Source organism: Rhinolophus sinicus, chromosome 2 (assembly GCF_057876585.1).
Source record: "Rhinolophus sinicus isolate RSI-liver-muscle chromosome 2, RSI-T2T, whole genome shotgun sequence".
In the NCBI taxonomy this organism is placed as follows: Eukaryota; Metazoa; Chordata; class Mammalia; order Chiroptera; family Rhinolophidae; genus Rhinolophus; species Rhinolophus sinicus.
The window spans coordinates 169,769,618-169,834,465 of record NC_142502.1 but is presented as its reverse complement, the minus strand read 5'-3'; the positions used below and the strand labels follow the sequence as shown (position 1 = coordinate 169,834,465).

General features: G+C 45.8%; 1 protein-coding gene across 1 annotated transcript; it reads left to right on the top strand.

Moving 5' to 3' along the window:
* Positions 1-20,431: 20,431 nt before the first annotated feature.
* Positions 20,432-51,431, top strand: EHD3 (EH domain containing 3). The gene is made up of 6 exons (XM_019735384.3): positions 20,432-21,345; positions 33,818-33,994; positions 37,954-38,051; positions 45,348-45,760; positions 46,427-46,591; positions 49,292-51,431. The coding sequence occupies exons 1-6, from the start codon at positions 21,122-21,124 to the stop codon at positions 49,817-49,819; spliced, it is 1,605 nt and encodes a 534-aa protein (XP_019590943.2). The 5' UTR covers positions 20,432-21,121; the 3' UTR covers positions 49,820-51,431.
* Positions 51,432-64,848: the final 13,417 nt, after the last annotated feature.

Here is a 64,848-nt window from a genome sequence, read left to right as displayed (position 1 = left end):
TCTACAAGCCCCAGGTAAGTGGTAACTGGCCTTAGTGTGCTCTGAAACCTTTGCTGAGGTGATCCAGGCTCAGCACTGGTACCAAGCCAGAGTCTATGTTAACCTGGTGACCACAACTCTTCCCACTCATGACTCCATGAGACCCTGCTTCACCCAACGAACATACCACATGAGGCTTTATCAGTGGCTGAACCTTAAGGGAGCCAGCAGGTGGTAGCAGGTTTTAGGGTGTCCTGGCATTTTGCTGATCTACCCCAGGCCCAGTACTGGTGCTCCCACATGCCTCCAACTTTAGCACAGGCAGCAAACAACAATGGATTGCTTTGTAGCTTCTATCAGGTAGTCCCTGGTCAGTCACAGGCAGTGCATGACCTGGGCCTGCACCAGACCACTCCCACTGCCCATGAGCCCCACAAGTGGCACACACTCAACAGGCACACGAGACTGCTGGGGCAAATCCCACTCAGTGGGGTAAGCCCCCCACATAGCAGCCCATAAGCTGTGGACATGACCAGACCTCACAGCCTATTAGCATGTTTGCCAATGCCACCCACTGATATGCCAATAGCAATCAGGGCTCAACTATAACAGGATGGCACATATAACCCACACAAGGGACACTTCTGAAGCACTCAGAGCAGGTAACCAGGGAGACAGTGCCAGGGCCCCATATGGCACCTACTATTAATACATAAGGCCACCCAGCCAAGATTGGGTGACAAAGCAGATCTACCTAATACATAGAAACAAGTACAGAGAGGCAGACAAAATGAAGAAACACGTTCCAATGAAAGAATAGAAGAAAACTGCAGAAAATAACTAAATGAAATGGAGGCAAGAAATCTACCAGACACAGAGTTCAAAACATTGGCTATAAGGATGCTCAGCGAACTTCATGAAAACTTCAACAGAGAGATAGTAAGCATCGAAAAGGACATAGAAACCATAAAAAGTGAACCAGTCAGGAGTGAAGAATACAATAACTGAAATAAAGAATGCACTAGAAGGAATCACCAGCAGGCTAGAAGAAGCAGAGGCTCAAATCAGCGATCTGGAAGACAAGGTAGCAGAAAATACCCCCCCCCCAAAAAAAAAAAAAAATGAGAATAGTTTAAGAGACCTCTGGGACAACATCAAGCGTAACAACATTCACATCATAGGGGTACCGGAAGAGAGAAAGCAAGGGATTGCGAACCTATTTGAAGAAATGACTGAAAACTTTCCTAATGTAGCAAAGGAACTAAACATACAAGTCCAGGAAGTACAGAGAGTCCCAAACAAGATGAACTCAAACATGCCCACACCAAGATACATTATAATTAGAATGACAAAGGTTAAAGACAAACAGAATTCTAAAAGCAGCAAGAAAAAGGCAATTGGTAACTTATAAATGAGGCCCTATGAGATTGTCAGCTGATTTCTCAACAGAAGTGTTACAGGCCAGAAGGGATTGATACAAAATATTTTGCGTGATAAAAAGCAAGGACCTACAACCAAGGGTACTCTACCCAGCAAGGCTATCATTTAAAATCAAAGGACAGATAAAGAGCTTCCCAGACAAAAAAAAAAAAAAAAGCTAAAGGAATTTATCACCACCAAACTAGTATTACAAGGAATGCTAGAGGGACTTCCTTAAGATAGGAGAAAATAAAAAGTCAAAATTATGAAAAATAAAGTGGCAATAGTTACATACTTATCAACAATTACTTTAAATGTAAATGGATTAAATGCTCCAATCAAAGGATAGGAGGACTGAATGGATAAGAAAATAAAACCCTTACACCATGTTTCTCCGAAAATAAGACCTAGCCGGCCCATCAGCTCTAATGTGTCTTTTGGAGCAAAAATTAATATAAGACCGGGTATTATATTATATTATATTATATTATATTATATGACCTGGTCTTACAGTAAAATAAGACCAGGTCTTACATTAATTTTTGCTCCAAAAGACGCATTAGAGCTGATGGTCTGGGTAGGTCTTTTTTTCGGGGAAACACAGCATATGCTGCCTACAAGATACTCACTTCAGATTGAAAGACAGACACACAGAGAAAGAGAGGGACAGAAAAGTTATTTCATGAAAATGGAAACAAACAAAAAAGCTGGGATAGCAATACTTATACCAGACAAAACAGACTTGAAAACAAAGGCTATAACAAGAGGCAAAGAAGGACTCAGTAACCCCACTTCTAGGTATTTATCCAAAGAAACCCAAAACGCTACTTTGAGGGTACCTGTTCATCCATATATTCATTGCAGCATTGTTTACAGTGGCTAAGATGTGGAGGAAGCCTGACATTGATGGACGAATGGATAAAGAGGAGTTAGTACATATATACAATGGACTATTACTCAGCTATTACCATGGAAGGGAATGGGTTCTCGCCATCTGTGGCCGCATGGATGGACCTGGATGGTACTGTGCCGAGTGAAGTGTCAGACAGAAAAAGACAGATGCAATGTCATTTCACTTATATATGGAATCTAAATAACAAAATCAACAACAACAACAAAAAACAGAAACAAACTCATAGATACAGAAAACATTTTGATGGTTGCCAGATGGGAGGTGGTTTGGGGTGTGGGTGAGAAAAGGGGACGGGATTAAGAAGTACAAATTGATTGTTAAAAAGTAGTTATGGGGATGCAGGGTATAGCATAAGAAATATAGTCAATAATATTGTAATAAGTATGTATGGCATCAGATGGATGCAGTAGATTTGTAGGGGTGATAGATGGGAAGAAGTTGTGGGACAGGGCGAAAAAGGCAAAGGGATTAAGAAGTACAAATTGGTAGTTACAAAATGGTCATCGGGATGTGAAAAGTAAAGCATAGGGAATATAGTCAATAATATGGTAATAACTATGCATAGTGCCAGGTGGGTACTAGACTAGCCAGGGGATCACTTCTTAAGTTATATAAATGTCTAACCACTATGCTGTGCACCTGAAATTAATATAAAAGAATATTGAATGTTGACCATAATTGAAAAATTAAAAAGGGAGGAAAAGGTGAAGGGGAATAAGAGGTCCAATTTCAAGGTATGAAGCAAATAATTCATGGGGATATAATATACAGCATGGGGAATATAGTCAATAATATTGTGATAGCGAGGTACAGAGTCAGATGGTTGCTGGATCACCATGGTGATCACTTCTTTAGGTATATAAATGTTGAATAATTATGGTGTATCCCTGAAATTAATATAATATTGTATGTTAGCTATATTTTTAATAAAAATCTTGAAAAAAATAAAATAGAAAACTCCTTACCCAAATGAATCCCCCATTATTGGAATTTCAGGCAGTGATACAATAAATGAAGAAATCTGGTTGAGGAATAAGTTAAGGTGTCATGTATAGTACATAATAATTTCTCACAGTGTTAATTTATGCTCACACAGGTCCTTTAAGTTATTTAATTTGATACATTAAAAAACAAGTCAAACTGTTTTGTGCCAACACATCTAGGAAAGGGAAAAACTACTGAAATACTTGTGGGTAAGTTCTAAGCACTCCATGCATTGATTCCATTTTTTGCAGATATAAGAATAAAACAAGAAAACCATCAGATATTATAGCTCTGGCAAGGGTTATGTCTAGCAACTCTATACAGAGGGATTTGAGGTCCTGGTGGCTATGGCAGCACTGAAACTTTGTAAAATCAGTTGACTGGTTCTACTATTCTCTGAGGTTTTTCCCACTTGATTTCTTTCAGTTGGCTATGTTTCCAAAACTAGGCTCCACCAATGTTAAGAGAAGGGATTTGATTCGTGACTGGGGAAAAGAACAATACCAAGTTCAGAAGAACGAAAGAAAAAAAATTGGTTGTTCCATATGTAATTTTCAAGTGTTAGAAATTTATCCCCAAACAAAGATAATAAAAAGAAGCTTTGTGGGCTATCTCATAATAAAAATCATCTCCAAGTTTCCAAAGTAAATTCTAAGACCTAAGTTAATTCCTTCACATTCAAAATATTTTAGAGTGTCATAGGAAAATATTCTTAAAGAGATTCACTATGAAGTTTGGAAATAAAAACAGACAAGCTACTTTTTCCACAGGAAGGCATTTTCCTAAGTTATCAGAGAGCTAATTAGAATTTCAAGGACATTTATTTCTAACCCATAACCCAAGTGAACTTGACCTGGCGAAGTATGTTATATATGGGAAGGGCTTGGGAGGCCCTGGAAGATCATGGACGTCAGGCATGAGGGCATGATGGTCTGGTGTTGGTGAAGGTGAAAAGATTCAGAACTACATCAAGGTCAAGCTCCAGGTGGACAGGCAACATCAGAGAGGGTTCAAAACAGCAGTGGTGATCTGGCCACAGAGCACATCTGGATTCCCGGAAAGGTGGTAGACGTAAGGCTGACATCAGTCTCTTAGGAAAAGAGGTCTCAGACAGAGAGCCAGTCCTTAGTGGTATTAGGATGTAAGGCAATTGCTTAATCATAGAAAACCAAACAAGGAAGGAGCAAAGTTATTGCAACAAACTCCAAGGGCTCACAAAATACCTAAAGTGGGTCCAAGATATTGCCCCAGTTTTGGGGCAGAATTGGTCACTGAATCTTGGTTGGACAGAAGTTAAATGGAAGCAGAAGCAGGAGCCTCCCTCCATCAGCCTTCCTTCTGATGATTGTCTTCTCTACCCCACCTTCTCTGATCTAATATTGGTCCAGGGGAATAGATCCTACGGCACTTGGACTCATGCTAGGGCAATACTTGGGACACACTTATACATGACAGGCACATAATGTTTCAGTTAGGCAAGTAGTACATTTTGGCATTTCTCTAGCAAGTTTATGAAACGCCCATTAACCCAGCACTGTCACTTCTTTTTTCGTAACATGTTTTCACTCAGGACCGTTGGAAAAAATCTGATAACCTAATATACTCATATGAAAAGATTGATAACGGTTTAATTGTCAAGTGCCATTGATTCAATTACAAAACATAGACCTTGAAGCATAGAATTTCATCTATTAATAATAAGGCATGGGCTGGGGGAGAAGATTGTTTTGGCATGATTGGCTTTCCTGGTATGCTCAGAAATCACACAATTATGAAGTTATGAACTATTCCCTCAAAGACTGTCCAAAGAGAGAAAATAAACAAACAAAAAAAGAAGTCTAGAGTATCATTTGTTTCTTCATTTCTCTTTTAGCTGCTAATCTGGTTCCCTGACAGATAAAAATGTTGCCTAGACTTTTTTGTTTCCAAGTCTCCTAGTGTACATGTCTTGTTTTTGGCCTCTGTTCTTAATTGTGTCCCTGGCATTATTAAACTTGTCCAAATCGATATGTGACTATGGAATGTATTTTCTAACCATTCCTCTTCCTCACCCTTACTTCATTCCTGACATTTTCTCCCAAGCGTCTTACAGTTTTACCTCTACTTGTCTCTTTTGGCTTGTTAACCTGTTTTTTTTATTTGTATGTTTGTTTGCTTTGCTTTTCTCCTTTTGACTTGTGACATGGCCTATCTTTTTTTGGCAGAAAGTTTGCCATTATGTTGCTCATGACAGAGAAAAATGACTGCTGGGGAGATAGCATATTTCCTTCCAAGAGGTGGAAGCAAGATTTCTGTTAGGAAAGAAGGAAGTGCTGATGATAAATAAACCATGACTAATCCCACGAGCACAAAAATGAGTAAGACATGGTGCTTACTGTCCAAAGATCCAAGGAAGAACCTGAAAAGCATCATAAGCCAGCAGCATCTCAGCTCGAGTGGTGACTCCAATAGAATTGGAGAGATAGGAGCATGAATTCCTGAGAGTTGTGTCATGCAAAATCATCTAAAATGCTGTCTTTGTCTGATTGCTTCAGGGTCTGCAATCAAAGGAATTCCTGTCATTAACAATTACATCTATTCGTCATTCTCACCTTGCATTCTTCTAAAATAAGGGTTTCTCTATATCCAGGAAACAACATGCTTTCATGGAGGAGTTGTGTGGGCTAAAGTTTTCAACAGGAACATAACAGAGATTTATGTTGAAATGTGTTTTACAGTTCCATGGAAGGGCTTGTGTGGGCCTTTCAAAACATGAAAGACTAAACATTGCTTCAATTGAAAAGCATAATCTCTGATAAGCTTTTGAGTTTAGGCTTTCGGGAATGAGACAGCAGCACCTAAAACATTAGTCACCTAGAGAGCACCCTGTATCTGGGCCTCCCCAATGCATGGTAGGTTTTACCTTGATCTGCTCTCTCTGAATTTGTGTGAGTTTGTCTCCTAGAAAGAGCTTTCCTTTGGAACCAGATAAACCTGGGGTTTGAAACTGACTCCATCACTTACTAGTTGGGTAGCCCTGTGGCACCAACTTACTTCTGAGGGACTCATTTTTATCATCTACAAAATAGGAATCATAGCTACCTTGTAAAATTGGTGGAAGAATTCAACTATTCATTTTGTAATGAATACAAAACATTTAGTGCAGTGGCTGGTACATAATAAGGCACTCAATAAATTCTGATAAAAAATAATTATGATTATTCTATAATGATTGAATTTAGTGCTTACTGGGAGGTCTTTGGGAGCCTTTTAACCCCTGGGACTGAATGTGAGTTGCCTGCAGGATATCCAGGGGATGCTTAGGCTGAAGATATGAATGTTTAAGATTATAGGAATGAAAATGGTCATTGAAACCTTGCATATGGGTAATATCAGAGTAGTAGATTGATTGTTTTTGTCTCATTCTATAACCATAGTGCTTACCTTCTCATGTGGCAGCCTTTCAAATATAACTTTTAAGGTTTTAGTTCCTTAAATTATTCACAACACAATATAGTGACTGTTGTCCTATCCCACACCAGGCCACATCTGGGGTATACCAATCAGTTCAAGATCCTACACTTCAGAAAAATTCTGGCACATCCCCTGCTCTGCCTCATTTTAGCTACTAAGCTTCAATTTCTCTTCTGGGAGCGTAATGACACTTTGCACTGTCATTGTGAAAATGAAATGAGTAATCTAAGTGAGAACACCTAGTAGAATGCCTGCCATATGACAGGCTCTCGATCAGCACGGATAGTTTTCACTTCTTATGCTGTCCTCATGCAGCTAATACCTTGGAATTATGTTTTGCAACTACATCTCAGTGTTGACTCATATTGAGTTTGCTATATATTAAATCTTGTGTCTCTTTAACATGTGAATTCTGTCCCATCCTGTCCCGGCCTTTGAGAAGATACTAGAACAGTGCTTCACTATTCTTGGGGCTATCAGTACATAACTCCTCAAACCTACTGCTCCTCCTGTGGTCTCAGTTTCTATTAATGTCATTACCGTCTACCCCAAGTTCTAAGAAAGAACACTCAGAGTACATGACATATATAAATAAATAAACACACACACACTCACACACACTCACACACACAAGGTTGGACGGTTAAGTTCACGAACTCATCCTAGAAAATGTGCTACATACCTCATTGCTGAATATCACTATGGTCACCTTCAAAGTCCTTCCCTTGGGAAGCTATGCATCGATGTCAGTGCCTATTCCACCCATCAAAGCAATTTTGGAACTCTTTTTCTGGGATGGCCATCAGAGCTGTCGTCGTATTGCCCTTGATGTCCTGAATGTCATCAAAATGTCTTCCTTTCAATATTTCCTTTGTCTTCGGGTAAAGAAAGATGTCATTGGGGGTCAGATCAGGTGAGTAGGGAGGGTGTTCCAATACAGTTATTTATTTACTGGCTAAAAATTCCCTCACAGACAGTGCCGTGTGAGCTGGTGCCTTGTTGTGATGCAAGAACCACAAATTGTTGGCGAAAAGTTCAGGTTGCCTAACTTTTTCACACACCTTTTCAACACTTCCAAATAGTAAACTTGGTTAACTGTCCAGTTGGTACAAATTCATAATGAAAATCCCTCTGATATCAAAAAAGGTTAGCAACATCGTTGCAACAAGTTCGCAAACTTAATTATCAGACATATGTAACTATGTGTAAAAGATTCTACATACACAAAAATATACGTCTTTTAAATTGCAGAGGATGCTACATCCCAGATGCTTTGTTTTGGTAGAATATATTTTATATGACCGAAAGGAAAAAATAAGTGTTAAAAGAGATCACAGCTTCCAAGCCAAAGGGGTGAAAGAAAGAAGAATTCAGACAGGTATCAGAATAGCACTGAAATAAAAAACAAAACAAGACTGCTCCTTTTTGATTTTCAACACTGTTCTCAAAATTCTAATCAAAATATGAAATATAATTATAAACAAAAATAGTATTAACAAAGAGGAAAAACACTAGTTAATGATCTTCATATCACTAGAAAACCTAAGAATGAACTAAAATTTATTATATTGATGAGTATTAAGTAAAATAACTATACATAAGATAAATATTATTTAAAGTAATGGCATTCCTACATATAACAATAAGCAATTAGAAATAATCATAATAGAAATATATTATACGTAGTAATAATAAAAACATAAAATAACTGAGGATAATCTTAAAGGAAGTGTTTTGGACTATTTTAGGGGGAACTACAAAAAGTTTCTAGAGATGTAAGATTTGAAAATGGGAAGTCATACCATCTTCGATGGAAAGATTAATTATTAAGATGCTAATTCTTCTAAAATTAATTTATAGTTTTAGTGAGATTCTGCTAAAAAAAATCCAAATGATCCTGTTTTAGGGAAGAGGGAAGAGACAAGGAGAAAGTAATTGACAAAAGTTTTTTAAAATTAAGCTGGATGAATAAACACACAAACGATTAATGGCATTATTGTAAAAATAAGAAAGAAGCTCTTTTCAAAACAATGAGAAAAACATTAATGTTTTCAAAAATAAAGGATAAATAAAAACAGACAATGATAGAAAAAATATAAATGGTTAACAAACAAATAAAAAATTTCAAACTTTTTTCAATGATATATATATTCTAATTTTTAAAAATGAGATCACTTCCCAAATTAGTGAATAGTTTTAAACAATAACATGCAGTGCTACAGGGGGAAAAAATACCTAGGAACTCTGATATCACTGTGATAGGGATATAAGTTGATGTACCTCTTTTGGAAAGCAATTAGGTGACAAGTATCGAAAACATTAATAATGTTCCCAATAATTCCATTTATAAAATATATATTAAGTAGCTAAAACCATGGATGAAGACTTATGTACAAAATTGTTCACCTTTTGCTGATGACCACTGAAACAGAATAGATAACTCTGAAATAGAGCTTTTATTATTGTTGACAATAATTCTGCAAATAACTTATATTTATATGTCCATCATTGAGTATGGTTAATTAAACTAATGAAATTTTCCCATAGTTGAATATTAGCATTCATTCCAATTTAATTATTTGAATAGTTTTCCAGGATATGTGAAATACTCATGGTATGATGTTGACAGTAGAAAAACAGCCTATGGTAAGTATACATATGTACAAAAACAAGACTGAAGCAAAATTACCACCAAATTTTCATAATTACTTTCAATTAGAAGACACAAAAGATTGAGAAAGAGATAGGAGGAGGCGGGAGACATGAGGACAAGAAGAAAATGAGACTATCTAAGAAATTTAAAAACCATGTTAGTAAGGAAGGGTGAATATTCATACCAGATATTACAACATATCGTAAGGTTACAGTAATTTAAATGGCATGTTACTAAAAAGAAACAAATAGTTCACTGAAACAGAATATATAATTCTGAAATAAAGCTTATATTATTCAATAATTTATAATAATTTATCTTTTAGAAGACTTAAATCGAAAGAGAATGGAAGATCGATCGTAGGAGATCCAAGATGGCGGAGTAGATAAATACTGTTCCTGCTTCCTTCCATGAACACATTAAAATTACAACTAAATTATAAAATAACCTGGAAAACCATCTGAAGTCTAGCTGAACAGAAGTTTTATAACTAAGGTATAAACAAGTCATGTCGAGACTGGTAGGAAGAGCTGAGATGCTAAACAGAGCCCAACCTCCGTGTGGCAATCGAGAATCAGGAGGGATATCTCAGCCTCAGAGGTGCCCTGGAGGAGTTAGGGACCCCAGCTGCATAACAGTCTCCCCAGCCTGAAGGAAAGAGGACCCTCCCCACATGTGGCTTTAAAAACGGTGGGGATTCCGACCATCTGGGTGGAACAGAAGACTGTGGGAAACACAGATGTCTTCATAAACAGCCCACACACAGACTCAGTCATTTGCAAGCACTCACCTTGGGCTCTGGCAGAAGGACAGTAACTCGGGGAATGTCTCAGACATATGGGGCCGGGGCTGGAGGGGGGAGAGACTGAGGTGTGTGACTTTGTAGTGAGGGCTGGAGAACAGTTGCCATTTTTCCTGTGTGGGGTCCTTTTCCTATGCAGCCAACAGGCAGGCGCCATCTTTACTGAGTTGAGCCCTCCCCCACAGGCCAAATCTGAATCTGATTGGTGAGCTCCTGGTGAGTTCTGCTTGCTTCACCTTGCTGACTCACTGGGACCTGGCCCCATCCAACACATTAAACAATAGAGGCACTTTCTCCTTTAGCAGCTAGCTCTGCCAAAATTGCACTCTTTTTTGGAAACTATCAAACGGAGTCCATGGGCCCCAGGTGGGCAGCAACTGGCCTCTTTGTGCTCTGAGACTTTTGCTGAGGTGCTTCAGGCTCAGCACTGGCACCAAACCAGAGTCTACATTAACCGGGTGACCACAACTCTTCCCACTCTAGTGACTCCCTGAAACCCTAACTTACTGAACTTGTGTATGGCACAAGGCCTTATCAGTAGCTGAACCTTAAGGTAGCCAGCAAGTGGAAGCAGGCCTCGGGGTGTGCTGGCTTTTTGCGGAGCTACCTCAGGCCTGTTCCTGAAGGCAGCCATCCTTGGTTCTCAGTGTGGCCTTTCCCATGTGCCTCCAACTTTAGTACAGGCAGCGATCAACAATGGATCACTTTGTAGCTCCTATCAGGTAGTCTCTGGCCATCACAGGCAGTGAGTGATCTGGGCCTGCACTGGAGACCCTTGCAAGAGGTCCCAGAACCAACATATTGGAGGTTGGCTTCAGTCCACTGTAGAGCATCGCCCATTAGCCCCACAAGCGGCACACACAAAGGGTGGCCTCAACAGGCATCAGAGCCTGCTAGGGTAAACCCCACTCAGTGGAGTAAGCCCCCCACATAGCAGTCTGTAAGCTGTGGATATGGCCAAACCCCACAGCCTATCAGCATGTGGGCCAATGACACCCACTGATATGCCAATAACAATCAAGGCTCATCTATAACAGGACGGCACATACAACTCACACAAGGGACACTTCTGAAGCACTCAGAGCAAGTGATCAGGGAGAGAGTACCAGGGCTCCACAAAGTACCTACTACATAAGGCCACCCAGCCAAGATTGGGAGACATAGCAGTTCTACCTAATACATAGAAACAAACACAGGGAGGCAGCCAAAATGAAGAAATAAAGAAGTATGTCCCAAATGAAAGAATAGGAGAAAACTGCAGAAAAAGAACTAAATGAAATGGAGACAAGCAATCTACCAGACAAGGAGTTCAAAACAATGGTTATGAGGATGCTCAAGGAACTTAGTGAGAAGTTCAAAAGAGAAACAGCAAGCATTGAAAATGACATAGAAACCATAAAAACAGAACCAGTCAGAAGTGAGGACTACAATGACTGAAATAAAGAATTTACTGGAAGGAATCACCAACAGGCTAAATGAAACAGAGGATCAAATCAGCGATTTGGAAGACAAGGCAGCAGAAAAAACTCAATCAGAGAAGAAAAAAGGGGCAAAAAAGTTTTTAAAAAATGAGGATAGTTTAAGAGACCTCTGGGACAACATCAAGCGTAACAACATTCACATCATAGGGGTACCGGAAGAGAGAAAGCAAGGGATTGCGAACCTATTTGAAGAAATGACTGAAAACTTTCCTAATGTGGCAAAGGAACTAGACATACAAGGCCAGGAAGTGCAGAGAGTCCCAACCAAGATGAACTCATACATGCCCACACCAAGATACATTATAATTAGAATGACAAAGGTTAAAGACAAAGAGAGAATTCTAGAAGCAGCAAGAAAAAGGCAACTAGTACAAAATATTTAATGTTATAAAAAGCAAGGATCTACAACCAAGGATACTCTACCCAGCAAGGCTATCATTTAAAATCAAAGGACAGATAAAGAGCTTCCCAGACAAAAAAAAAATTAAAGGAGTTTATCATCACCGAACCAGTATTACAAGGAATGCTAGAGGGACTTCCTTAAGACAGAAAAAAAAAGTCAAAATTATGAAAAATAAAATGGCAATAGTTACATACCTATCAACAATTACTTTTAACATAAATGGATTAAACGCTCCAATCAAAAGATAGGAGGGCTGAATGGATAAGAAAATAAAACCCTTACATACGTTTCTACAAGAGAATCACTTTAGATTGAAAGACACACACAGATGGAAAATATAGGGATGGGAAAAGATATTTCATGGAAATAAAAAAATGGAAGAAAAAAGCTGGGTAGCAATATCTATACCAGACAAAATAGACATTAAAACAAAAACTATAACAAGAGACAATGAAAGACCCAGTAATCCCACTTTAGGGTATTAATCTGAAGAAACCCAAATGCTATTCAAGGGGACATGTGCACCCATATGTTCATTGCAGGGTTGTTTACAATAGCCAAGATGTGGAGGCAGCCTGGGTGTCTGTCGATGGAAGAATGGATAAAGAGCAGGTGGTACACATATACAATGGAATATTGTTCGGCCATGGAAGGGAGTGGGTTCTTGTCATCTGCAGCAGCATGGATGGACCTGGATGATATTTTGCTGAGTGGAGTGTCAGAAAAAGACAGATGCAGTGAGATTTTGTTTATGTGTGGAATCCAAAGAACAAAATAAACCAACAAAATAGAAACAAACTCATACGTGTAGATACAGTGAACATATTGATGGTTGCCAGATGGGAGGGAGTTGGGGGTAAGTAACAAAGAGGAAGGGATTAAGAAGTAAAACTTGGTAGTTACGCAGTAGTCATGGGGATGTAGGGTATAGCATAAGGAACATAGTCAATAATACTGTAATAACTATGTATGGTGTCATATTGGTACTAAATTTGTTGGGATGATAGATAGGAAGGGTTTGGGGGGCAGGGTGAAAAAGGTGAAGGGATTAAGAAGTACAAAGAGGTAGTTACAAAATAGTTATGGTGATGTAAAATAAAGCACAGGGGATATAGACAATAATATAGTAATACTATATATAGTGGCAGATGAGTACTAGATTAGTCAGGGGGATCACTTCTTAAATTATACAATGTCTAATCACTGTTCTGTACACCAGAAATTAATGTAAAATAATATTGAATATCAACTGTAATTAAAAAATTAAAAAGTGGGGAAAGGTGAAGGGGAACAAGAGGTCTAAATTTCCAGGTATAAAACAAGTCATAGGGATGTAATGTACAGCACAGGGAATATAGTCAATAATATTGTGATAACATGGTACGGTGTCAGATGGTTGCTGGACTTATCATGGTGATCACTTCTTTAGGTATATAAATGTGGAATAACTATGGTATATACCTTAAACTAATATAATGTATGTTATAAAAATCTTTTTTAAAAAGAGAGAATAGAAGATGATTCACTAGAGAACTGATAAAGTATCTGGAAATAATTTTGAATATATCACTACCCAACAACGTACAACCAAAAAAAAAAAAAAAAAAGATGATGATGAATTAAAAAGTCACCTATAAAAGTTCAAAACTACATAACAATTTTGAGAAAATAAATTCTCAAATTTCTGAGCAGAGGCACTCCCTTAGTTTACTATAGTAATAGAAGAAATCATAAGGAATAAAATCAATAGCTTGTGATATAAAACAAGTTTCAACTTCAGAAAGTAAAAAGAAGCTATAACCAAAATTAAAAAGCAAAACACAAACAATAAAATAAATACAATTTTAAAATAGAGAAAAAGCAAAATGTGACAACTGAGTGGAAATGTTTAATTTCTACCATTGTCTGTTTTAGTATTTTTTTTTTTTAATTGGGGAATATTGGGAACAGTGTGTTTCTCCAGGGCCCATCAGCTCCAAGTCGTTGTCCTTCAATCTCATTGTGGAACTGGACTGGACAGCTCCCAGTCCTGTCGCCGTTTTCAATCTTTAGGGAATTGAACCGGCAACCTTGTTGAGAGCTCGTGCTCTAACCAACTGAGCCATCCAGCCGCCCTCTGCTTTAGTATTTGTAAATAATACCACTCACATCTTCTCCCTTTATCGAGTTCCCTCTGCTCATAGACTGTGATGGTCACAGCCTTATTCCTTTATAATCATTGACCAGTTGCAGACGGTTCACGTTTCCAGTCTCTGCTCATCAAGAGACACTTCAGCAATGAGTCAAGTGTGGGAGGCTGCACCAGCTCTGGGGTAGGCTTTAAAAGAGAGATAAAGCCTCAGGCTTCCTCCTCAATAAGCTTCCTCTAGCTCCCCTAGTGGGGAGACCGACAAGATTACCCATCCAGGAAAGATGCTCAGGACGCGCTCTGGTTCCAAGGTTCTCAGCTCTGGATTTCTGTGCTTTTGGATTTTTCACTGCTTTGTCACTTCTCTTACCCAAGGGACGTTGTTCACTGGGATGGTGCAATTAAGATGCTGTTTGCAGAAACGGATTGATATATCTTGGCTCAAAACCAAAAACTCAGTTCTGTTTTTGCTCTGCTCAAGAAGCTCAGAGCCACAGATGCTGCTCGACTCTAAGCAGGACTTGCTTATCTCCCCGACATCATCACTGCACCACTGACCTGCCCATTCCTCGCCTATTACCGCCTCAAGTGTTAAATATATTTTTAGAATTCAGGGGATTTGGGTAAGCTGCCTTACATCTTTTGTAGATGAAGATGATGATGGGGAGGTTTTCTAATTATAGCTCATACCTTGTATGTTACAAATGTTTTGCCTTTGGAAAATGAGGTTCTCAGAGAGAAAAACTGAGCCATGGAGGCGTATCAAGCAGGCATTTCAATAAAATCAGACATACACCACTGCCTCCCAAGGTGTGGGCTTTCCTCTTTGTGATGTTGGACTTCTCAGGGGAGCTCTGCTCCCAGTACACCTCGCGATAAAACTACCTTCCTGCCCACATGACCTGCTATGCATGATGGACACATGTCCCAGTGATTAAGTAGATGTGACAGTAATGGTGTGAGTGGGGAAAGCTGTTTGTGGACAACTGCACTCAGCCTAACCCTGTTTCTTCATCTTCTTTTCTGTTTATAAACTTTCTGAGTACAATTTCCTGACCTCCCTTATTTTTATTCCAGACTTCCCTTTCCTCATTCATTCAAGGGGGGAGTGAACTACTATTCACTGAGTGCTTTGTTTATATCTATGTCTATACTTATATCTATAGATAGAGATAGATAAAGAGAGATATGGAGATAGAGATAGAGATAGAGATAGAGATAGAGACAGAGACAGAGACAGAGACAGAGATAGAGATAGAGATAGAGATACCAAACTGTATTAAGACCTTGACCCACACTGTTTCATTTCATCCCCATGACAGCATTGTGAACTGTCATTCTTAGGCCTGGGTTCACAGATGAGGATGTTGTCATAAAAAGAGGTTAAATAGCTTAGCCTAATTCTCAACGCTAGGAATTGGCTGAGCTGATGCTCTTGACCCTTCAATAGAGGGCAACAAAATGAGTAAATTACACTTTGTTCATATGGTCGGGACCAGGCTGAGAGGGGCCTGGGTCCTAGGGTTGTGGACAATGGGCCCCCACTTGAACTGTCCTCCTGACTCCCCTAACGTCCCCTCACTGGCCTCAATCTTTTATTCCAGGTTGCCACTGCCATTACCATTTTATTCTCTCTCTCCTTCTAGCCAGATCTTGATGGTCTTGGTGAGAAAGGAAAGAAAAAGGGGAAGAGAAGGAAAGGCCCAATTTCATGGTGTCACCCCCAAGGGCCTGTAGTGAATGCCACAAATCCTGCTCTTAGCAATTACAATCAATCCTTTGAGTCAATGAGCCATCCTCGGTTAAGATACAAATGAACCGAAAGGAGGTACTCACTGACTCCTAGCTCATCAAATAGGTCCAGAACACAGGGCCGTGCTCATGTAGTGAATAAAATGAATAGTGATTATAACCTTAGGAGCTATCAAGGTATACGGAGCACTCTCAGTGGACCAGGCACTGCATAAGCACTCCACACGCATTGCTCCTTTAATCCTGAAAAAATACTTACTGTCTCCATTTCAGAGACCAGGGAGCTAAGACGTGGAGATTGAAGCCACTTTCCTGAGATCACGCAGCTAAGATTGGGGTGGTGGGGGGAGACCAGGACTCTATCGCCTGTAGGTTGTCTAACTGGGAACCCCCATGAGCTGTCAGGGTGACAGAATTTAGGGCCATGTGCTGGCTTTGAGACAGCCACCTGGCAGAACAGAGGCAGCAAGGAGCCAGAAGGGGTTGAAAACAAATGCTGCTGACAAAATGTTGAGTAGGAAAGAAATTGACTTTTAGGGGACTACATGCAGCGGGTATGCTTCCTGTAAAGTTCCAAAGCACTAAACCTTAACATTATGTTGTTTATGCTTACATATTTATGTGATAACATTAATCTAAAAAGCAAGGGAATAAAACACACTAAATTCCAGGTGGTGGTTCCCCTGGGGGTGGGAGGAGGCAGGAGACAAGACATGGAAGGAACACATAGGTAGGGGTACATTATTGCCAATTTTTCTAATTCTTGGATTAGATGACGCGTTCACCAGGGGTTCATTCTATTATTTAAAAATGTGAGTAATTTCCATTACTCCACATCTTCGCCACCACTTAATATCATCTACCTTTTCATACCTTTGGTCATTTTGGTGGGTGTGAAATGTTACCTAATTGGGATTTGGCGTTTCTCTATTTACTAATGAGGTTCAACATGTTTTCTTATGTTATAGGACATTCATGTAGCCTCTTCTGGGCCTTTGATAATTTTTTTTTCATTGGAATGTTTGTCTTTTTCTTATGGATGTATAGGCATTAATTACAGTAGTAATCAAATGTTCGTTTGTTGTATGTATTGTAGTTTTTTAATTCTCTTTTGTATCTTTAATGGAACAATAGTGCTGTCATGCAGGGTCTCCACTCCCGCTCCCCCCACAAGGACGCAGGATATGGTGAGGCCAAAAAGGAACACCACGGAGCCATGGACAGGGAAGTCATACCACTATAATCTCGCTGGTGGCTGAGTTGGAGACACAGGAAGCAGAAGCCACAAGATCTGCAATCTGCTGTCTGCTTCTCTGCCAACCAACCAACCCTCTTGCCAGCGTAGCCACAGCACTTATATTAGTGGCTAATGGCTAACTGGTAACAGCTGATGGCCACTTAGCCATAGTGGATGGTCATCTGATTACAGTTGATGGCCATCTAATAACCGAGCCATCACCTTTCCACGTGAGGCCAAGAGCCTGGAAACTGCTCTCTGGGACTCTGTCCCCACAAGTGCTTAAGTTGACTATTGCCAAATTTATTAATATTTTCATTTGCAGTTTGTACTGTTGGTGTCTTGTTGAAGAAATTCAGGTTTCCATATTTGTTGGCTGTTTTACTGTGTCATTGTTCCATTGGCCTATCTCTGCCAAAACCACACTATCGTAACCACTGCAACTCAATAATGATCTCCGCTTGGGCAGGTTCCATTCACTGAGCTCTTGCTATTGCTGTTGTCATTGTCTTCTTTTTCTCCTCCTGCCCCTCCCCCCTCCTCCTGTTCCTCCTGCTCCTCTTCTTTTTTCTTCTGGAATATCTTAGTTATTCTTGGACTATGGTTCTACATACATTTTAAAATCACCTTGTTAATTTCCATGGAAAACCTTGCTCAGATTTTAATTTAAATTCTATCAATTATTGAATCTCGCAATTGTGTTGTAAAGAATTTACCTCTTTGTGACATGGAATCTTTCCATAATTAAACATGGTGTGTCTCTCACTTATTTAGAATTCTATAATGTCTTTCCATTACGTTTTATCATTTTCCATATAAAGGTCTTGCATAGTCCTGTGTTTCTTGATTTTTGCCAATGGGTATCTTTTTTAAAAATTGTCTTTATTGCTAATATATAGAAATGCTGCATTATTACTCAACTCTTTTTTAAAGAAGATAGATTTCCAACTCTTCAGGATTAACAGCTAGAGTTAGATGTGTCAACAGACACTCAATAAATTAGATATTTGGGGCTGACATTCAGTGGTACAAAATACCATAGCTGTACTGGTTAATAAAATATTGAAGTATTTTCACAGTGGAGCCCCCTTTTTCTCCCTTGGCACTCTGGCCATCCTGGACTCTCCCCCTGGACAGACCTAGACCTCTTCAAGTTCCAGACATTACTAATGAGGTTTAACATTTTTTTCTTGTGTTTACAGCACATTCGGGTAGCATCTTTTATAAAAGGAATTTTTGTGTCTTTTGCCAAATTTTTTTCTAGTGGATTTTTTTTTATTAATGTACAGGCATTAATTATATATTTTGGGTGCTCTGTTGTTGGGTTTATGTATTGCAATATCTTTTCATTCTCTCTTGTACCTCTACAACTGGCACAGCTGGGGCCTAGGCCTTGTTCCACTGGGAAGGTAAAAGTCTGTTGTGACTGCTCCATTCCCATGCTATGTGAGTTGCTAAATATTTTGAATGTTGCCTCTTATGCTTATATGCCAATGCTAATGTAAACACTGAGGGTAAATTATTAATGAGTGGTTTCTATCAGAGATTCAGAGAGCTCAGAAAGAGGCAATCAGCTCTGGAGTTCAAGGTGGGAGTTAGGAGACCTGAGCTGTAAGTAGGAAGATTCTAGCCAGCACCCACCTCTGATAATTCCTGCCCAAATCCCCACAGCGTCACTTAGTATACTTCTCCACTTGGGGCTACCACAGGCACCTCAGCCACACATTTCAGACTGAACACATCATCTTCTAATGCTAAATCTGCTCTCCCCTGACTCCGCTAATTGACGGAACAGTGTCTCCACTACCTTCTCCCCTACAGTAGAATATTCAGAATCATCCTAGACTCGCCTTATCCTTATTGTCTTTCTTTTATTGCTTACTAAAATCTGTCATTTCTGTGCCATAAAAATTTTATTGAATACAACCTTTTCCCCATCCCGATTACCACTGTCTCCTAAATTTTTGAATAGTGTCCTAGTTGGTCTCTTGACCTCCAGCTTCTTTTGCTACTCCAGTTGCTCCCCCAAACTGTTACCAGCATTAGTAGTTCTCCCTGGACCATTAGCCTGCTGTTTCCTCATCTGTGGAAGGGAGTGTATGGGAGACAACTGCCTGGGCAAGTACGAGCTTTTATCACTGACACTGTTTAGAATGGTGCTAATACAAAGCAGACTGACTTTGACTTGGTTTTATTATTGCTCTCAAGTTCCCTACAGAGAATGAACCCCTTTTTGCCTACATCTGGCCAACTGTTCCCACCCCCATTCTTGTTGGTATGATTTTGGAGACAATTTGGTCTGCTTCATAGAGCTGCCATGAAGGTCAAATGGTACAATGCTCACTGCGAACTTAGGCCAGGCCCCTGCACATAGAGAACACTTAATTAGTGTTAACACTGATTAGTAATAACATTAACATTATTCTTGGTTCTTTATCCCCGGTATGATTCCTATTTGCGCAAGCAAAGCCATTAGGGCCTAGCTTTAGACACTCCCTTCCACCTCCCTGAACCTTACACTCTAGCCAGCAAAACTGTTTATTCGGCCTTCACCACACCAAGTTCTTCCATGTTCCCGTGACTTTGCAAATGACCTTTACTCTGGAATGTCTTTCTCTGTAGATTCAACATTTAAGATCCAGCTCACAGTCATGCTTTCTGCGAAGCCTTCCTCAAATTATCCAGACAAAAAGAATGCCTCCTCCCCCATGAACCCATGGCTCTCAGCTCATACCTCCTCTGTAAAGTCGGCCTGGACTGGAGCTTCTGGAAGGGAGTCTGTAATTGCTCATCTTTGTGATCAACTTTGTGTCCAGTCACCAAAATTGGTGAGCCTATAGTACTGGCTCAATACTTGCGGGGCATTTCCTTGTTTTGTTTTGTTTTATTGAAATGAATGAATGAATGAATCAATGGGAATGATTTTGATTTTACCCTAGACCCAGCAAAAAGTTTTTAGTGACAGTTCTGGTCGTTTTGTAACCTGGTATTGGACTCTCTTCCCGTCCCTGCTCCCTCTCCCCCTCCCCGCCCCCCACAAATATTACCAAATATTAGAGTACCTGTCTTCCTAAGGAATTGAACTCAGTAACTAAAGAAAAGGCCTTTTAAAAGCGGAGTGATGAGCAGGTCAACTCTGTCTTCTCAGCTGTCCCTGAGAGGGCGCTGTTCCCAAATCAAACCTCCAGAGGCCATGACTGAAATACCAGCGCGTTCCCACAGGATTCAGCATCCCTCCCTTCCCAGGCAGCGGCCACAGATCCCCAGCAGAGCTCCTGCCCACAAACATGGCTGCGCCCTGTTCAGCTTCTCCTTGCTGGGACCCGCTGGCCGGGCCGGCCTTGCCAGTACTCGGGGACTTCCTCCACGACCGGCTTCCTGCACCGCTGGCATTTAAACCCGCGTCTGTGGCTGCGGGCTCCGGCTGCGGATGCTGAGCTGTCCTCGGAGTGGGCAGCGCCGCCGCCTCCTCTGAGCGACCCGGCTTGACAGGAGCAGAGCCCAAGCATCCCCTAATTGGATCCGGGCCAGAGCAGGAGAGGTCTGGGGGAAACGCCGGCAGCTAGCAGTTTAATTACAGGTTTGACTTTAATTTCCAAGATCGCAACTGTCTTGCCCAACCTAGATATTTTCCCTCCCTCCGGCCTTGGTTGCTGGATGAAGAAGGGGCTGGGCTTGGTCCCAGGAGCTTGGGAAGAGCACGTTTTCGGCCCCGCGACGTCGCCCCAGGGACCCACGAGCCGCGCGCCCTGGTCCCCATGGTACAGCTGAGCCTGGCGCTCGGGTGAGGCGGTGGCGCTGCTCCAGACTGGCTGGCCCGCCCTGCGGAGCATCTTCCCGAGGAGCCAAGGGCGCCGGGACGCGGGGCTCCGTGTCCTCCTGTTGGAGCTGCGCTCAAGGGGCGAGCGGCAGCCGCGATGTTCAGCTGGCTGGGTTCCGACGACCGGAGAAAGGAGCCGGAGGTCTTCCACACAGTGAGCGAGGGGCTCAAGAAACTCTACAAGACCAAGCTGCTGCCCCTGGAAGAGTATTATCGCTTCCACGAGTTTCATTCGCCTGCCCTGGAGGATGCCGATTTCGACAACAAGCCCATGATCCTGTTGGTGGGCCAGTACTCCACTGGGAAGACCACCTTCATCAGGTGAGCTGGTCCAGGGTCCAGACAGCCCACCCTGCCACCCAGCACTTAGGCCCTCGGTTCACTCTCTCCTGCCTGGGGACAGTCTTCACTTGAGGGCTCTGACGAAATCCGTGTGTGTGTGTGTGTGTGTGTGTGTGTGTGTGTGTGTGTGTGTGTGTGTGTGTGCTCGCGCATCCCCAAAGCTTATCCCACGATTTCATTGTTGGTCCACCTTCCCATCCTATCTAGTGCCTCTCTCCTGCTTAGCCCTTGGCTCAAGTAGTCAGTTTGAAGTGTCAATTTTCGGAGCCATCCCTGTTCTTCCCATTTGATGGATAGTGAAACCAAGGCCCAGGAGACACAAGTGAGAAAATTCCTGGTCCAAGAGTACCTTATGATCCACAACTAAACAACGACTTGACTTGGAGCTGAGCTGTGCCCCCCACAACCAGATTGAAAAAAAAAAGGCAACGGCTTGGCATGGAGCTGATGGGTCCTGGGGGGGCGTAGTGTTCCCCAGTATTCCCCCCCCCAAAAAAAGATTAACAAACTAATATAAAATAATATTGAATGTCAACTATAATTAAAAAAAAGACAGGGATGTAAAGTACAGCATTAGAAATATAGTCAATAATATTGTAACAACTATGGACAGTGTCAGATGGGTAATAGACTTACTGGGTTATCACTTTGTGAGATATATAAATGTCTAATCAGTACGATGTTTTGTATGCTTGAAACTAATATACTGTATGTCAATGGTAATTGAAAAAAAATTTTTTTAATTAAAAAAAGATTAAGAAAAAAAGAGTACCTTATGATGATGGGAGTGCCCTCACTTTTTAGGGGCGCGTCTTTCATGGCCAGGACCACTTCCCTTGTCTTTTAAAGGCTTCAGCTACTCAAATGGGGGCTTTACAGTTGCAGCTGAGGAGGTGGGCTGGGGACCCTGTGGTCCCCTGCCTGGTAGTGCCAGTTGTCTTTTTATCAGTTTCCTTCTCTGAGCAAAACTCCTACACATATCTTTTGAAGACTGGACTGAAGCAGTATCCAGAAACAACGTTTTTTTCTTTTCCCTTGTTTGATCTTAATGGCTCAGTAATAGTATTAAAGTCTTTTAGAAGTGGAAGGGATATTGATGGTTGTCTCCTGCAGCCCCTTGACTTGACAGGTGAGATAACTGAGGCATAGAAAGGTTAAATGTATTATCCATAGTCATATAACTGGTTAGGAAGCCAACCTGGGATGCTGGTCTTAGATGCACGGGAGGAGATGCTTGGCTGAATGCCTGTAACTTTGAGGATGAGTCATCCATTCCCTTGAATTATAGAGTCCTTGGGCTGGAGGGATCCTGAAGAAGTCACCCTGCATTCAGAGAGGTCCGCATATTGTGCACCAGAGTGATGAGAGTCCTTTCTATCTTTAGAAGCCAGGCTTCTCTCCAGTCCTCAGTCCACACAGCCTTCAAGGTGAGGCCATTTTGCTTGGCCTCATTTACAGCCATGGCCAAGCTGTTGAGGCTGCCTGTGCTCCTCCTTTGTGTTGAGAGTCAGGCTCCTACAGTGTAGCGATGGGTTTGGTGGTCCCCCAGAGCCTATAGTGCTCATCCTCTGCAGGTTTTAAAGCTGGGGTGCTCTTGTTTCCATTCATTGACTGAGCACCTGCAGCATTCAAAGCACTGTGCTTTGTTTGGCAAGAAAAGCAGCAAAGTTAACAGTCTGGTTACTGATTTTCTAACTACGAATTTTCTGTAAGGCTAAGCTTATAACACAAGCCCCACAAGCAGGGCATGCCTCACACTAACACTTTGTGTCTGAACAGAATGCCAGATCAAGTTCGCCCTTGTTGGGTGGACAGCCTTGGGCGCAGCAGCTTTGAGAGGCTGAATGATTTCTGAAGAAGTTTGGTACCCAGGTTGGGGAGTGGAAGGCGGTGGATGGGCGGGTTAGCGGTTGGATCTCTTATATTATTAGAAACACAAGGGCCCTTAGCTATGAATCTAATCCATTGCTTCTTAACTTTTTAAAAGATCAATATCTCCTTTGAAAATCTGATGAAAACTGTGGAACTATCTTTAGAAAAATACACATACATCCCTAATCTTGGGGGCCTGAGGGCTGCCTTGGATCTTAGGGTGAGAATCCTGATCTAATCCACCTCCTTTATTTTTATTAAACACCTATTGCTGCCAAAGACATTCCAGAGCTACCTGGGTTCTGTACAAGGTCTCCTTTGTAATCCATGTCGTCCTCTGCCTGGACTGGATTATACCCCATCTGAAGTTCAGGCCATTTACAGATCCTGCCCTTGCAGAGCTTTCCCTGGTCCCCTGGACATAACTACTAGGTTATTTAGAGCTTCTCCTTCCTGTCACATCAGCACTTACAACTATGTCTTGGCTCCTGGGTGCCTCGCTGGGGGTCTCAGCCACAGGAAGTTCCCATTATACCTTTGCAAATGGAGGGAAGGTGGGGAAAGGCAAGTGTCCCTGGGGGCAGGATTCCTGAGCTGCAGCCAGGCTTAAGTGCCTCTTGTTTGAGACACTCCTGGCTTTGCCTGAGTCATGCTGGCTGTTAACTTGGTCTAAGAAAGTGGCAGGGTTGAGTTGCCACAGATTATTGTTATCTGAGGGAAACAGGAAGGAGGGGAGAAGCAGATCCCTCCTCTTTCTTATCTTCCAAGTACAAGAGTTCTCTCTCTCCTCACTCATGTCAGTAACTGAATTTAGCTCATGCATCAAAAGCTGTCTCCCCGTGAGGGAGAGTGAACCAGCAGGGTAGGAGGGATCATAGCACAGGGAAGCCTTCCCAAACCAAATAACATGTTTTCCTTCTTTCTCAGTAAATCCACTGAACAGTTATTTTCTTTAAGTTGGAAAATGCAGAGAAGAATAAATTTGAGGAAGAAGAAAAAAATCACCCATTATCCTACAATTCAAGGGAAATGATTTTAAGTATCATATATATATAATATATATATACACATATATATATATTTATATATATACACATATATATATATATATATTTCCAGTACTTTTAGCTATTTTATAACACAGTTGAGATCATGTCATAATGTAATTTTGTATGCTGACTTATTCCATTTACAGAATGAACATTTCCCATGTAAATTAAAAACTTTTTGTAAGCATTATTTTTAAGAGCCACGTTACATTTCGCTGTATGTATATGCAATTATTCATTTAACCAGTCTGGTTCTTTTGAATGTTTTAGGTTCTTTTTTTTTTTTTTTTTTTTTTTTTTGCTATTGCAGAATCACTCTGAATATCTCTGTGCATAACATTTTTACACAGATTAGACTGTTTTATCAGAAATTCCCAGAAGTGAAATCACTAAGCCAAAGGCTGTGCAGTTGTTTTGTTTGTTTTACTTTTTGATTTCGGTATTTAGAGCCACGTTTCTGAGTTGCTTTCCATTGGGATAAATTGGTACAACACCCCTTCCCCAAAGCAAAGAGGGCTCAGCCTGGGGCATCTAGGTGCTCAGGTGTATATCTCAGCCTGCTTTTGCCTGTCCACCCTCTTCCATCCCTGCTTCTTGCCTTGAGTGTGGTGATTCTTCTCCATCCCCGGCTGAACCTATGAGGCGTCTTTCTCTCAGGGACGGACTTTGCTCTTCATTTCCCAGCCCTTGGCCTTTTGCCTCTCGAGTGCCCACCCACTTTCAGTTATATGTACTTGCCGTAGGGTCTATTTCTTTTCTCAGGAAGAACATGCAGAAAAGGACATTCTTCTAATAACTAATTAATGTGCTATGATCTCCGCCTGAAATAACTTCCCTGGCTTAAGGCCCAGCAACCCAGAGTAACAAAATAAACAATAAATTGGCCTGGTAGCTGCTCTGTCCAACACAGGCTGCCTCTTCAGAGTACAGTAGCTCTGTGTCCCTCTGGCCCTGGCAGCCTTTCCTCCTGCCTCTGCTGTTTCTCTCCCTTTACTTTTCCTCTCGCTGGCATGCAGCCTCGAATCCCTTCTCCCTTGCACCACTTGGCCCCCAGGTCACAGAGGTGAATAGCTGGTTTCTCCGGGTACTGAGGAAGGCCCAGTGCCCTCATGGGCCATAAGGGAGGTCGGGCTGGACCATGGCGGAGCTGAAGTAGAGGACTGGAGGGTTGGGGGACTTAGGGCTTCCAGACCCAAGCTACCTATATCCGCACAGGGAGGTCTGGGCTGATCTCAAGGGTCACTGAAGTATGAGCACATAGTAGGGCTGCTGGGTGGGGGTGGCGTGGGGGATGCTACTCAACTGGCCCTTTCAACTTCCCCCACTTCTTCAGGGGGCTGTTTGAATCCTCCCCAAAGGTGACTCAGCATTTGCCTGTGTCTGCGCCATCTCTCCTTGCTACCTCGGCATCCCCACCGCCCAGGCCTCAACGCAGGCATTACAGCATCACCATCTCTGGAAAGGTGATTGTCTATAAAGCTAAAGTCGCCACCATTCCACGTAGACCCACTGACCTCTGCAAGGTCTATCCTGCCAGCCACAGTCCCTGCAATACCTCTGTCCTGCCCACCCGTAGGTCAGCAGACATCCTTTTCCTGGCAGGGCTCTGATCTGCTGGCCCCTTAGTGAGGCTGGGTCCACCTGCCTCAGGTCCAGCTTCAGATCTGCATGGAAAGTCAGGTGTGTGGAGGTCATTAGGAGAAGCATTGGCTGGGAGGAGAAGCACCTCTGGAGAAAGGGCTCCATTTCATTATCATTGACAGTGGGACCAGGCCATGGAAAGAACCCAGCCAGCTCAGCAGAATCCTGGCGCCACCAGATACTGGCCAAGAGACCTTGATAGCAAGATCTAAACCTTCTGAACCTCAATTTTCTTATCTCTAACATGTGAATAGTAACAAGTACCTCAAAGGGTTACTTACTCTCAGGATTAGGAGGGGGAAGAACGAAAGTAGCTCCAGTTATGTGCCAGGCACTGTGCTTGGGGCTTTATCATTCCCTCTCCTCTTTCTAGCTGATTCTCTAAGAAGAGGCTTTGAGGCTGGCCCTCAGAAGGTGGGGGAAGCCCTTGTCTTGTGCCACGCACAGTTGGGATAAAGGGGGAGAGGAAGTGTATGCTGGGAGGACTGGAGGAGGAGCATGAGCGAGACTCTGTGGGCAGTGCTAGGGAGTGGACTGGGCAGCTGGCCTGTCACAAGGTGGGCTCAGGCAAGGGGAGGCAAGTGGGAGGCTTGACAGTGTGCCTGTCCACGGGTATCCTTTGGGCTGGGATCGCTTCATCCCATGGCAGAGATGGCTGTACCAGGAACATTGGTGGATGCTCCCAGGAGCACAGAGCCGACTCAGACCTCAATTGCGCCATAGGGGGTCTCCTTACGACCTTACTTTGTGTCTCCAGGTACTTTACTGTGTCCCTAAACCCCTGTGGACTCCATTTTAAAGCCGAAGTACCTAAGAGACCAAATATTCAGACATAAAGCATGATACTGATGATACAAGGCAGAAAGTGATATGGTTTGAGAGTTTACTAAAGATATGAAAATTAGACCCATCAAAATTACAACTAATCTACAATAACCGTCATTTAAAATCAGGCTGAACTGAAGCCTTTCAACTAAGGACACACAGAAGAAGCCACGTCCAGACCAGTAGGAAGTTTAGAGACGCAGAACAGACTGGTCCCACACCCGCGTGTGACCTTTAAAGATTAGGAGGGCTATTTCGGCTGTGGGGGTCCCCCTTCACCCCCTAGAGAAGCAAGAGATCCCAGCCCCACCCCAGCCCAGTGTTCCAGTGCTAGGGAGAGAAGTCTTCATAAATTTTGGTTGTAAAAACCAGCAGACATTATGACTAAGTAAGACTGACGGCGGCTGCACTCACAGGTGCTCATTTTAAAGGGACCGCACGTGGACTTACCACCAACGGAATCACTCGCTCTGAGCTCCAGCGCTGGGGCAGCAGCAGGAAAGGCGGCAGGGACAAATGCTGGGGAATTGAGTTATGTGGCTTGGGACAGGGGCTGAAGAGGCGGCTTTCTCCTGAACGGAGGAACTGGCAAAAGCCATGGTTTCATTGGTGAGCCCTCCTCCTTCCCAGCGTGCAAACACAGGCAGCCGCCATTTCTGAGTCTCTGCCGTTAGTTCGCACGCCAAGGCGATTTGAGATCTGGCCCCGCCCAACTTCCGGGCACACCCAGGCTGCTTTCAGTGGCTTTCTCATGGAGACCATCTGCTTTGGCTCAAGCTGCAGACTTTTCTAGGGTCTCTCAAAGGGACCCAGACAAGCAGCATCTGGCTTGGCGTGTCCTGTACCTCTGGCTGAGCAGCGCTAAGCCGGCACTAGTGACTAGGGGCGGCCTTGGTTCACGGCTTGGCCTCTCAAGGCGCTTCCAAGCACAGCATGGTCAACAGACATCTGCAGATTTCTTTATGGCTCCCGCTGCTATAAAGGTGGGGCACAGGCTGTGGCTGAAATAGACCTACAGTGGATCCTCTCCAAGGTGGTCCTGAGGCTGGCGCCCCCAGTGGACAGATTCAAAATGAGCTGGAGCATCACCCAGCTGCCTCCAAGTACAACACACCCAAGGGGCGGGTTGTTGATCCTGCTCTGTAGGATCAACCCCTGCACAACAACTCTTCCACTGTAGTCAAGGCCAGTCCTCACAACCAGTGAGCCCAAGGGTCAGTCCCTCACACTGATGTGCAATTATCAACCAAGGCTCAACAACAAGAAAAGGACCCACACAAGGGACACACCTGGAGCATGTGGCTCAGGTGACCAGAAAGACTGCGCCACTGAATCCCACAGTACACCTACTACATAAAGCCACTCTACTAAGACCCAGAGACATAGCAGCCCTACCTAATACATAGAAACAAACAGAGGGAGAAAGACAAAATATGGAGACAAAGAAACATGTCCCAAATAAAGGAAGAGAACAAAGCCCCAGAAAAAGAACTAAGTGAAATGGAGATCAGCAATCTATCAGATGCAGAGTTCCAAACACTGGTAATAAGAATGCTCAATGATCTCAGGGAGAACTTCAGCAGAGAGATAAAAACCATACAAAAGAACCAGTCAGAAATTAAGAGTACAATAATGGAAATGAAGAATATATGACAGGGAATCAACAGTAGATTAGATGAAGCAGAGGATCCAAACAGCGATGTAGAAGATAAGGTAGCAGAAAACACCCAACCAGAACAGTGAAAAGAAAAAAGAATCCAAAAAATTGAGGAGAGTTTAAGGGACCTCTGGGACAATAACAAGTGTACCAACATTCACACAATAGGGGTGCCAGAAGGAGAAGAGAGAGAGCAAGGAATTGAAAACCTATTTGAAGAAATAATGACAGAAAACTTCCCTAACCTGGTGAAGAAAATAGACATACAAGCCCAGGAAGCACAGAGAGTCCCAAACACAATAAACCCAAAGAGGCCAACACCAAGACACATCATAAATAAAATGCCAAAGGTTAAATACAAAGAGAGAATCTTAAAAGCAGCAAGAGAAAACCAGTTCGTTACCTACAAGGGAGCTCCCATAAGACTGTCAGCTGATTTCCCAACAAAAACTTTGCAGGCAAGAAGGGAGTGGCAGAAAATATTCCAAGTAATGAAAAGCAATGACATACAACCAAGATTGCTGTACCCAGCAAAGCTATCATTTAGAATAGAAGGACAAATAACGAGCTTCCCAGATAAGAAAAAGCTGAAGGAGTTCATCATCACCAAACCAGTATTGCAAGGAATCTTAGAGGGACTTCTTTAAGATATGAGGGGGATAAAAGATGGGTGAAAGGTGACGGGATTAAGAAGTACACGTTGGTTGTTATACAGTAGTTATGGGGATGTAGGATATAGCATAAGGAATATAGTCAAGAATATTGTAATAACTAGGTATGGTGCCAAATAGGCACTAGATCTATCAGGGTGATAGATGGGAATGAGTTTGGGGGCAGGGTGAAAAAGGTGAAGTATAGTCATGGGATGTGGAGTATAGCATAGGGAAGGTAGTCAATGGTATTGTAACAGCCATATAAGATGTGAGAGGGGTAGTAGCTTGGGGGGGTGGGTTATCACTTTATGAGGGGTTTAAATGTCTAACTCTTACATTGCTTTGTACACCTAAAACTAATAGAAAGATTTTTTAAAGATATGAAAATTAAGAGCTATTCAGATTTAAGTCAGGTTGGAGTGAGGTGGGAATTAATTAGTTAAAGCTTCATGGAGGAGGCATTGGGACTGGATTTGTACAGTAGGTGGAAATGCACTTAGTACTTACAGACATCAATGAGGTATCTGTTTTCTCTAATTCTTGTCTCTGTCAATATGAGCAAATGTCTGGTGCAGCCTTTGCTTTCCCCAAACTTATGGATATCATCACAAAACCTTTACTCTGTCCCTCTGAGTTAGTTAGAAACCAAATATTATCCCCATTTTATAGAGCTAAGCCAGTGGGCTATTGGTAGATTTGCCCAAGGTCAGATCTGTGATGGAACAGACACTCATGAAGGTGTATTCTCCCACTGAGCTGAGGCAGAGGGCCCAGCCCATGACAGCACTATTTGTACAGCCTGGTCCCTCTGCTCCCCTGTCCCAGGTGCTGTCCCAATGGCAGCCTGAGGTCTGGCCCCACCATTGCATAGATGGGTACCCTGGAGGCAGACTGGGTTAAGATTCTTGGCTCCATGCCTTACCCTGGGTGCTTAGGTCACCAGTAAAGCAGACCACATGCTTTGATTGCCAGACAAGCAGGACACACACACACACACACACACACACACACACACACACACACACAACAAAACGAAAAGGAAATATCATAAAATACTTTACTGAAGAAAAATACACAGAAAAGTAGACCGCATGGGAAAAATCAAAATTGTGTTGGACTTCCTTACACCTATTTTATGGTTTGAATATTTATTTATTTGCATTGGATGGCGGGGGCAGGGGCAGGGGGCACACCAAAATCTTTTCAGCTCTTAGTGCCACTAAATATTTTCATTTGGCCCTGAACTTAGGCAACCTATATCTCAATTTACTCCACTGCAAATCTGAATGCTGCCATCTTACATACTTGTAGGACATTCAGTGGAATAATCCAGGTAAAGTTCCCAGAACAGGACCTGCCACACAGCAGCTGTGTCCCTCCTTATTCTTGTGGGTCCCCATCTCAGCCATTCCCACCCAGGCTCGAATTAACTTTTCTTTGTTTCTCCTGCTGTGGGAATGGTTTTGCCTAGCAACAGAGGAGATCTGTATCACTTCCCATTGAGAAGCAGTGATGAGATCCCTAATAGGTTGTCCTTTCTGGACACAGTGGTAGCTTTGTTAAGGGGGCACTTGGTGCTGTAAGCCATACACAAATGTCCCTGGGAATTTACCCAGATCCGGTTCTTTGCTGGGTCTGACTGTCCCTAAACATGCTGGTGGCTTCTCCAGACCCTTGTGTGGTCAGCAAGTTTGGGGGCATGTGGGTTTAACCTAGAGGGTAGAACAGCAGGCCCTGCCTCCAGACCTTGCTCGGGCCAACTCAGGCTGCGGCTCTAGAATATCCCAGGAAGTGGCCCTGTTGTGCTGGGAAGTGTCATCCTTTGTTCATCTGCTGGTACAGTGCATCTCTGAGGGATGGAATCCGAGAAGCTTGGGTCAGGAAGATACCTCATCATTGCCATTTGAACCTTTTCAGGCTGGGCATGATGTCCACCATGCCACTTCTGTCTCAGAATTCTCACTTGCCACGCACCTTGCAGGGACCTGGTTAGGGCTTCTCACCCAGGTGCTCACTGGGGCAGGTGCTTGCAGCACACAGGCAGAATGGATGGGGTTTCCCAGACATGATGTTGATTCTCATGAAACGCCTTCCCAGGGGAATCTGGCCCTATGATTTTTAAGTCCCAAGAATGTCCTTTAAGAGCTAGTGGGCCTGGGGCCAGCTCTGGTCACCCAATAGCAACAGTTTTGCATGCCATACACCACTTATTGAGGCCTAGATGTGAACCCCAAAGACAGATGTGTATGGAGATGAATACCTCACTGGGTTTGTGGGCTCCAAAGCCTAACCTTTTCCCCAAGGGCTGGGCTCTGGCCAGCCGCCTGCCAGACCATATTCCTGTGTGGCCTTCTCCCATTCCTCATTCTAGTCCTATGTGGGGCTCAACCTTTTCATATTTCCTGGTCTTGGGGGATGTAAGGCAGGAAAGGAGTCAGTGAGTGTAGTGGTTAGGAGCATAAATTATCAAATCCAAGTGCCAGGTTCAAACCCTAGTTCAGCTATTTACTGATTGCATAATCTGGGCTACATTGTTTAACCTCTGTCTCCTCTTTAAAATGGGATGCCAATCTAGGTGCCAGGTACTGGTTTAAGTGATTAAGATCTGTAACTAATTTAACCCTCAGAATACTCGATGATGTGGGTTTCATATTAGGCCCCTTTGATGATAAGGAGCATAGTACTCTCCTCAGGGTAGATATGAAGATGAAATGAGAATATCCATGGAAAGTCTAGAACAGTGCCTGGCATATCACTAGTGCTTGATAAACCAGAAATATTATCTCCCATGTTATAGAGGAAGGTACTGAGGTTCGCAGATACCCCGTACTTTCTGAAGGGCATATCCTTCATGATTAGAGAAGCCAGATTTGCTGGCCCCAGGCCGCTGAGATTCCCCGCCTCTCCCATGAGGCCCTGAAGGAAAAGGCACATTGAGAAAGCAGGAAGTGCTAAGTGTGCGGCTGTAGTGATGTATCCTCATCCATAGCCCAAGTGCCAGACTTCAAAATGGTCCTCTGATGGAGGAAATCCTGCCTTCACACCCAGATTGTTGGGCTGGGATCCTGGAGGGAGATGAAGGACTTCCCAAGACAACTGAAAGCCCTCCGGTGTGTGGGGCTGGCCTCCTGAGCAACAGTTCTCAATGGCAGCGGTTCCTTTGCCAGCTCCCTGGGGAGGAGCCCATAGCAAACTGAATAAAACTGCCCTGATGCATGGAGTCAACTGAGAGCTCAGAACACGTCTTAAAGGCACAAGTAGGATGCCCATGAACCAGGAGGAACCCCAGCAAGTCTCTGTGTCCAGAACTCTGTGGGCAGAGCAGGACCACTGTTCCAGGCCCACCTTGGGAAGGCGTACGGGTGGGCAGAGAGCTTGCACTCCGAAACATGGCATCTCGTCCCAGAAGATCTGCCATGATCTTCTGTTGGGCTTTGATCAGCTCTCTTTGGCAGTGATTTCCTCAGGGTAGAAGAGAGTTGAAGAGCAAAAGATTTGGTGTTAGACTGATATGGACCTGGGTTCCAGCTCCACGGTTAGCTGTTTAACTTGGAGGAAACCATATAAGCCTCTGAACCTCAGTTTCCTCAATACCTACCTACAGGGCTGCTGTGAGGCCTGAAGGAGGTAATGTTCCCAAAGTGATTAGTGTAATGTCCGGCATGTGGAAATGCTATTGAGTGTCAGTGGTATCAGCAAAATGAGAAGGTTCTCAACCCTGGGTGCATGTTAGGTCAACAGGAGAGCACCTAAAAAGGACCAGTGACCAGGACCCCACCCCTGAGCGAATGGGTCAGAACCTCTGGGAGTGGGGCCCAGGCAGCTTAGCTAGAGCTCCACAATAGCTTGGATATGCAGCCAGGGCTGAGGACCAGTGGTCCAGGTCTCCAGGCTCCCATCCCAACTAAGTCTCTAGCTTAACCTCTCTTGTCCTGAGAGCTCCTTGACTTTTCCCTCTGAGCATGAATATGGGCCCTCAAGTTTTAAGAGGTTCTCAGTAAACAGTGAGCGCTCACCCTATGGGCCTGTGTTTCTTGGTCACCACATCTCTTAGCTATTTGTCCATCATGACCTTGGAAGACAGCCCCGGGTCTTTCCTCTGGCCAGTCCCAACCCAAAGCCATTCTGGGTTCTTCCCCTGAATCCAGCCTAATGCTGTTTGTGCTCAAAGCTATTCTGAGCTCCTTCTAAAGGACTCAGTTGTCCTTACAGCTGGTCTCTTCATTCTCTGGCTTGTCATATGTCTTTGCTCTTGACTTCTAAAAGGGTTTATGACAGTGAGCAGAAGGACAGTGGCCTTGGACTCTCACTGCCCAGGCCAAGAGCACAGAAAGGGACCTGCCACCTAGAGAGTGGGACCAAAAGTCTAGGAGGTGGAGATCCACTTTTCAGCGTACCCATCACACTGGTTGTATTTTGTCTCATGTATGAGCTATTTTTATATTAAAGGACTGGCTAACCAGATAAGTAAATAATGCCCTATGGAAAGCAAGCAGAGGCCATGGGTGATCTCATACTAATGGTGCTTTTGTGCAGGTCTTTCAGCAGGCTACCTTCAGTTGTGAAGTCTACAGGGCTCTGCGTAGGAACCAATTTCAAGCTACGCTTTAGTTCTGAGCCCAAACCTTGCTTCTTTTTGGTCCCTACTGATTCAGGCAGGGAAAAAGATAAGAATCAAGAAAAACAGATTTGCTACACACATTGTTGATCTACCAGCAGAATCCCTGTGTTATGACAGTGCTTCCTTCTGCCAGGTACCTGCTGGAACAGGATTTCCCAGGCATGAGGATTGGGCCCGAGCCAACCACCGACTCCTTCATTGCGGTGATGCAGGGCGACATGGAGGGGATCATCCCTGGGAATGCCCTGGTGGTCGATCCTAGGAAACCCTTCCGGAAACTCAATGCCTTTGGCAATGCCTTCTTGAACAGGTGAGTGAGGAAGGAACACACATCCTGACTGTTCTCTTTTCTTCTTCTTGGAGTATGAGAAGGGAAAGGATGGGGCAGGGTCTTGGGAGGCTCGGCACCTTTCCATACCTAGAGTCTGTCTTGATTGTCCCATTCTTGCTGGGAATGTAACTGAGTCAGTCATCATTGATTAGGGATGTGGGTGCTGCAATTGCTAGGCTGGCTCCTCCTGAATAAGCAGCAGGAAAGGGTATGTAGCAAGTTGAATCATATCCCCCATAACTGCACCTCCTGCCAATGAAAGTGGAGAGAGCTGCTCTGTATAGTTCCCAGTTTTTGCCTGCGTTACGGCAGGAATTTGCATTCAACTGGAAGGAGACAGAAGAAGGTTCTTCTCTATTTCTGGACATTGTTTTTACTTGGTGGAAAGAATCCTGAGCTTAAGATGGAAGCCCCGAGTTTGAACACTGACTCTCTTACTAAACTCACTGTGTGGCCTCAGACAGGTCACCTCCCCTCCCCTGGGACAAGTCAAAGCTTGCAGACACCAGCGTCATTGTGATGATTTGAGTGAAGAAAGCCCTCGGGAATGCCTGGCAAGCTGAGCTGGGCCTTTCTGTTCCACTAAAATGCAGGCCAATCCCCTGATTGCACTTTTTATATAAATTCACACTGCAATTTTTGCATGCGTATTGCACTTAAAAATTTTAAAACTACTTTCCCTAATTAGAGTAAAGGTAAATACTATGGGCTTTGACTTCAGCAGACCTGGGTTGAAAGCCTACCAGTTAGCCCCAGGGATCTTAGACAAATTACCTAACTTCTCTGTGTCCTACTTCTGCCATCTGTGAAATAGGATAATAATAGTATCCTCCTCCAAGGCAAGAGGACTAATGTGGCCTTATGGAAAAGTTGGCATTTGCCATGGGTGTTCAGTGTTCAATGATGGGTGACGTGACACTGAAAGGGTAAAAAAAAAAGGAAATTCCAGGTAGAGTAAACATATATACACAAGCAGGAACCCTATGACTAGAACTTTGTAAAGTTTGTGCTTTTCTCCAGGAGTAACAGCTGAGGTCACGCATGTTTACACTGACTGTTGGCTGGGGATCTGTCAGGCACGTCCAACGCAAGGACAACAGGGAACGGGAGGCGAACCTCCTTCTGTGAGCTGCTAGCTTTTCTGCAGCCACGCACAGGAAGCTGCACCCCAGATATCTGGTTTCTTCTCAGTGCCACCCAGTGGTCTTATGTCACATCCCTCATCGGTTCCCCTCCCCCTCTATGGGAATTCTAAGTCCTCTCCAATCACCTCAGCCTCCTTGTCTTTCCACAGATGACCTTGCTTCCCTTTCTAGAGAAAATGGAAGCCAATGTCCATGGACTCCATCTAGTTGATTTTTCTAATCAGTCCATAAACCGAGTTCCTTTGCCTTTGTCTTCACTTCCTCCTACCCAGTCTGCAGAGAGCTGTGGCTTTTCTTTTTCTCAGAAGGTCTAACTCCTGCCTTACCCTGTACTGTGCTCTAGGGCATCTTCTGAGGGACCTGCTCCATCAGTTATTCCTTCTCTTTCTGACAACTGTACTCACCTTTGGCTCCTCCTCTCCACATGGAAGTAGCTCCTCTTGAAAGCCCTGCAGCGGGGCCTACTAACTCTTATCCTGTTGCTTTCCTTTCACAGCTAAGTTTCTTGGCTTCACCCCCTGAAGTCTTCCTGTGCCCCAATCTGTGGAACGTGGCTTCATTCTGTCACACCTGCTCGTGTGAAGGTCATTGTGACACCTTAGTGATCATAAGCAGGGGGCACCTTCCACCTTTACCTTACCCCACCTCCCTTTGGTATTTGTCTCTCAACCACTGTCCACTCTCAGCTCCTTGGCTCTCCGCCTGCCTCCCTGGCCAGGCCCTCTTCAGTCTCCTCTTGGTCCCGTGTTTCCCTGGCTCCTATGACTTGGTGTCGCCCTCAGTCAGGCCATCCTCAGTCCCCTCCCTGCCCTTCTCACTCCATACACTTGGCCTGACTGATGCCTCAGCCACAGCCCTGTCACCAAACACTAGCCTCATGCACACGATCACCTGGTCACCAAGTGAAGGGAACCCTGCTCAGGCTGGCTTCAGCAAAACATGGAAGGTACTTTAGGAAACTGGGGTGTGCCATGGAATGTAAAGACCAGAACGTGTCTGGGCTTCCGGCAAACGGAAACCATGGCTTCAACAGGACGTGGACCATGCCACTGTCTTTTCTACCCCCTTTATCCAGCACAGTGCCAGGCACATAGCAGGTGCTCCATAAATATTTGTTGAATTGAACTGGATATATTGACAACCATCGTATCTGATTACGTCACTTGTCTTGCTTAAAGCCTTCCAACGGGTTTCTACTGCCCTCGGTATAAAATTCAAAATTTTTAATGTGACTTTACAGCCTTCGTGATCTGGGCCCCACCTCCCTGTCCAGCCTCATTTCTGGCCACTCCAGCCTTCCCATTCTTGCTTCAATGATGTATACATCCCAGGGATGGTGTCTCTCTCTCTCTCTCTCTCTCTCTCTCTCTCTCTCTCTCATTTCTATGCTGCCTTTGCGCACCCTTATATTAGTCACCTAGGCCTGCCATAAGAAATTACTTCAAACAGCAGACACGTTTTGTCTCATAGTTCTGGAGGCCAGAGTTTGAAATCAAGGTGTTGGCAGGGCCATGTACCTCGGAAGACTCTAGAGGAGGATCCTTTCTTGCTTCTCCCTGCTTCTGGTTGCCCCAGGCATTCCTTGGCTGGTGGCAGCAAACTTCCAGCCTCTGCTTCTATCTTCACATGGCTGTCTTCCCTCTGTGTGTGTCTGTCTTCACAGGGCATTCTCCTGTCTTATAAAGTGTTGAATTATAAAATTCTACACCGGAAATGTATATAATGTTATTAACCAATATTATCCCAATAGATTTAATTGGGAAAAAAAAAAAGATACCAGTCATATTAGATTAGGGGCCTACCCTACTCTAGTACGATCTCAACTAATCACATCTACAACAACCCTATTTCCAAATAAGGTTACATTCTGAGCTACAGAGGGTTAGGACTTCAACAGATCTCTTTGGGGGACATGATTCAACCCATAACAGTGTTCTTTCACAGTATGGAATGCTACCCTGTCTGCCTGGTAAATGCTGGTCATCTTTTGAAGACTTAGTTCAAGTTCTGCCTGCTCTGGGAAACTGTCCCCAAGACCCTTTTCCAAGTGTCCCTGGCCTCCTCACCTAACCTGCATCTCTGCAGCCTTCTCACTGGGTAGCAGAGGCACCTTTTCCTGCCTGTTCCTTGAGACTATGGGACCTCATAATACACCTGGGAGAGTAGGACACTTTTTAGCTTCTACCAAAAATGACATATAAGAGAGAATACTTGAAGTAAGGCGGATCTAAGTTAGGTTTACCAATTTGTATCCTGAGACTTCAGGATGTAGCCCTAGAAATATTTCCTCGAATAAAGTTTGCCGGCTATCCTAATAGCACAGTTTGGTATTTCGGTAGCCCTTTGAAACCCTCCCCCCCAAAAAAAAACAAAAAACCCATTCATCAAAGCCAGCTCCAGTGCCTCCTCCTCTGGGAAGCTGTTGCTAGAAGCCATCTCTCCGCCTTCGGTCTCCTGAGTCCTTCACCTGACCTCCCTCAGGGTGCTGGTCCCATCACACCTCATAATATGTTTGCCATGTGCTCCTCTCCCCACCAGACGGTGCACCTGAAGGTGTCCCTGATGGCAGCACTTCAAAAAGTAGGCCCATGGCTGCCTCAGGGTCACCCACGGAGCTCCTCAAAGTACAGATCCTGGGCCCCCTGCTAACCTGGGGTCTAGGCCTGCACTGCAAGGCGGCCAGGCTTCTCAACCTCTGCCCAGGGCAGGAGGGTGGGCTTGGCGCTGAAACAAGGGGTCATGAGAGGCAACAAGGGGGCAGCTGCTCACCGTGGTGTCCTCTCATCTGCTCAGGTTCGTGTGCGCCCAGCTGCCCAACCCCGTGCTGGAGAGCATCAGTATCATTGACACCCCGGGAATCCTCTCTGGCGAGAAGCAAAGGATCAGCCGAGGTAAGCGAGCTACCTGGTCCACTTGGCTCTGGCTCCGTGCTGCTTTCTTTCTGGTACCAGGAGAGAGGCCACCGGGCCTTGTTGTCCCTTAGCAAGCCGGCCCCGCCTCATATGCTGTGCGGGCTAGTCCTGGGCAAGGGCCAGCAGACAACTTTGGGTCCACTGTAGCTCCAGAGACTGCTGGCCTCAGTCTTCTCATCTGTAAAATGGAAACATCAAAATTTGCTTTACTTCCTTCATCGGGGTTATTCATTCTCCAAACGACAACTACCACGGGCCAGACCCCGATTGCTTCTGCAGTTCCTGCAGCCCCTGCCCCAGGAGTGTGCAGTTCTGCAAGGGAGTCAAGTACTTGCAGAGAACTTCAGCTCGACAGGGGAGATGCCAGTGTGCTCTGGGGCACAGGACTGGGGAGCTGGTATATGAAAGCACTTTGAAAACTCTTCACTCTGGACAGATCCAGGGTAATCGCTCATTAAGGAGGGGGTTCACCATGGGGTGTTTAGGAATCAGAACACTGGAGCTACACTGCCAGGGTTCAAAGCCTGCCTCTGCCACTTCTTGGCAGCTTAAGCTTGGGCAGGTTTCTTTGCTCTAGTTGGTTCATCTGTAAAATAGGGAGAAATAATTATATCTACCTTATAGGTTGTTTGAGGATTAAAAGAAATAATACAAATAAAAAGCCTTCTGGCCGGCACACAACAGTGCCCAGTAAACATAAGGTGTTATTACTTGTCACCATCATTATCATTGGTTTTTTTCTAAAATGCTAGATCAACGCTGTAAAAAGCTAAGAACAATGGCTCTTGGCTCCCCACACCCAGCCACTGCTGCCACAGCGTGCTGTGTGCCCCCGGCACCCCCTTCCCTTTCTGTGCCCTGTGTTGCATCTCTGGCAAGGAAGGCAGATGAAGCCACACACACTCAATGCTGGACTGGGAGCTGGGCTGGAGCCAAACTAGCACTCGGAAGTCAGCATCCGGGAAGGGAAGGTTTGGCAAGAGTTCCCTGGGCAGCAGCTGGAAGTCTTGCCTCTCCTGAACCAACTGCCTGCTTCCTTCCCGCCTTGCCTCAGCCCCTGTGCTCTGCGGTCCTGCTGGGGCAGGCGCAAGGTCTATCCTGCATTGTCTGTCTGTCCTGCAATGTCTGTACCACCACAGCAGGTGGGGAGGAGGTCCAGAAACCCCCTGCACCAGGGCCACGGCCTGCAAGTGCCAGCATTTACTCAGCCCCAGGCCCCACACAGAGAGCCCAGGGCCACACAGGTGACAGGCCAGCGCTGAGGCTGGGTACCAATGAATGCTGCAGGTGGCCACCTGGGTGCAGGCCACTACTGCTGGAACCCAGCTGCTGTCCAGCGCTCCTGCGAGCTGCCTCAGATTCCTCTCTGAAGAGAGCAGCTCGACAGCACCAGGCTCAGCAGTTTTGGAGTCCACCATGGTGTGAATAGGTCAGCCAGCCCTGGCTGGCGGTGGAGCAGGAAAACAGCAGGAAAGAAAGGCCCCCCGAGGTAACAGCCTGCTCAAGGGCCTCAGGACTCCCAGTCCGTCCTTAAGAGAAGACAAAGCCTGTTCTTCAGGGACCTCGTTCTGGAGCAGGTGGGAGGGAGTGGTGGGAAACCCTGACCTTCCCCACATTTCACTGAGCAAGTGACACCTGGGAAGAAGAGGGGAAAGAAAGCAGCAAGTCAGGAGGGGGCCTTGGGAACTATGCTAACCGTCCATATAATCAGCAGCCTGACATCTACGTGAGTGGGATGTGATAGAGGTGCCCTGTAAAGGAGGCCTGGGAGCCTGTGCTTATTGTGGAGAGCAGCACAGTCGTGTAGGGGTTGGGGCAGCTGATCTGAAGCCATAGAACCCACCGCCTTGGAAAGAGAGGGGCGTCTCCCCACCCATCTGGTCTCTATGTCCTTCGTAAGCATTCTGGCTTGTTCAGGGCCCTGTGGAGGGGCAGCTTGGGTTGCTCTCTGTCTGGTTTCTATTAGTTTCCCTCAACACTCTTTCCCTCCTAACCAGTTCCCACCCTCACTCCCCCCGCCCCTCAAGTACCAGCATCTGGCCTCATCCTGAGTTTAGACCTAAAGGGGATTTACTGTTCTATATGGGCAGCTGTGTCTCCTAAGAAAGGCTCAGGACAGCCAAACTTCTCAATCTGAACTCCCTAGCAGGTAGGCGGCACACGCACCTGCAAGGCCAGTGCAGCCAGCCTGCCAGGTGGGTCCAGAGAGAACTCCAGCCTCGCGGTTTCCAAGAACGCTGGACTGGGAGTTCAGAGCATGGGCTTTTAGAACTTGTGTGGGTCTCAACAGGTCACATTTTCTCCTTGAGCCTTTGTGTCCCCAAGGATAACAAGGGGTAATGATACCCACCATATGACCTTGTGAGGTCCATGGATGGTGATGGAAACAGACATCAGCTCTGGGTCTGGATTTCAGTGAGCTCCCTTCTTTCCCCTTTACCTGCCAGCCAGGGTCGTCTATTATACAACCTCAGCGTAATCTATGTGCATGGCCTCCCTTGCAGTTCTGCAGTGCACAGCCTGTGCAGCTGTATGTGGCAGTCCTGCTTCAGGAGCTCCTGCCTTCCTATTCCATTCTTTTCCTAGTCCTCTATCTTCTCATCTGCCTTCATCTTTGGCCCTGAGCAGCTGCCCTGTGCAAATTGGGTGCGTGGTTGTCTAGCCTGCCCTTCCTATCCTTTCCCATCGAACAAGACTAAGCCCCACCTCTAGGAGAAGTGATGGCCCATGAGTGGCTACCCAGGCCAGTTTGTTCTCTGCCCTTCTGAGTCTAGACTATAAATGCATCTTCTGGCAAAAGCAGGCTGTGATAAAAACAACAGCTGGGTGGTGGGCTGCCGGCACTGCATCAGCAGCCTGGGGCAGTGCTAACCTCAGCTCTCCAAGGAGACTGGGGGAATTGGGAAGGGGGATCAGACAGTCTTGGATATCAGCAGGAACACAAATGAAGAAAGTTTCCAGTATTCAGCCCTTCCTCCTCCTTCCTCACAATCAGCCATAGATTCTGGGGGCTCCAGCTTATACCTACACACAGAAATACCCCCCCACACACACCTCCCTCCACATACCCTCCCACACACAAATGTGTGCACAGAACCAAATGCGCTTTATATGGCTTCTTGCCTGGGGCCCTCAGACCTCCAGGTTTGATTGCAGCACAGATTTGGTGCTTCTTCCCTTCCTTCTGCCACCTAGGGCAGGACAGAACCCTCAACCCGGCTGAGGGGCATACAGAGCATGAAATCCAGCCAACGTTCCTCTCTGGTCAAGCCTCATGGCTGGCACGGGGCTGTCTCACCAGAAAAAAAGGGCACCATTATCAAATCTGTACAGAGCCCCCTCTGGACCACTGGGCCCAGTATGTCACACTCTGGAAAGTGAGATGTTCCCAAGGGCTCCCCAGGCCTCAGGCTTCATGGGAAGGAACGCTCAGGCCTCAGGCCAGCACTGGGCAAAGTGTGGTCCTTGCTCAGGGTGTGGTCCCTCTGCCGGAGCCTGAGGGTGGGAGAGGGGGAACAGGGGACTTACGGAAACCTGAGCCTGGGAGGTCGCAGGCCAGCACTTGTCTCTGATGAAGATGCAATGGGATGGGCAGCGGAAGGGCCAGGAGGCAGTTCCTGGAAGTGACAGGATATGCCCAGCCCAGGGCTCATTACTGGAAAGGAGCAAGGAAGCAGCCGAAGTGGGAGGGCTCCGGAAGCCTGAGTGTCCTCACACATCGGAACCACATTTCCCGGCTACTTCTCAGCTAGAAATCCCCACAGGCCCCACCTTAGAAAAGCAACCCCTTGGGTGTGGAGCTCACATCCCTCCCAGTGGACCCCTTCGTGTACAGGTGAGCTTAGCAAGGCCACAGCAGGTAAAAACCTTGCCTAGGTCCCAAAACTGGAGTGGGAACTCTGGCCTTCTGATTCCCAGTCCAGTGGCTTTTCAACACATTTTCATCGTCTGCCCAGGAAAAGGGCAGGGAGTAGGAATGAGGGCAGACTCATCTATGCGTCTCCTCTTGCGGGGACCTTGGGTTCCAGTCCCAAATTTGCCACCACTTGGCTATGTGGGCTTGGGCAAGCCCATTAACCTCTCTGTTCCATCTCCCTTCCCTGTAAGATTGTGTGCCTTATTTACCTCTTGGCCCGTGCAGAGTCATGAGGATCATAGGAGACCGTGTGGCTGAAAATACACAGAAATGTTCTGCCTTGTCCTTACATCTCACTTTAGGTCTTGAAGGAAGCCAGTGGGTGATTAAGGCGTTCCCTTGCTTATTGTGTTTGTCTCATTGATTTCCTCCTGCCTGGCATTACTTAGAAATGCTTTCTTTCCAGTCCACTTGAGCCTGGGGGGCAGTGGGAGAGCCTCAGGTCCCTGCAGGCTGCCCAGTCTCTGGGTCTGGCGCCTGCAGACCAGATCTCTATGAGCCAGCAGACTTGCTACAAGCAATTCCAGGAAGGCCAGCTTCACCATCAGTCTCCTGGGGCTCGAATCTCCCCCCCCCACACACACACACTGCCCTTGAGCTGCTGCAGGTACTCAAGAGCTCCTGTTGTGTGTCTGAGAGCCATTCCTGGGACCAGCAAGGGAAAGGGGACCTGTCACTGGTTGTCCTGTTCACCCCAGACATGAAGGCAGACCCTCCCTCTGCTATCGGATCCTGTTGCTATGACTCTACCACTGACCCTTTATCAGTCAGCCATTATCATCCCCATTTTACAGCTGAGAAAATTGAGGTTCACAATTGCCCAAGGCCACACAGAAAATAAATGGGAGAGCTAGTCCCATGTCCTTTTCCTTAGCATGCATTTCAGATGCTCCCATTCCTAGATGTGCATGAGCTGAGTTCAGGAAACAATGAAATACTAGTCCCGGAGGCTGCTAGGCTCTAAATAGCCAGGAGGAGGAGGCTGAGCTTCAGAGGAGACCCATGGAGTCCTTGCTTGCTTCTCAGGGCCCTTATAGCCACACCTGGGAGAAAGCACCTGTCTTTACTAACTCTGTCATTTGATAGCAGCCTGTTGGAGCATGCAGAATTTGCAAAAATAGGAACATGAATAGGGGCCCTCTGTGCTTCTAAAATCCTAGCAAGGGTTCCCAGAAGCCATCTGCTGTCCTCAGGCAGGAGCAGAGTTCACAGAGGCACCCGAGGCATTTAGGACAGTGGCCCCAGACTTCTTTCTTCCTGTGCAAGGGCTTCCTTGTGTCTAATCTCCATCTCTCCTGCTGTACTCTCCACCCTCACACTTCTAGTCTTAGAAGCAGGGAATTGTGTTCTGCCTTGAGAAAGGAAACTCAAAGATCTCCCAGTCCAACCCCCTGGCTTGACAGACCAAGAGACCAAGGACCAGAGAGGGGAGAGTTCTTGCCCAAGGACACACAGCAAGTTAATGGCTGAGCAGGTGGGCTTTCCCAGGTCAATCCTCCTCAGGTAACCTCTTCAGAGCACACCCATCTCATGGAAACTGCCTCTTGGAAGGAGCTCTTTATAAAAGGGATGGAGCAATAGGAACAGCCAAGCTCACATTCAGTTTCACCTGCATCCTCTTCTTTGGATCCTCACAGCAACCCTGTGGCAGGGTCTGGTGGGTTCCAATTCAGAGACCAGGCAACAGGCCCAGATGTGACTTGTGTACTGTCTCCCGGGTGTAAAAAGCAGAACAGGACTCACATTTCAATTTTGTTCTACAAATACTGATCGAGCATTACTGTGTGCCAGACACTCTGCTGGCACAGGGGAAGTGGAGAAGACGGAGTGCAGCCCCTCCCTGCCCAGTTCCCGGTGCCCTGGGAGGACGACCCATCCTGACAATATCTGGTAGAGCAGAGGGGGCACACATTTCTCCTAGTCCACAAGAACACTAAGGAACACCTGACCCAGCTGCGGGGACAGGAACAGGCAAGGGTTCATCCTGTTCTGGCTGCACTAACCTGCTGCTGTCACTCTCTCCTGCATCCGGAGTTGGGGGCTAGGCAGGTCGCTGGGATCTGCCCCTACTCCCCTCCAAGCCTGCATAGCCTAGGCATCCTCTTGCATGGCTGGTACCATCAGGGATTGGAGAGAGGTTGGGGGTGGGAACTCTACAGCTTCTCTGGCCCCTTTGCTTTCCCCAGCCCTTGGATGGGTGGCTAGAGGGCTGGACTTGGAATTAGAAGGCCCGAGTTCTGGTCCTGGTTCTGACTCTACTGCGGCATGGCCCTGGGCACATCTCTCACCCTCCAGGAGCCTCCATTTCCTTGTCAGTAAAATGCCCAGTGCTGACTGCTCTGGCTGCCCAGCCAGTTATGAGTGGCTGACGTGGTGAGTGCTGAGGGCTTACATTTGCTCCACATTTGATGGAGAGAGCCATAGTATGCTCTTCCCAGCAGCCCTCCCCATGGCCTGCACGCCTCAGTTAAAACCCTGGTCAGGCCAGATTTTGGAATAGTTCTCGGCAGCATGCCAGATCAGGACCCCGCTGCCTTCCCCAGCTACTAGCTGGGCCAGCTGCTGCTTCCAGGCACCACTGCAGTGAAGCTGGACCTGTTTTCTGGGCTGTGGGTTGGGGCAGGGCGATCAGGTTGTCCTGATTTTTGTGAGCCCTCTGGTCCCCATCCTGACCACAGCTCTGAGGGACTGCCTTTGGGAGGTGAGAGTAGCCGGGCTGTGCTGAAGCAAAGATTACAAATAGCCAGGAGCCATACCTGGGGAAGGGAGGGGAACCGGAGAGCAGGTACAGGCTGCAGGCCCACCTGGAGTGGGTCATGACATGAATATCTGACAGCCAGAGCAAGCATTGAACTTGAGGTTAGGTTTCATGCCCCACCAGCTGCCTCCTACAAGCAGGGTGGTCTTGGCTGAGTCACTCTGTAACCATCTCTAAGTAGCACTGACAGTGCACCTACCTTGTTACTGGGCACAGCCTGACCCCCAAAGCACTTTTCTGGGCCCTGACCCTTAATGGAGAGGGCCCATTTCCTTGAATGAAAAGACTAAATGGGAATAATGGTGTTAATAATAATTAGCATTTATTGAGCAGCTACTAAGTGCTATGTTCCATGTGTATGTAGTCCTCATAATTCTATTAGTTAGGTACTATTAGTATGCCCATTTATAGATGAAAAAGCACTGACTCAGAGACACAGAGTAACTTGCTCAAGGCCAAATAGTGAAAATGTGGAGGAGTCAGGATTTGAACCCAGGTCTGACTCCCAAGACTGTGTTATTTCTACTGCACCTGGTGGCTCTCCCCAAGCCCTCGCCCTGTGCCCCAAAGGCCCTTCCCCCGACTGTCCCTCTGCCGGCAGGGTACGACTTCGCAGCGGTCCTGGAGTGGTTCGCCGAGCGCGTGGACCGCATCATCCTGCTCTTCGACGCCCACAAACTGGACATCTCAGACGAGTTCTCCGAGGTCATCAAGGCCCTCAAGAACCACGAGGACAAGATGCGCGTGGTGCTGAACAAGGCCGACCAGATCGAGACGCAGCAGCTGATGCGGGTGTACGGGGCCCTCATGTGGTCCCTGGGGAAGATCGTGAACACCCCCGAGGTGATCCGGGTCTACATCGGCTCCTTCTGGTCCCACCCCCTTCTCATCCCTGACAACCGGAAGCTCTTTGAGGCTGAGGAGCAGGACCTGTTCAGAGACATCCAGAGTCTGCCCCGAAACGCTGCCCTGCGCAAGCTCAATGACCTCATCAAGAGAGCCAGGCTGGCCAAGGTGAGGCTGCCCCCGGGGAGATGGGCAGTTTGGGTGGCACCAACGGTTTGGGGTGGTGGGGTCAGCTGCAAAAGCTGAGGGCGGCTGCCTGCAACCCTGTGCCTGCCCACATGAGACCGTCCTGTAGCCACTGCCTCAGGAACACCCGCCGTGCCAACTCTGGCAGCCACGGGGCAGGGCAGCGTGCTGGCGATGATCACAGGCCCTGGTGTCAGACAACTAGATTAGAGGCTGACGCTGCTGTTTACTAACTGTGCGATCCCCACCCCAGCAAGGCCCTCGGTCTCTCTGTGCCTGTTTCCACGTCTGTAAAATGAAAGGGCTGGCGGATAGAACAGAGAATGTAAAAGCTCTCATCACAGTGTGTGTGTCCTCAGGAGTGCTTAGTGAGTGTTACCGTCTTCCTCATCAACATTGTCTCTAGCATGACCGTACCTACTACCGCCTTGACCTTCGCCTCCCCACTGTCTCACCTTTCCCATGAGACATAGAAAAACAGCTCAGCGCTGCAAGCAGTGTGAGCAAGAACGTGGAGATAAGAATTGTTTCAGAAGTAGGAGCAGGAGGAGGACGGGTTTATGGAGAGAGATGGGTGACAGCCCCCTAGAGGGAAGAGATGAAGCGAGGGTCTTGATCTGAAGCTTTCTCTCTGCTCCCATTTCTCAGGTCCATGCCTACATTATCAGCTCTCTGAAGAAAGAGATGCCCTCAGTGTTTGGGAAAGACAACAAGAAGAAGGAGCTGGTGAGCAACCTCGCTGAGATTTATGGCCGGATCGAGCGGGAGCACCAGATCTCACCTGGGGACTTTCCCAACATGAAGAGGATGCAGGTAACCAGAGTCTGGGGCTCCAGGACAAGGGACAGTGTCACACAAGCTGGCTGAGCAGCCTGAGTATGGAGGAGGCCGCCCTTGGGTCCCTTGGATGGAAAGTCAACCCAGAATCAGAAGGCAGGGAGATGACCCTACATCTGTCCTCCCTGCTGAACTGTCATTGGCCCAGAAGGTGTCATAGCTGGGCCTGGGGAGAAACAGAGCCACAGCACTCCTAAAGGAGCAGGGGTGTCACATGATGTTTGGGGTCTGACACCTCTAGTTTATGATCCTCTCCAGTCACAGGCATCACAGGCTTAGAATCCCCACCATGTCACATGAAAAAAAAGGTTCTCCAGGCCCTCAAGTGCTTACGTTGACCTCTGAGCTCCCACTTGGGAGCTGTTTGGAACGCAAGGCAGAGACGTCCACACAGGAGCTTGCCATCTTTGGAGCACACTGTGGGCTCCTTTTTTGGGTCAGGGACCATCACACATGATTTATCTTGTTATTCCCCAGATCCTCTAAGGGAAGCATTTTCATCCTCTCTTTATAGATGAGCAAATAGAGGTTTATAGAGGTAGTTAACCTCTGCAATTAAATTGCCTGCAGATTTCTGAATGTAGTGATCACATAAGGCTGCCAGTAGAAAAGCCAGGAGTGGTCCCCGAAGTCCAAGCAGGAAACCATCACATCCTACTAACTGGATCCTCTCTGAGCCTATCTCTTCATCTGTAAACTGAGGCTCCAGAAGCATCCACTGTATATGGATTTTGAGCATCAGTAAGATAATACTTACAAGGCACTTAGCACAGAGCCTGGTACAGACTATGCCCTTAAACTTCAGTAGAAGTAAGATGTCACCACTGGGGGAAGTTGAGTGATGAGCATGAGGGACCTACCTCTCCGTACAATTTTTGCCACTTCTCATGATTCTATAGTTAATCCAAAATAAAAAGTTTTTAAAAATTAGGAAATTAGAGAAAAAGTAGCAGCAGATGTGGTAGTAATATTGTTTTTGCTCTTGGTGCTGACTTTGATCTTTAGCTTGGGAACCAGTTTCTCAGTTTCTAAGACTAGGGTTTTAGAACATTACTATAGTCCCAAATAGGCATTTTTAGTTTCCTATCTGGTAAAATAAAAAGAAAAAAATAGATGTGTAGAGTATGCAATTTGTTCATATATCCATTCATTCCTATAACCACCTCCCATAGTCCGTCACTAATTTCAGAATTACTTTAATGTAATTTGGGTTTCTCAACAGCTGTGGCTTGGAACGTTTTTAGTTTCTCTTCTGTTAAGAAGTTAATGATCTGTAAGCAAACATTTGGGAAGATGACATTTGAAAGGAACCATATGACCCCTTTTTTAATGTGAGGAATCGTTTCTCAACATAAATGGTCTCACCTTCTCATTCGTTTGCCTGTCCTACGTTAGGTTCTGTTGTTCGGTATGCTGAATCAATAACGTAAAAGGCCATCCTGTGAAGGGGGCCGAATGTGTGGGGGGTGGGAGCACTCACCATGCTCCCTAAAAGATATTGGGATGCCTATTTGGGAACCCACCGAACACACCAAGAAGTGAACAAGCTGGGAGAGATGCAAGGGATCTTGGGAAGTTATGCCCTGAGGGCAGGAGAAAGGGCCTGTCTGCTCCTCCTGCCCTCCCCACCCCACTGAGCCCCCACCATCTCCCTGGTTCAGCCCTGCTGGGGCGAGGTGAGAAACACCCAAGCTAACACTTGCTCTTGAAATGTAGCTGTGGGTGTTTTGGGAATTTTTCTGCAGTGAACTCAATGTGCTTGCCCCTGACACTGTCTTCTGCACACTGGTCTCTGCCCAGAGTCCTGAGCTTGCTGTGGCCAGAGTCAGGGCAGGAGTGGAAAGCGCTCACCTTGTCACTAGAGACGCCAAGGAGAAGTGGGGTGTTCTAGACTCAAGACCTTTCCAAATCACACAGACATGCAATGCGGAGCGTATTTCTTGTACCATGTGGCGGGGATGTCACAGGAAGGCCAGGAGGGGAACTTTTACAAAATCTGCATGCCTGCCCAGGTCTACCACGTCAGAAACTTTGAGAGCGGAGAAGATATTTGAAAAACTCTCTCCAGGCAAGTCCGTGAACATTCTGATTAAGAACCACTGGTTGGGGAGGACCTTTTGCTTCTATTATGATTTGTTTTCATTACCTGTGCCTCAATTTTTCCTTCCCTAAAATAGATAGAGTGTGATTTCCCCTCCCTCAGAAGGGTACTGGGGGGAGGAAATGAGATAATATAGTGAAAGCACTTTGTTTTTTAAGTTCAACCCTCATTAAAGTAGAGAGACCCACATGCCTCAGTCTCAGAGGGGCATAGCATTCAAGAGCCACTGTTCAATAGCCAAAACTAACTGAAAGAGAGATTTAATTATTTGCTGTCTAGAACAACGCTAAAGGTCATCGAAATAAATGGATCAGACCAATATTTGTTAAATTTTCCTTTCTTCCCAGCCCCTGCAACTGTTCTACTCTCTCCTAAAAAAAATTCCACCACGAGCACATGTGCCTTTTTTCTCCTCCTCTCTCAGATCTATTATTACTGTGTGACGTACATCAGCTTAGCCTCTAAGCCACAGGGCTGTGAACATTCCCACATTAGTCAAAGGTGGCCTCCCCATCTGGGGGAAGGATCCCTCTACTGTCTTCTGTCCTCACCTTCTTTTCTGTCCCTCTTCCCAGGACCAGTTGCAGGCCCAGGACTTTAGCAAATTCCAGCCCCTCAAAAGCAAGCTGCTGGAGGTGGTCGACGACATGCTGGCCCACGACATTGCCCAGCTCATGGTGCTGGTCCGCCAGGAGGAGACACAGAGGCCCGTCCAGATAGTGAAGGGCGGAGCCTTCGAGGGCACCCTGCACGGCCCCTTTGGCCACGGCTACGGGGAGGGTGCCGAGGAGGGCATCGATGATGCCGAGTGGGTGGTGGCCCGGGACAAGCCCATGTACGATGAGATCTTCTATACTCTGTCACCGGTGGACGGCAAGATCACGGGGGCCAATGCCAAAAAGGAGATGGTGCGCTCCAAGCTGCCTAACAGCGTCCTGGGCAAGATCTGGAAGCTGGCTGACGTCGACAAGGACGGCATGTTGGATGATGAGGAGTTTGCACTGGCCAACCACCTCATCAAGGTCAAGCTGGAGGGGCATGAGCTGCCCAGTGAGCTGCCCGCCCACCTCCTGCCCCCATCCAAAAGGAAAGTCGCCCAGTGATGGAACAGGGGGAGGTTCTAGTGTTACAGGAGATGGGAGAGGAGATTACACACACACACACACACACACACACACACACACACAGATCCTGTAAACTGCACTGAAGATGAGAGAGGTCAGTGACCCCAGGTTTCCAGGCTGATCTTTGTTTGGATACAAGTTCTCAGCATTGGTAGAAGCACAGGAGCATTCCCAGGGCCCCAAGTTTCAAGCCTTGGTCTCTCTTCCTCTCTCCCTCCCATCTTCCACTGCCCAGAGATCTGCCTCCTCCCCTGGAGGCAGTTAGGTCACTGGCCCACAGATGGCTCACCCTCCTCTAGATTCCCCAGATTTGGAGCAGATGGAAAAGCTTTTCGCTTAATATGCAATTCACTTGGTTTTCTGAGCTTTCTCCCCCTCTCTGGCTTCCTAATATGAAATCTGCTCCAAGCTCAGGAGATATGCAGGAAGGGGGCTGCGGCAGAGAGGAGAGGGGAGGAGGGGAGCATCCTTGGGGAACCAGGTCCCAGACTTGAACTGTTCTTTCCCAGATTTAGGCCCTGTCTGCCTCGGCAAACCTGGCTTTGAACCCTGCCAGCACTTCATTTCAAAGAACCGCGGTGAGGGAGGGAGAAAAGGAAATATAAGCAGGAAAGAAAGCAAAGAAACTATCCTGTCATTCTCTCCCCAAAGCTGGTCAAGGTGGTTTTATTGCACAGATTTTGTGAGATTCGTGTGTTTTTCCACCTGGCCTCTGATGTGTGGATGCTCAGACTCGACTCACATTTATCCAGCCCCTCCTGTGTGCCAGGAGCTGTCTTAGACACTTTTATAGAGACATTACCCCATGTGGCTCTCAGCACCACACAAGGGACTATGCATTAGCCCAGTCCCCCATTTTTCAGATGAGGAGCCTGAGACCCAGAGTTTTAAGTGACCTCAAAGTCCCAGAGGTCACACGTGATGGAGAGAGGATTCAGAGCCAGGAACTCATTCTCCCCTCCGCTGTGATGATGTGTGCAGGATCCAGCATTGCTGGCTGAGGACGAATCAGGGAGAGCAAGCTGAGCACGCAGGCCCCTCGCAGCCTCCCAGAGCAGGCTGACAAGGGAGAAGTCTGGCCACCTGCCACATCACAGAAGCAAACCGTGCCTTCTGGCTACACGCCCCATGTTCCTAAAATCACAGAAGCCCAACAGCACCAGCGAGAGAGTGGGCCTGCCTGCTGGATGCTGTCCACGTCTGTACCTACTCCGCTTCCCACCCAGAGCCTGAGTCATCCCAGCTCCAATACAGCCACCGGCGCCATCACGTGTGGCCTCGTGTTGATGCTCAGGGGTCTGAGGTGGTGGTCCCTGCAGGACCCCCAGCAACTCTGTGGTGTCTTTGGAAAATCCCCACCATGTTCAGTGCCCTGCCCTCTCTGTGGTTTCTCCTTTGGCTTGCTTTATGGCCACTGAACCAACCACTTTGTGTGTATGCTCCTCCTCTGATGGAAAACAGAAACAAGTATAACTTATTTTATATCTGTGTTCAGACTATATAGAGAATATTCTATGTACCTATGATGTGCTCATTACTGTAGTGTGTTTGTCATTAGTATTCATGTTAATACAGCATTTATCCTTTGGTAGCCACTTGGCCACAGAGCATCATTCCTTGGAAGGCTGAGGGAGAGGGGCTGGGTTCTTTCCTGGAGTTTCTGGTGGCACCTCTGGCAGAGGATTTGGCTGCCCAGAACGACCTCCTCACGTAACATCCCATTAACCTGTCAAAGTGGTTACCCAAGCCGCCCTGATGGAACCACCGGCCCCTGCCACTCTGGAGTGGAGATGGTCCCCAAGCCTCTGGGTCTCCTTTTTCATCCATACATTTCTCTTTCTCGCAAAATGAAGGGCAAAGGAAGGCCAAGGCAAAGAGGTGTAGCCTCCTCTAACTTGAGTGCCAAGCCCAGCTGAGAGACCATTTCTCAGTTCTGTGCGCTCTACACCTTTGAGTTGAAGGAGAAATGGGAAGGAGCAGAGGGAACTGAAGTTTCTGTCTGTCTATTTGAGAAGAAAGGAAGTGTCTGTTATTTCCATCATCCCATTGCCACTTGGACATATGCACCACCTTTCAACCCACCTCTCCCTGCCTTTCTTTCCTCACTTCTTCAAGACTCCACCCCAGACAGATCTATGGGACAGGGGGATTCCATGTTGGCACTTTCCCCATCTCCCAAGAAAGAGGAAGTGCTGCTTGAGGCTCCTCCCAATGGTTGAGGGGACAGTTGAAGGACACTTTTTCTGGGGCTGTTCCTCTGTCCCCTGCTGCCTCCGCCTACTGACCTCTAGCAGGCTCCGAGGACCTGAAAACATTTCATGTGGAAAGCAGAGGTGTGTCTTGGCCATCTCACGGGCAGGAATCCCTGGAGACCCTACTGTCCTGTGGCTCCTTCCCACCATGCCACTCAACTGGGCCACAGAAGTCATTACATAGAAAGAGCAGCACCCTACACCACTGCCCTGGGAAAGCCTGCCCTGGCACTGAGAGCTAAATCATGACCAAAATCTAGCTGTGTACAGGGAACGCTGCTGGCCATAGCAGGGCCTGGACCTGAGTTTGCAGAGTGGTGGGAGGTGGCCCTGAGTCACCCCCCACTTCCATTTGTCCCCTCTGTTCCAAGAGCCTACACTTGTGTTAGCGAGTCAGAATTAGCAAAGCTCTCTTGGGAAGAATAGGCTTGTTTCTTTCCCTTATGAGATGCTAACTAACCTCTGTACATATTCAATTCTTTATTCCTTAATTTGTCCCTCCATCCATTCTTTCTTTCACTCAGAAGACACTGAGAACTTCCTCCAGAAAACGGCTATAAGTTAAAGGTAGAGATTCATTCACTGAGCCATTTAAAACTACTTGAAGGCCAACTGTGCAGTCGGGACAATTCTAGAAGGATCCAGTCAAGCTCCTGCTCTCAAAGAGCTCACAGCCTAGTGGGGGAAGGGAGACATTCATATAAACATTGACAACACAACGAGGGACCAGGACAGGCTCTGGGGTGGGGGTGTGCAAGCAAAGTAGGGGCACATGAAGGTCAGAAATGGCTTCAAATTGGGGAGGAGGTGGTCAGAGAAATCCTGGGGTGAGGGTGGGAAACTTGAGATGAACCTGAGAAACCTTCTGGGGTCTGCCTCTGGTGCTTACGGTCTTCCTTTTCTAATTCAAGAAAGATCAACACAACCGCACTCCCAGCCCACAAAATCATGACAGACTGAGAACCACTGATGTATTTGAGAAAAAGCATGGTTAGAATTTTGCCTCTAGGGACCGTGCTGGTTTTTCATAGGCCATTTTCAAGCAGAAATATTACCCGTATCTTTAAAGTTGAAATGTTCATTGCTGGGAGGAAAAGAAGAATGGCAATAGGGGAATGTAAGTTATTCCAGATGGAGTGATGAAGGAAATGGGAGGATGTAAAGGGCACAGCTCTCCCCTCCGCCTCCCGCTGGGGGTAATTAGTGCTGTTCACCACATTTTGTTTCTCGGGGCCTTCTGACACAGAGAAGGATTAAACTTTCTACCCCTTGGAGTGAGGGGAGCTGTGTGACTTGTCTTGACTAGTGAAATAGGAGTGTAAGCCCCATGTCCTTTGCAGAAACAAGTGTGTAGTTTGTCACATTTTGCACCTTCTGCCTCACCAGGAAGTCATGTGGGAGCAAATGTGAAGATGGATCCGGGGTCAGCCCAAGTCTCTGGGTCACTCTGAAATCCCCGACCAGCCTGCACTGGACAGGTGGCATGAACACAACAGAAACCCTAGTCATTCAAATGTCAGGCCACTGACAGTCCTGGGCTATTTATTACCCAGCGCTACCTACACGATCATGTCCAAAATACCTGGTAAGTCCTTCCAGCAGTTTAGTCCATTGAGCAAATGTAAAGGGGAGAAAGGTAAGTAGACTGAGCTCCTACCTTCTTAAGCACCAAGGCCACCTGAAGCTGAAGGCGTGGGTGATTGGCACAAAGTCCTTTAGTATCCGAGCCACATTCACAACGTCCCAGAGCCGGCCCTTCAACATGACTTTATAAGTTGGAATACTTTGTACTAATGGAATCAGACACCAATCGGACTTGTCTTCTCTCTGCAGTAATATACATACATACTGGAGACTGACTGGGCATTTGTCTGCCTAGACCTGAAACAGAGGGTGTATAGGTCGGCAAGAGAGAATCTACAGTTCCCAGACTCCCTCGCAGCCAGGTTCAGGATGTGATTTCAGGTCCTGCCAACCATATATACACATGGAAGGGTTTCCTGAAGCAGATCATGCCAGAGATGGACCCAGCAGCTAACACAACAGCTTCCTGACTTCTCAGCTTTCTTTCTATGCTCAAGAAGCTGGAGGTCTTGTTTGTGAGGTCAGCTGAAGTAGCAGCCTGCACCCGGGAGAGCACCGTACATGAGCATATGCTGCCTGGTGTTTGCCCACCTAACCGTGGTGCCTGAGAGCAGTACTGAGATACGCAGAGGAGACCCAGCTACAGCAGGGAAGGCTTAGTGGAGGGTGTGTGTGTATGTGTGTGTGTGTGTGTGTTGAGAGGAGATGCTGAAGTGTATCTTGTTGGATAAGTGAGGAGCGAGTATGGCTGGGCTTTTCAGACAGAATGATGGCTGGGGGATTTTCATAATAATAGTCCCTTTCTGAGAATACAGAGGGTATGAATGTGTGCACTGAGAACACTTAAAATTATATAAATAAGGAAATGTTAAAAAAACAGCAATTCTATCTCCTCCCTTAGAATTTCATGAGGGGTGGTCCCCTCACCCTCCAGGCAAGTTGCTGAAGCATAAAGGTGGCAAGCATGGCCTGAGGGCAGGTCAGCATGTGACACCATTCCCACACACCATTACGCAGAGAAGAGACTAGAAAGTACTAGGACTAGGGCATCAGGCTACCTAAATCACAGCATCAGGACAAAACATGTGGCCTCGCTGTGCCTCCGTTTCTTTTTCACCTAAGTAAAGATCATTTCAATCCTTTGGAGATACAAAGGGACATGTGAGGATACAAAGGGACAATAGATGGGAAAGTTCACTGATAACAATAAACACTGCAGAGGTGAGTTCTGTTGGCATGTGCTAGAAGAGGCACTGTTCAGGGAGGAGGTGAGTATCCTATCTAGGGAAGGAAGGAAAACTGCTAAGCCCATAAAGGCACCTAAAGAAAGAGGAGAGCATGGGAGAGAAGATGTGGAGGCTCTGGGAAGAGCAGTATGTACGGCGCTTGAATACCTGGAAGGTACCCAGGGGCCCGGAGATTATCTCTGAGTACCTGCAAGCCCTGGCCCACTGTGGTCCCTATCTTCTGGCTAAATGCACAGCCTGGGTCCCTGCCTGGCCTCCCACCATTGTGATCTGGTGCTGATAAATAGCTATGAACACTCAAGGTGCAGTCATGGGGTGGGCGGGGGAAGGGACGGCATGACAGCATGGCTTTAATGCAGACCACGAAAGAATTTCATAGGTAATAGCAGATCCCCCCGTATACTGAATGCAGGAACCCCATGGCAAATGCTCGTCTCATTCACAATGTTTCTGAAGGACACTGTTGTGTAAGGTGACGTCTCCTTTTCTGCCAGCCAGGGTCTTTTCATAGCATTTCCGGACATTTGTTTTACAAGACAAGGAGGTAAGGCAGTAGAAAATGACAGATCCATGAAGAGAGATGAACCCGATTGCATCTCAACCCCATCTCAGGATGGGACTGGCATTTGGTTCACCTCTGAAAGAATGTCCAACTTACTGGCATAATGACAACACTGGTGAAATCTGACTTCAATCCATGTTTCCTTTATCACAGGCCACTTCCTCTCTCTTTCCTCTTTTTCCTGCTCTCCTTCCCACCCCTGTGCCAGCATGCTAGAGGACCACCCATCCCCTGACTGGGCATTCTGTCCATCCTAGGCCAGCGATGTTCTCTCTCTCTCTCTCTCTCTCTCTCTCTCTCTCTCTCTCTCTCTCTCTCTCTCTCTCTCACACACACACACACACACACACACACACACACCATTCCCATCAGCCATGCCTGCTCCACCCCCTGTGGTTGGCTCTTGCTTTGGAACCATTGGCTGAGATGACAAATAAGAGTCTGTATGTGTGACCACGGGGTCAGATGCTGCTGCCGTGACTCTGGTCACAGGTATGAGTCTAGCAGCAGCCCAGTGGGAGAAGTTCCTATCATTCCAACAAAAAAGAGGGCAGGTGTTGGGACACGCCACCTGCTCCTACGCAGGCTTCCCCTCTGGATCTTTCCTGCTTCCTGAATGCCTTCACAGCTTTTCCTGGCAGTACAGGGCAATTCCCCTTATTCCAAAAACTCCTACTCCTCAGGAACATGTCATGGAATGAACACATATAATTCATTGCAGAGAAGTCAGCTGGTGCTTCTCACCCAGAGCACAGTAAGTGTCCGGACCCCAGAGCAGATGCAGCCTGTCCTCTTGATACCCTGGCATGTCCAGGAAGCGAGGCCTAAGATAATGGCAGCCCTGAACTCTTCAGTGACATTTCCTGGAAATTCTGGAGATGAAGAGAAAACAAGAAACCGACTCTATGTTGCAGCACTTGGTCAAATGTCACTCCTCAGCGTGTGACTAAATGTCTGGTTTGGAATCCAGGTCTCTTGGTCTGTATAAAAGCTGCACTGTATGCACCAAGGATTGCAATCAGGCCACCTTGATTGGATCATGACAAGAATCCCAAAACAGGATTTTCCAAGACCCAATTCAAATGCTCCCCACAAGTAAATGTGACACCTGCACCTCCACCATCACCCCCTCCATCTGCAAATCCCCTGAGCATTGGATCTCCCTCTGCCTGCTGCCACTGTCATTCACATACTTCTTTAATTCCACCATCCAGATAATAAGCTCCGTAAGGACATAGAACATCTTAGCACAGTGCTGTGTCACGTAGGTTGTTCTTGAGTGCTTATTCTCCCCGCTGCAGCTAGTGCTGCCAGCTGTCTCCAGAATTGCCCTCAGCCACAGAGATCTACCTCCCCGAATGCCACACCCTGTTCCCAGGGCATCTGCATCCAATGAGTGGCCAATGAGGGAACATAAGTCTTGGGCCCCTTGCCCCAACCTGGAGCAGTTCTGACGGGTCACCCAGCTTCAGAACCCCCCACAGAGTCAGCTGAGCCGTCATGCCTGCCCTGCAGCCCAACTGCTTCTTCTGCCCGCTCCTGCTCCCACCCCTCACCCTTTCCAATTGTTAAACCCAAGCGCACTCTCTGATAAATTTCCTGCCTGCTAAAATCCTTCTCAGAGTCCACTTCCCAGGGAACCCAATCTGCAGCAGAGGGTCTGACAAAGAGGAGCTGCTCACTAAATGCTGCTTGGCATAGTTGAACAGCCAATTGCTCAGTGATAACTCCAATCAGAGGATGGCCTCATGGAGACCAGTTAGTTGACCACACAAATAGGAGCAGTGCCCTTGCCAGAAAATAAATGCCACGTGGCACCAGACCCTACTTGGCAGGCAACTTTGAATTACTGAGAGAAGCTGGAGCCATGGAACACATGGGAAAAGCCAAAAATGCTTCCAGAGTTAAACTTCAGGCAGCTCCAGCCGGAGGGCTGTTTATTAGTGAGTGATGAGAAGGACCATAGGACGCTTATTCTGTGTAGAATTAGACCATTATCAAATCACTGTCAATCTGTAATTTCTTCTTGTCTTACCAAAAGCAAATCCCTCCCATTCTGGGACTAGCCGCAGCTCCGAGAGAGACAGAGACCAGATGAGGGAGAAAGCATCCTTTCCTGGGTTGCAGCTCCAGCCACCGCTTTTCAAAAATTAAGCACTAGTGGGAAAGACACTTCCTTAGGAATGAAATTAATGATGAAAGTGCTGTCCCACAGCAGCAGTCTAGAACCACTGCATATAGAGACTGGGACTTTTCTACATATGCTACAAAGCCCTAGACATCAGGCTGAGATTTTCGTTAAATTGCAGACTTGTAGGATATAGAAGATCAGTGGATGGCGAAGACCTGGGGCACCAAAAGATCTGGTGGGGATCAAGATAACCGGCTGCTTTCCACATCCAAGTGGCCATGGACAGGTAGCAGCTGCCTGAGACCCAGTGTGTCTTCCATGACCTGTCAGCTATGACTTTGCTGGCACCGAAATAGGGAACCGTGGCACATTCATCTTAGGCTAAAGTGCCAACGGTTCTTCAGTGAATAAGAATCAACTTTAACATCAGAGCCCTATTGTATATTACAGATGGTTTATTGTATAAGTACCTAATGTTACACATAGTTAATAGTTTAATAAGCCATGCATTTAATAAACCATCTTATTCCATATTCTCAATTGTTTTATTATCTTTGAAAAGTCTGGAGAAAAACAGTTCTCTTCAGATAGTACTATTCAACAAATATAAGCCTAGACATAGTGAACCCCGTTGGTCATTGTGGTAATGACCCTGTTGGTCAGAGTGGGCAGAATGGGTCAGTAGCACCCCTTATGGAGGTGCCTTTGGAAGGCCTGTTCTTGATTCTGTTTGGCCGAGGTTATAGAACCACAGATCTTGGAACTAAATGGGACCTTGGAAACCATCATGTCCACCCAGCTTCAGATATCCACCAATGGAGTTCTGTGTCCTCATGGCTGTCCCTGGCCACCCACATGTCCAGACCAATTTCTTTTGGATGCAATACCTTCTAACACTCACCATCTAGCTATTATACCGCTTTGTTTTATAAACGTGAACATGGAATTGCATCTGAAAAGAAAGTAGGGTCCACATACATTGGTCCACACCATAGAATGTACACCACAAAGAGTGAACCCTAATGTAAACTGTGGGCTTTGGGTGATAATCACATGTCAATGTAAGGTCATTGATTGTAACAAACATACCACTATGGGGCCAGATGTTGATAGTGAGGGAATCTGTGCACGTGTGGGGACAGGGCGTAGAGGGGAACTCTCTGTACTTTCTGCCCAGTTTCATTATGAACCTAAAACTACTCTAAAAATGAAGTTTATCACATAAATATGTAAATGAATAAATAAATACATTAAAAAAACATAAATAAATCAAGGCCCTCTCTGTACATGCTGAGCTCAGTATTTGTGTGCAGTTGTAAAGGAAGTGCTCCCTGGCATAACCTCTACGGTCAGCGGGTTGGGTCCTTTGACTCCTTCCTCATCTCACTTAGACAAAATAAAACCAATGACTGCTATGTATGGTGAGGAGGTATTTGAGCTTTAAGTTGGGGGGATTAGGGTCTAGAAAAGAAAGAAGGTTTAAAAAGAGGATCATTTAATTATCGTCAATGTCCTTATCTTTATAACTGCAGGTATCTTGGGAGCACTTGTCCCTGTATCCCCTTCTTGGGGACCCATTTCAGTTCTCTTATTGAAGCCCTGCCTTCTACCATGGCCAAGCTTTGAGATCATTTTGTCCTATCGTTTCCCTTTGTTGTTGGTCTCATTTGATTCATGCATGGACAGAAATAACCCAAGATGACTTATTATTGAAAGAAAAGGAGATAAGTCACGAGAAGGAAAAGAGTTTTTTTCGTCTTTGCAGCTCAGGAAATGCAACTCTCTAGATAATTTTTTTTAAATGAACTCTTGAATTTTCTTCCAATGCAAAAATAAAATTTCCCTTGAAAACCAAATGTATCATTCATGTGTCCCAAACCACAATTTTTTTTTTAATAAAAAAGGTTGATTTGGGATGGGGGCAGAAATGATCAATTTCGGTCCACTCCCTTGCTCTGTGAGGGTTAATTAAACAAGGATGAAAAGTAAGATAATCCTTCCAATGCCCTTCCCCTGATTCTTCCCACTGCCCACAGAGGTTTCATACAAAGTCATTCCAGTTATTGTAGTTTCTGGCCCTAATCCAATATTTTTGTGAAAGGTAGGTGTTCGGAGCACTGCAGTGTCCACAGGGCTTCAGCATCCACTGTGCATGTGCGTGTGTGTATTTGTTATTTGTGTGTATGTGCTTGTGTTTGTGTTGATAATTGCTTTTGTCCTGTTTCTCTAACAGTGTCGCAGTTTTAGAGAGTATCTGAGAAACACTTCCCTCTCTTTTTGGCCCTGGTCATAAGTCCACAGTGGCTTCTTCTTTTCCTGAACTTGATTGCACCCACAAATTCAGAACCTAATAACAAAATTCTCAGCTGCTTATTAAAGGTTTCAAGCGTCATTATTTAGTCTGTCAACCAGACTGCAAGCTACCAGAGAGCAAGCTTGAGTTTCCTATTTCTGCTGTTTCCTCCCAAAATGCCTAGACTAACCATCGATGCTCTGTTGACATATGGTGATGGACAAATTGGCACAGGCCCAGTGAATTAAGTCCCAAGAGAGCCTCCACGCAGCCCTGCATGGATGCTGGGTTACACACCAGCGCTGGATAGCCTGAGGGTCAGCCTGGACATTAGAGAAGAGTTTTGCAGCCATCTCATACCAAAAGCATCTGCTCCTTCTGTCCTCTGAAATTGAGGCAGGTAAGTGGAGACAATGACGAATCTTGGAGGGCAAGTATGTGCCTTCAGTCAATAGTTCATCTTCAAGCCCCTTTCCCCATCAGGGGTGCCCCTGTGCCCACTAGACACCCAGAGGCCTCATGTAACCTCAACTTCAATAACCATCACTTACTTTCAGACTAGTTGTGAAATTCACCTGCCTGAGTACTGAAGCCTTTTATTTTGCTTTCCAGAAGCTCTTGGTATTATGGGGACAATATGGCCCTGTGTGGGAGAGGTGGAATTGTCTAGCAGGACGTGTTTATTCTAGAGGGTCAGCAGACCCAAGCTGGAAGCCCAAATCTTTGATGCATAAGCCCTAAGTGACTAAATACCAGTATTCTCCACCTGTAATACAGGTAAAAATGTTTCTATCACCAGAACTTTTGTAAGAATTGAAATTATTAATGATTGCTAACATGTGTTAAGTATTTACTATATACCAGGTGAGGCTGCTTACATGCATTACATTTGGACCCCAGAACAACCACGTAAGGTAAGTGCTATTATTATGACACCATTTGGGAGATGAGAAACTTAACAAGTAAGATTTGGATGAGAATTGAAAAGTAAAGTTGCTTGCCAAGGTAGACATCCATTAAGTGGCAGGACTACAAATAGCAACAGAAGTCTTTTCAAGGGTTGTTGTTCTGGTCTTCCCATCTCTAATTGGAGACTTTTCAAGGACAGAGATACACCTTCTACTTGTTTTATATCCAGCCATACATCCTTTAAAAACACCAAAATATGCTTCATAAAGGGATGAAGTGTTGTTTTTTGCTTGTTTGTTTGTTTTTAACCAGAGGTCATAAACTCTTTAGGAAAATAATAAGAATGAGAATATAGAAAATCTGAGATTACCGTGTTTCCCAGAAAATAAGACCTAGCTGGATAATCAACTCTATTCCATCTTTTGAAGCAAAAATTAATATAAGACCTGGACTTATATTATAGTAAAATAAGACCGGGTCTTATGTTAAATTTTGCTCCAAAAGACACTTTAGAGCTGATTGTCTGACTAGGTCTTATTTTCGGGAAAACATGGTATTTATATACAACCACTAGAAACCAGAAGAATAGACCAATTATTCTTCAAAGTCCTTTCCAGACTTGTGACACTGGATACTAAAAATAGCTTAAGTATTCAAGCTGTTGACCTTGTTCATGTCTAAAATTTCTTGTGAGCTATCGGTTCAGCAGTTGCTGACCATCTTGTGCTCACTATATTGCCACACTCTGCCCCTTAGTTTCAATGGAAAGAAGAATGAGCCCGTGATGAGTGAAAAAGCTTTTATCAGCTGGGAGAATTTTTTCATTAATAATGCTCCCAGGACTTGACTAGCTGGTTCTCACCTGTTTCCACCAAGGTCTTGACTGTACTGTGAGAGCCTTGTGATTAGGAACTTGTTGAGAACACGCTTGGGAGGGAAGAGGGTGCAAAATCAGGTGAGGAGACAGCTTTCTCATCCCAATGTAAGGCCAAGAACTCTTCTCAAAAGTCAAGGGTGGGATATTTTCAAAAACTCTGAGAAGTGAATTTTTGCCTAAGGTATATCCAGTCTTTACCTCTATGCCTTTGGGTGAAAATATTCCATTTCCAGGTTGGATCCTGCAACCTACTGCAAATTGACTTCATGTAACAGCTGGACTCCGAAAGCTGTGCATGCAAACCAAGGGCCAGCTATTTTGAAACCTGCTAAAGTGAAAACCTCTCTAGACGGAGCACATATACTTTGGTTCTCCCTGTCTCTATTCAGTCCGCCTAGTGAATTGTATTACCCTCCTGACTCTTATAGGCATTTGTGCAGATGAGTGAGAGCACAGCACGAAAACCTGAGCTTTAAGTGGTGTCCCAAATAAGGAGAGAAAGCAGAGGGACGGACGACTCACTCCCTAAACCCAAGACAGAGAAGCAGCAGCTTCTGAGCTAGAAGGAGAAAATGTGATCCCAGGACCCAGTGGTTATCAAGAAAACGGCTGGTGAAGTTTGACAGGAGAAGGTTCCAGAGTCCTCTGGAAGTTATGGGGATATAGTGACATGAAGGACTACATGTGGAAGAAATTTAGCAACCCCACAGATGGAATATAATGGAATAGGAGCTCAAGGGGAAGCAGAGTTGCTTAACAAAGAGAAGTCATGGGCATGTCCGCAAGTTAGGAAGAACTCGGTAGACTAAAAGATCTTCAGGGTGACCTAGCGTCCTGCTTTGCCTAGAGCTGAGGAATTTCCTGGGATGTGGAACTTTCACTGCTAAAACTGGTAAAGTCCCTGGCAAACAAGGAAGAGCTGGTCATCCTACAAAATGCAGAGGGTAAGGATGGAGTGAGATAATAATGGGATCCTGGAAGATGCTAATCTGGAAAAGGATGGTGGCCATTTTCTAGACGCTAATTTTATTGCATTGAAAAGCATATTGGTGTGCAATAACATTTGGGTTTATGTAGTATAGAGACACTTTCTCAGTTGCTCTGTTAGCTTGTGCAGGGATAACGTCTAGGTCGCTTCCTGCTACTCCTTATGTCGTACTCTTGCTTAGTTCACTCCAGCTAGCTAGAGCCTTCTGGTCACTGACCTTCCAGCTCTCTGCACCCCAATCAAGGTCAAGCTTTCACTCTGTTAATCCTCAGTCCCTAACAAAGAAACCTCCTTAAAGCCAAGGCCCTAGGCCAGGCCTCTGCTTTGAATCAAAATGTTCTCCCAAAAGCTGCCTGGGGAGGAAGCGCTCAGGCCCACAGCATGCACACGGGCTTGCTACAGTGTGCCCCAACCTTTTCTCGCTCCCATCTGGCCACATCCCTGAGGAGCTCACATCCTCAAATCCCTCTCTGACACTTCATCTTTCCCTGCCTCCCATCTTGGTTCCACTTCTTTTAACAGTTTCAAAGGAGCGGGGTTTAGGCACACAATATCTTTTTAGTACATCTTAAAGTTTAGGAAATTCTCCAAAGCTACAAATCTCTCCCCTTTATGTTTGTCAGGAGTTAGAAGCAGAGTGTCTTGAAAAGACAGAACCAGAAGATAGCTGTTTGCACTGATGTTACTAGCCATGTGACTCCAGGTAAGTAATTTAAGCTCTCTTAGCCTCCTTTCCCTCATCTGTAAAATGGGTATATGATACCTATCTCTCAGTATCAGCCTAATTAAATTAGAAGGGATAAACAAAAACAGTTTGTAAATTCTTAGACACACTACAAATAAGCTAGAAGTTAAAAAGACATACTACAAAGCCAGCAATAAATATTTGTTAGGTGAATGAATAAATGAATGGCTGAATATGGAATTGCTAAATTTAGTCAAACCTATGAAGAACCTAAAAACCAGTCAGTGCCAGCCAACCCAGGCATAAAATCAAGGGTGAGCAGTCCAATTTCATTGAGGTGGAAGTTGGAAGTACATTGGAGGCATGAAGACAAACAAGCTGGCAGGACACCAAGTACAAAGCACTAGCCACAGAGAAGGCTTCCCAGTTGAAGGAACTAACCTTGCTGGGAGAAGGCTCATAATTACAAGGCCAAGCACAGGGTAAACCTCATAATAAACTGTCCTAGAATCACATACACAAAGGCTGTTAGAGTCAGAAGAGGTGCAAACGAGAATGTAAACGAGTAAAGCAGACAGGTATAGGACAATAGGTGTTCTGGCTCCTGCTGAACTGGAGAACACATGTCCTTTTAAATGAAGGCATTTAAAAATCAGTTAAAAACAAAACCTTTGCCAGCCAACAAAAAACAAACAAACAAAAAAAAAACCCCACAGATGAAGAACCCAGCTCAGAGAGTAGAAGAGCTTGCCAGGCTGTGACAGTCCCATTATTGGATTCTAGATCTTCTGACTGCAAGCAATATACCAAGACTTTGGGGGAGAGAGGAGGGTCTGTTCCAACACAGATCTTCTGCTTATGGTCCGAAGCTCATCACTTTCATCACCATCTTTGTCCTGGTGCAGATTCAGAGAAAAAAGTGCAATGTGCAAGGAGCCAGCATAAGGACGTAACACCCAATAGGTAAAGAGTTACCTATTGTTATAATGTGTTAGTTTGCTAGGGCTGCCATAATCAAGTCCCCTAGACTGGGTAACCTGAACAACAGCAATTTATTTCCTCACAGTCCTGGAGAAAAGCTCAAGGGGGGTCAGCAGGGTTAGTTTCTCCTGCGGCCTTTCTCCTTGGCTTGTTTGTCTTCTCCATGTACCTTCACATGGTTTTGCTCTGTGTGTGTCGGTGTCCTGATTGGCTCTTCTCACGAGGACCCTAGTCATGTTGAATAAGGCTCACCCTAATGACCTCATGTAACCTTAATTGACTCTTTAAAACCCTATTTTCAGATAATCACATTGTGAGGTACTGGGGGTTAGGGCTTCAACATATCAATCTCAGGAGGACATAATTCAGCCCATAACACTAGCCCTTGGTAAAAAAAAAATCAACAATCCTGCAACATATTGATGAGATTTGTCCTCTGTGACACTGTATATACTAGAAATAACTGAAAGGCCTTATGGGAACAAAACAAGAGGGCCTA

What these genes read in the sequence shown, in the direction of transcription:
- EHD3 (XM_019735384.3), top strand. Translation starts at nt 21,122, where the DNA reads ATGTTCAGCTGGCTGGGTTCCGACGACCGGAGAAAGGAGCCGGAGGTC. An exon ending in AGAGAGCCAGGCTGGCCAAG is followed by an intron (nt 45,761 to 46,426) that starts GTGAGGCTGCCC and finishes CCCATTTCTCAG; the next exon opens with GTCCATGCCTACATTATCAG. An exon ending in CCAACATGAAGAGGATGCAG is followed by an intron (nt 46,592 to 49,291) that starts GTAACCAGAGTC and finishes CCCTCTTCCCAG; the next exon opens with GACCAGTTGCAGGCCCAGGA.